This window comes from Ictalurus furcatus, chromosome 1 (assembly GCF_023375685.1).
Source record: "Ictalurus furcatus strain D&B chromosome 1, Billie_1.0, whole genome shotgun sequence".
In the NCBI taxonomy this organism is placed as follows: Eukaryota; Metazoa; Chordata; class Actinopteri; order Siluriformes; family Ictaluridae; genus Ictalurus; species Ictalurus furcatus.
The window spans coordinates 35,603,946-35,676,034 of record NC_071255.1 but is presented as its reverse complement, the minus strand read 5'-3'; the positions used below and the strand labels follow the sequence as shown (position 1 = coordinate 35,676,034).

At 39.0% G+C, this 72,089-nt stretch overlaps 4 protein-coding genes and 1 pseudogene across 7 annotated transcripts in view; 3 read left to right on the top strand and 2 right to left on the bottom strand.

The window, feature by feature from the left end:
- Nucleotides 1-754: 754 nt before the first annotated feature.
- LOC128606886 (zinc finger protein 239-like) lies at nucleotides 755-4,803 on the top strand. 3 transcript variants are annotated; one of them, XM_053623606.1, is made up of 2 exons: nucleotides 755-1,474; nucleotides 3,053-4,803. In XM_053623606.1, the coding sequence occupies exon 2, from the start codon at nucleotides 3,067-3,069 to the stop codon at nucleotides 3,853-3,855; it is 789 nt and encodes a 262-aa protein (XP_053479581.1). In that variant the 5' UTR covers nucleotides 755-1,474; nucleotides 3,053-3,066; the 3' UTR covers nucleotides 3,856-4,803. The 3 variants fall into 3 exon arrangements, with proteins under 3 accessions (XP_053479581.1, XP_053479502.1, XP_053479421.1); XM_053623527.1 differs by having other exon boundaries at nucleotides 755-1,503; XM_053623446.1 differs by lacking the exon at nucleotides 755-1,474 and adding an exon at nucleotides 1,839-1,885.
- A 9,901-nt stretch (nucleotides 4,804-14,704) lies between these two features.
- On the top strand, nucleotides 14,705-18,015 carry LOC128607215 (gastrula zinc finger protein XlCGF49.1-like). Its single transcript, XM_053623919.1, has one exon. It carries the CDS (start codon nucleotides 17,138-17,140, stop codon nucleotides 17,819-17,821), a length of 684 nt encoding a protein of 227 aa, XP_053479894.1. The 5' UTR covers nucleotides 14,705-17,137; the 3' UTR covers nucleotides 17,822-18,015.
- Nucleotides 18,016-20,191: 2,176 nt separating this feature from the next.
- LOC128606341 (zinc finger protein 665-like) lies at nucleotides 20,192-39,364 on the bottom strand (annotated as a pseudogene).
- A 10,357-nt stretch (nucleotides 39,365-49,721) lies between these two features.
- On the bottom strand, nucleotides 49,722-68,977 carry actr3b (actin related protein 3B). Of its 2 annotated transcripts, XM_053622792.1 has the most exons (13): nucleotides 68,785-68,973; nucleotides 68,370-68,422; nucleotides 67,287-67,342; nucleotides 65,843-65,967; nucleotides 65,611-65,721; nucleotides 64,271-64,366; nucleotides 63,720-63,827; nucleotides 59,657-59,800; nucleotides 57,966-58,139; nucleotides 57,417-57,509; nucleotides 54,245-54,370; nucleotides 51,364-51,447; nucleotides 49,722-51,180 (listed from the first exon to the last, which is right to left on the bottom strand). In XM_053622792.1, the coding sequence occupies exons 2-13, from the start codon at nucleotides 68,411-68,413 to the stop codon at nucleotides 51,085-51,087; spliced, it is 1,257 nt and encodes a 418-aa protein (XP_053478767.1). In that variant the 5' UTR covers nucleotides 68,414-68,422; nucleotides 68,785-68,973; the 3' UTR covers nucleotides 49,722-51,084. The 2 variants fall into 2 exon arrangements, with proteins under 2 accessions (XP_053478767.1, XP_053478852.1); XM_053622877.1 differs by lacking the exons at nucleotides 49,722-51,180; nucleotides 51,364-51,447 and having other exon boundaries at nucleotides 54,247-54,785; nucleotides 68,785-68,977.
- Nucleotides 68,978-69,787: 810 nt separating this feature from the next.
- The window catches only part of xrcc2 (X-ray repair complementing defective repair in Chinese hamster cells 2), a 3,392-nt gene continuing 1,090 nt past the window's right edge, over nucleotides 69,788-72,089 (top strand). Inside the window, exons 1-4 of the mRNA XM_053623326.1 lie at nucleotides 69,788-70,219; nucleotides 70,369-70,488; nucleotides 71,110-71,191; nucleotides 71,819-72,089. The exon at nucleotides 71,819-72,089 is cut by the window's right edge and continues 1,090 nt beyond it. Coding sequence (XP_053479301.1) covers nucleotides 70,414-70,488; nucleotides 71,110-71,191; nucleotides 71,819-72,089 — 428 coding nt within the window. The 5' untranslated portion in view covers nucleotides 69,788-70,219; nucleotides 70,369-70,413. The remainder of the gene's footprint in view (nucleotides 70,220-70,368; nucleotides 70,489-71,109; nucleotides 71,192-71,818) is intronic.

Below are 72,089 nucleotides of genomic sequence, written 5' to 3'. Positions count from 1 at the left end.
GGACGCAGCCCATGGCTTCAAGCAGTCGTCTATTAGCACGTATAGCATGACAAATAATTAACTGCACTTGAAGCTTTCATAAAATTAAAAACTAAACACCCAAAACTGTATACGGTACCATAACGAAGACAACTGTATGTTGATACGTGAAATTCTGGAGGGAACATCGACCGGCGTGGTGTGGGGATGTAATGATGTGTGATGTTAATCGATCTCTGGTCTATAACATGTAAAACGGGAACATGAAAGGAATAGTCTAAAAGCAACTCATGTAAACACCTTAGTCACAATATTGTCTTATTCAGAATAAGGTCAGTAATTAGATTACTGATGTCCATGTAAACATAGTCACTGATATTCTGGATGCTGAGGGTGGGACGGTAGTTAAAATGCATATAAAATGTTTTTTATTTGGATATTTTCTTATCTTCCATGTTTTCTCAATTAAAATGTTATATATACAATATAAATAATAAAAACGCAACCAATTTTTATATAGCACCTTTCCCCAGCCATGATGGACTACATTTGCGTTTCCCATGCACTGCTTCATCTTCACCATAATGTCAATAAACACTTTAAAGTTTATTTTCAAGGTTTTCCAGTACTTTAAATGACTAAAAGCTCCTTGTACAAGCCCTGATGAACCTCTTAAATAACAGTTTAAGACTCTTTAGTTTTTATTCACAGGAACTGTAAGAGAATTGTTTCCCATTGTCATAAAGAGTCAATGTAAGACAAGCTGAGGGATCTATCCTGTCTTATCCACGTTTAAAACGCAATAATGGAGTTTGTTTAACGTGTAAAAAGTATAAATAAAGTTTTGCTACACTGAAAGAGCGAACTAGAGGAATGATAATAATTACTACTAATAATAAGCACCTGTTGTAAATCTACGCTAATCAGAATTGTGATAATAAAAGTGTTTTATTCATACAACCAACAGAAGTACCTCAATTTACCTGAAAGGAGCTGTCTCGCGCTGTCTGATTCTCAACAGTCGTCTCGCTCTGTTTGAATGACGCGCCTGCGCGCTCCGAAACCACGCCCACCAGATGACTAAACCGTAGAAATGAATGGGATAGGGATATAAATAAATAGCTAAATAAAAAAGACTGCACTTTGCATTCCTTATTTTCTCCTGCACTGTGATTGCAAATGTTATTACATTATATTATATGTAACCAGGTGAAAAAGAAGACAACATTCCAATGGTGAAACTGGTTATTAAAGCCCTTAATGAAGTGTATTGTCCCTGCAGTGTGCACAGATGTCCTTCTCATCTAGTGATAAAATGTTACGCTGGCCCTTTAAGAAGCAGGTATGTGAGTTCCCGTTCTGTCCAGAAGTATCGCGAGAGTTCACATGCGAGCAGCGCGAGTTACAACGTGATGCAGTTCTTATGCGTGTGTTTGTAAAACGGATGGCTGCGTGTCTTCACCATTGAGGCCAATTTCTGTGGAGACACTTGAAAGTAAATCTCATCATTATTTCTGAAAGAGTGTAAGTGTTGATGTGGTATCGGTTTTATAGTAATATTGGAAGCATTTTGTGCACAATTGTATGTGAGTTTGGGTTTAAGTGTGTTTTTCTTGTTTGATAAAGAGGGAGAAAAACGTGCTCCATAGGCTCTCTGTGTGTATTTCAGAGTGGGTGTGACGCAGCAGAGTGAGTTTTATTCACTTTTGTTGATGTTCGAAGTGTTTATGCCCATGAAAAAGTGTATTTCCTCAAATGAGTGAAGTAATGTTGTTCTAGTAGCTTCATGTTTTCAAGATGTTGAGGGAAAGTTTAGTATTTAGTCTTTTACTGAACACACACACAGAGAAAGGAGTTGATCAAATGCTGTGTGTCAGTGTGTACATGTGCAGTGTGAGGATGAGCAGTAAGTTTAAATCATTTCACTCATTTCCAAAGTGGCACTGAGTGTTTATTCACTAATGTGAGTGATAGACAAAATGTTTGCAGTCTTTAAAATGTGTTAGTTATACCCAAGAATGTAATGGGTAATTCAGGCCTCTATGCTAACAACTTCCTTTAGGAGCATTACAAAAATTTATAAAAATGTAGGAGCACATTTGAAGTTTATGGGTTTTGTTTTTAAGAGATGTAACATTAATGTGCCACAATATAACATACAAGTATGCATGGGAAAATTTGAGCTGGTAAATTATGACAGAATTTAGGAACATAGCCTCTCTGTGGTGATTGGCTGAAAGTTTAGGAAGCGCTTGATTTGATCTGCAGCGGAGTTTTCTTTGAGTGGAGGACGAACTTTAAACGTCAACATCGCAGTTGTTCATGTAATCGTGTGCAGTCAAAATCACGATCGATATTCGATTAATTGTGCAGCTCTGATTAACATAGAGTACATCTAACTTAAATGCTAGTTGAGGCAACTTGGATTGCAGTTGAATAAAGAAGTGGAGATGACTTAACTTTTCCCAACTCTATTTTATAAGTTACAATTACTTTTTTATTTAAGTGAACTTTTCTGTTGAAGTTCACAAAACTAAAAAAAAAAAAATGGAAAGAGGCCACTTGATGTATTAAGATGAGTCAGCAATTTTTTTTACAGTGTGTAAACTGTCCTGTGGTATCTGTCATTAGTGTTTTTTGTATTACTCGGTGTCTCGTTTATATCCAGCACTGTATGTGTAAGTGTGCACTGTAGGGTCGCTATAAACCAGCAACAAATTCCTTGTGTACTCAAGCATACTTGGCCAGTAACGCTTATTCTGATTCTGAAAGCTCAGGTTTGGTTAGGCCGTGGGAAAAAGAAGACATTCAGGCAGCTCTGAAAACCTTCTGCCAATCTGTTTGTCTCCTCAGGAGGGGGAGACGAGACTTTACACAAGCTCAGCTAAGCGAGTGTGGGGGAGTGTTGACCGTGTTGATATTGTTGAGCAATGGAATTAGCAGTTTTAGAAACTCCTTAACCCATGGTATTGATGTGTCCCTAACGATAATAATACATAGAAAAATTAAACAGTTCTTCATGGGGCATTGGGATAATGTCGCTTATTATTGACTTCCATCTTTTCCTCCCTAGAGACACAGAAGAACATGGTGTCCACAAGAGCCTCCAGTAGGAGGAAGAGATTTACGAACCAGAGCAGTTTCCAAAGACACCAGCGTATTCACACTGGAGAAAAACCGTATCAGTGCTCACAGTGTGGAACGAGTTTCACACGGAAATATACTCTCCAGCAACACCAGCGCATTCACACAGGAGAGAAACCATTTATCTGTGTACAGTGTGGGGCAAAATTTACTGACCGGTCTAATCTCAAAACACACCAGCGCATCCATACAGGAGAGAAACCATATTACTGCTCAAAATGTGGAAAGAGTTTTAATCGAGAGAGTACTCTCCGACAACACCAGCGCGTTCACACAGGAGAAAAGCCGTATCAGTGTTCACAGTGTGGAAAGGGTTTTGCTTATTTAAGTAATTTCCAGGAACACCAGCGCATTCACACAGGAGAGAAGCCGTATCAGTGCTCAGAGTGTGGAACGAGTTTCACACGGAAAAATGCACTCCAGCAACACCAGCGCATTCACACTGGAGAGAAGCCGTATTTCTGCTCACACTGTGGAAAGAGTTTTAATCGAGAGAGTAATCTCCGACTACACCAACGTATTCACACAGGAGAGAAGCCGTATTACTGCTCACACTGTGGAAAGTGTTTTAATCAAGAGAGTAATCTCCGACAACACCAGCGCGTTCACACAGGAGAGAAGCCGTATCAGTGCTCACAGTGTGGAAAGAGTTTTGCTTACTTGACTAATTTCCAACGACACCAGCGTATTCACATGGGAGACGAAGCCGTATCAGTGCAAAACCAGACCTAAACCCAGTTGAGCAGCATTTCACCTCCTGAAGAGGAGACTGAAGGGAGAAACCCCCTGAAACAAACAGCAACTGAAAGAAGCTGTGGTAAAAACCTGGAAAAGCTTCACAAAAGAAGAACGCAACAGTTTGGTGTCAGTGAGTCACAGGTTTGATGCAGTTACTGAAAATTGCTCGCATAAAAATTGGGTGGTCTGATACAAAGGGTTCTATGTTTTATGTTGTTTAACACATCTAGATGTGAATACCAAGAAATAAAAGCTGAGATCCTAAACTCTCCTCTCAAATCCATCTTTTGATCTCAAATGCAAATGTCTTTGATGTACAGCACAAACAAATCAATAGCACAAATAGTAATATAGCAAAAATAAAGCACATCAATGACAGGACAGGGGGCGGAGTCAGGACTAGAATCAAAATAAACACACATGGAAGAGTAAACAAAGAGAGAGAGAGAAAATTTATGACACTGTGTTTCACTCGCCTTGTAACCACTTCCCATAGGATTACATCTAAAATCTGTGCTGGTGTTTAAGATAAAACGTAATTCTTCTACAAAACAGTGACTCAGTTTCTTCTATTATGGGGCAAATAATGGAGGTCAGAGTTCATTAGGATCCACTTTTTCTATTCTGATTCTGATAGCCATCTGATATTGTTTTCTTTAAAAACTACTAAGCTTTATTTTTGGTAACTGAAACACTTCACAGTTAATCTCGTTCACACAAAAACACCCACAATGTAACTCTAATAAATATAATAAAGTATAAATATAATAAAATCAATTCTAACAAAGGAAAAAACAATCAAGTGCCTTTACAGTATACAGGTGCATCTCAAAAAATGTAAATATTGTGGAAAAGTTCTTTTTTTCTTCTTTAATTCAAAAAGTGGAACTTTCACATATTCTAGACTCATTACACATAAAGTGAAATATTTCAAGCCTTTTTTTGTTTTAATCTTTATGATTACGGCTTATAGCTCATAGAAATCATAAATCCGGTATCTCAAAATATTAGAATAAAGAATTTTTATTTTAAAAAAATATACAATCCAGAGATCTGTAAACTCCATGATCACAGATTTCCTCAATTACTCAGGCGAATCATACAAACAAACTTGAAAAAGGAACAATTCGAAGTAGTTTAAACAAACATAAAACAATCCACCTGCTGAGAGTGCTCAGGGTCAGCAGTGAGAAAGCCACGCCCCTTTTCTCTTCCTCTTCCTTTCTGTATGATTACAGTTCATACTATGCACTTCATGTGTTATTGTCGATTCACTTTTTATTAAAGTCTGATCTTTCTGTCTTCAGCCTTCCTGGTTGGTAGCTGTAAATTAGGAATAAAATCCAACAACATGGACAGATAAGTCCCCGTGACAAATTCACAGCATCTTCGCATGTCTTGGATCAAAAGTGGTAAAAAAGCACCAGTATGAAATAAAACACAACCACTTCGACTGGTCTTATTTAGTATACCTATAAAAAATCATTAATGGTTAAGAAATATAAAGTAACTGTCACCATTCAGTCATTTTTAGTTTGACCTTTGAACACAAGGAATTGTATGCTGTATATTCTTTGAATTGTATATTCTTGACAGCTGAAAGGTGTTTTACCACCACCTACTGGCAGTACCTACCAAAATTTCCACATATCCTGTTAAAGGGTCATGAAACCTCCCTCTTTCGGCTTAAATCTACCTCTCAGTGATTTTGAAAGATGCAGCTGAAGTGGGTGTGGATGGCTGTGCGAAGAAGGGCGGGGGTGTGGGCGTGGCAGCGAAAGGCAGGGGAGGAAGAGGGGGCGAGCCTTCAAAACACTCACAATAAAGATGGATAGTGACAAAAAGTTTGCAGTGGCTGCAGTATGCAGGACTCTGATGAGGCAGCGGACTTCTTTCCTCCTGAATCCCCAGGGCTACAGTGAGGGAAAAAAGTATTTGATCCCCTGCTGATTTTGTACGTTTGCCCACTGACAAAGAAATGATCATTCTATAATTTTAATGGTAGCTTTATTTGAACAGTGAGAGACAGAATAACAACAAAAAAAAAATCCAGAAAAACGCATGTCAAAAATGTTATAAATTGATTTGCATTTTAATGAGGGAAATATGTATTTGACCCCTCTGCAAAACATGACTTAGTACTTGGTGGCAAAACCCTTGTTGGCAATCACAGAGGTCAGACGTTTCTTGTAGTTGGCCACCAGGTTTGCGCACATCTCAGGAGGGATTTTGTCCCAATCCTCTTTGCAGATCTTCTCCAAGTCATTAAGGTTTCGAGGCTGACGTTTGGCAACTCGAACCTTCAGCTCTCTCCACAGATTTTCTATGGGATTAAAGTCTGGCGACTGCCTAGGCCACTCCAGGACCTTAATGTGCTTTTTCTTGATCCACTCCTTTGTTGCCTTGGCCGTGTGTTTTGGGTCATTGTCATGCTGGAATACCCATCCACGACCCATTTTCAATGCCCTGGCTGAGGGAAGGAGGTTCTCACCCAAGATTTGACGGTACATGGCCCCGTCCATCGTCCCTTTGATGCGGTGAAGTTGTCCGGTCCCCTTAGCAGAAAAACACCCCCAAAGCATAATGTTTCCACCTCCATGTTTGACGGTGGGGATGGTGTTCTTGGGGTCATAGGCAGCATTCCTCCTCCTCCAAACACAGCGAGTTGAGTTGATGCCAAAGAGCTCCATTTTGGTCTCATCTGACCACAACACTTTCACCCAGTTGTCCTCTGAATCATTCAGATGTTCACTGGCAAACTTCAGACGGGCATGTATATGAGCAGGGGGACCTTGCGGGCGCTGCAGGATTTCAGTCCTTCACGGCGTAGTGTGTTACCAGTTGTTTTCTTGGTGACTATGGTCCCAGCTGCCTTGAGATCATTGACAAGATCCTCCCGTCTAGTTCTGGGCTGATTCCTCACTGTTCTCATGATCATTGCAACTCCACGAGGTGAGATCTTGCATGGAGCCCCAGGCCGAGGGAGATTGACAGTTCTTTTGTGTTTCTTCCATTTGCGAATAATCGCACCAACTGTTGTCACCTTCTCACCAAGCTGCTTGGCAATGGTTTTGTAAACCATTCCAGACTTGTGTAGGTCTACAATCTTGTCCCTGATATCCTTGGAGAGCTCTTTGGTCTTGGCCATGGTGGAGAGTTTGGAATCTGATTGATTGATTGCTTCTGTGGACAGGTGTCTTTTATACAGGTAACAAGCTGAGATTAGGAGCACTCCCTTTAAGAGTGTGCTCCTAATCTCAGCTCGCTACCTGTATAAAAGACACCTGGGAGCCAGAAATCTTTCTGATTGAGAGGGGGTCAAATACTTATTTCCCTCATTAAAATGCAAATCAATTTATAACATTTTTGACATGCGTTTTTCTGGATTTTCTTGTTGTTATTCTGTCTCTCACTGTTCAAATAAATCTACCATTAAAATTATAGACTGATCATTTCTTTGTCAGTGGGCAAACGTACAAAATCAGCAGGGGATCAAATACTTTTTTCCCTCACTGTAAGTGGAGACACAATAGAACGTCACAGTGGTGCAGGTCATCTGCCCTGTCTATTTGAACCATTAGCTACTGGCGTGACTATAGAGGAAAATAAAACACAGTTCCTGTGAATAAAAAGTAAACTCTCAAACTCTTATTTATGAGGTTCATTGGGGCTCGTACAAGGAGCTTTTAGTCATTTAAAGTACTGGAAAACCTTGAAAATAAACTTTAAAGTGTTTATTGATATTATGGTGAAGATGAAGCAGTGCATGGGAAATGTGAATGTAGTCCATCAAAGTAAAGGATTACAATGACTTAATGTTAAGAAAAAGTTGGTTAACACCATGCCAGCTTCTATGGCCATTTCCATGGTGAGATGTGTAAGGAACTCCATAAAAAGGTTTTGAAAATCTACGCCCACCCCCTCAGAATAACTCTGAAATTGCATTAGGTTTGACTTTGCTAAATTTCTTCGAGTGTTGACTTTGGGGGGGGGGGGGGGGGTTTGCACAGGGTTAAGACCAGTATAATCTAATAAAACGTTTCAAGGATAATTGATTCTGGCAGAAGGTACATGATGGCAAGTCCAATATTGAAAACTTAAGCTGGAGTGAACTATTTGACAACAGGTATAGACCATTTGGTCCCAGCGATTTGAAAAATGTTTGCCAACAGTAGAGCTGATTTCATGGAGTTTGTTCATCCCCCATAGTTTGCCATTTGTTGTAGATATACAAGTTTATGGGTTTTAGGGCAGTGGAATGTTTGTGTCTGTGTCTCCATTTCCCAGCATTCCACAGCGTCCAGGTACCCAGCAGAAGTAGATATTAATTTTGGACCTCCAGATCCAGCAACCTGCAAAGACACGGCAGATCCTGTTGTAGAAAATCTCTCCAAAAAGTCAAAAACTTCCAGAAACAAGGGGCTATGGATGTTCAGAAAAAGATCAAACTTCATTTGAAGTCAAATAAAGCCAAGACATCTGCTGAAAGTGTGAATCATACAATTATGACATGGGCTTTTTTTTATATCGCCTTGTAACAGTGAGCTCAAGTGCTTAGGCACCCTAAGCCAAGTCTGCCTCAGGGCTCAGGCACAAGGACAGACACTCCCTATTATGGCTCTCCTGTGAGCAGTACTATGACAATTTTATACACTGTTTACATAGGAGTTAACTAAGGCATTGTGTGGAGTCAAACATTTCCTTACATGAGCATGCACTTACTATGTCTTTAGCTGCTGTGGTTAAATGCGGTTAAACATTCCTCTACTGGAAGATACAGGACTCTTTTATCTAAGTACATACTTGGATAATTTTCCAACTCAATGCATACTTAGTTGTTTAGAAAATACTCAATAATCCCTGAAGCGCAGTGAGGTAATCCAGCTGAGCACAGTCATCATTAATTGACGTCACTTTGAAGTGACGCTTGAGAGAGCGAGGATATTCTGTTTGACATGCTTTGATTCCTCTCTCCTCGCATCTCATCCTTGCATCCTTCACTCGCATCCTTAGGGGGTGGAGCTAAAACGCAAGGAAAGGAAGCGAGGACGCACAAATTAGAAATGAGAAGCACCCCCGGTCCTGCACAGTGTCTCCTTGCTCTCAATGCATGTAATCCAGTTAATCAGATGACTAACAAGCCTTTCCCGAATTGAAATGGGTGTGTTAAAAATGTTGTCCAAAATTTTAACATACACCTGTGCATTGAAGTCTCCCCTGGTCCTTTACCTGTCATACAACCCCATATCATAAATAAGTGGGGAAATTTTATTGATTTCTTCAGTCACGTTTATACTTTTCATAAGAACGGCACCATACATAAGTTCCAGCATCATCTCCTTAGCCAATGCAGATTCATGATTCGTCACTGGATTTCACATTCATCCAATCGTACACACTCCACGATTGCTTCTCTTTAGCCAACTGTAACCTTGTTTTTTTCTGTTTAGGTGTTAGTGCTGGTTTTCGTTTGGCTTTTGTATATGTAAATCCCATTTCATTCAGCCAATTTTTTGCAGTTCTGTCACAAACATTGACCCCTGTTTCTGCCCATTTGTTTTGTTGTGCATTTTCTGTTTTCAAGGCATATTGCTTTGTGTTGTCTGTCCTGACAATTTGACGTCCTCCTTCCCATTTTGCTTATACTGGCACCAAATTTTAGACATAGCTGACTGGGAACATCCAACATCTTTTGCCACACTCCGTGTTGGATTTCCTTCTTGAAAGACTTTTATAAACCTTTCCATTGTTTCAACTGACAATTATTGCTGGGGCCATGTTTCCTTTCAAAAAGTCCAAGGTTAATGTCTGTAAGCCCTCTTAACTGCAGACTAATTTGCTGTTTTAGAAATGCAAATGACAAGCCGATTCCGTAACTTTTTCCTCAACATTGATTCCATCATTTTTCCTCTATTTGATCTGGGGAAAAATATGCCATTAATTAAAATAACTTCATTTAACTTGTTTGAGGTTTGGTTCATGAAGGCAGAAAGTTCAGATATTAAACAAAAAATGTTTTGTGCCATATCTGTGATTTTGTTCATTTGTTACAAAGTAAAAAAAATCCAGGTGAACATTCAAGAGTCGTGATTCCATAATTAGGGATTCAAGCCCGAAGGGTTCGGCTCTCCGCTGGGTTTTGGAGCCCGTGTCGCGACGACTCCTTCCGCTATGGAAAGCCAAAAGGGAAAAAAAAAGTGCTTGAAGTGATTACTAAGGCTGGATGAGCCTTTTTCTCCCCAGGTTAGTCCAGTTTAGAACTCGACCCCCCCCCCCCCCCCCCCCGGTTCAGAGAAAAAAAAGGAAAAAAAGGAGTATGCGGCCAATTTTAGATCTACGTCATCTGAACTGTACTCTTTGGACATACAGGTTCAAGATGCTGACACCCAAACTTATCGTTGCACACATTCAGTTTGAGGACTGGTTTGTGACGATAGATCTAAAAGATGCATATTCCCACATAGAAATGATGCTAGCTTTATCCCCTCGGACCTTCACAAAATGCATGGATGTCACTCTGGCTCTATTGTGACTCCAGGGCATCCGTGTACTAAACTATATGGATGACTGGTTAATTCTAGCACAATCCAGGGAAGTGGTGGTTCAACATCGAGATGTTGTTCTCTCCCACATGAAGAGCTTGGGGCTCAGGTTGAACCTTAGAAAAGTATGCTTTCCCCAGTGCAGTGGACAACTTTTCTAGGGGTTATGAGGATTCTACGACGATGAGGGCGTTTCTATCCCCAACATGCATAGGGTCAATCCTATCATCACTGAGCAAGATAAAGCCCGATCTTGGGAGACTATTGAAGCTTATGGGCCTATTGCACAGGAGACCGTTCAGTGGTGGCTGAGAAGTTGGGGGTTTCGTCCAAGGACAAAACCTCTGAGAGTAATCAGTGTAACGCGGCGATGCCTATGTGCTCTGAGAATGTGAGTGTCCCTGATTTCTAGCCTTGGGTCACACTCTAGGGGTGTCTCCTTAGCGCAAGACGGTAATGACAGACACCTCCCTCACGGGCTGGAGTGTGGTCTTGGACAGCTGTCCAGCTCACGGTATCTGGAGTGGCCTTCATCTGGAGTGGTATATAAATTGCCTAGAAATGTGGGCCATGTTTCTAGCACTGAAATTCCTTCTTCCTCAATTGAGAGGTCACCATGTGTTTGCAGACAACACACTGGTGGTCTCATATATTGACCACCAGGGAGGATTATGTCCGCGCCCCCTGCTCAAACAGGTGCAACTAATTCTTCTCTGGGCAGAAGGAAAGTTTGTCAGTATACATTCTGGGAATATGGGGGCAGACATCCTGTTGAGGCAAGGGCTGAGGCCCAGGAATTGGTGGCTCCATCCACAAGTGGTGGAGTCTATATGGCGAGGTTTGGCCAAGCGGGACTGCATGTGTTCGCCTCCGAGGAGACAACGCGCGGCCCGCTGTGGTCCGTCCTCACTCCTCCCGCACAATTAGAGCTGGACGCCATGGTGTGGCTGAGGTCACATCTGTACGTTTTTCCCCCGATCGCTCTGCTCCCACAAGTTCTAGCGAGAGTTCGCCAAGACAGTCTACGTCTGCTGCTAGTAGCACCTATTGGCCAGCTCGAATATGGTTCTCAGAGATAATATCCCTGCTAGATGGCACTCCTTGGGAGATTCACATCCACAGGGATCCACTGTAGACCCAGTGAACTGCGCAATAGCTACAGTCATGGAGTTCTTATAAGAACGTTTCTCAGTAGGCTGGGCTCCTTCTACAATCAGGGTTTACATGGCCGCCATTTTGGCCATCCATGCCCCTGTTGATGGAGCCTCTGTGGGGCAACATCCTCTAACATCAAGGTTTATGCGTGGTGTCAGGTGGATGAGGCCCATCTGAAGGCTGTGCATACTTTCCTGGGACCTTTCTATGGTCCTGGAAGGTCTGTCAGAGGCCCCATTTGAGCCCTTAGAGTTGATCTACTGTCAAGCCGGAGGGCTGATTTATCACCCTCGGCAAGAACTATGGAAACTGTGGGTCTGGCCCCTGAGGGACACCAGCTCATAGATTCTGGTCTCACAACTGAGGTTGTAGAGACCATGTTAAACACTAGAGCACCATCCACAAGGAAATTATATTTCACTCAAGCTGCACTCAAGTGGCAGCTTTTTGTCTTATGGTGTGAGGAACGTCAGCTAGACCCAGTGAACTGCGCAATAGCTATAGTCCTGGAGTTCTTACAAGAACATTTCTCAGCGGGGTGGGCTCCTTCTACAATCAGGGTTTACATGGCCACCACTTCAGCCAGCCATGCCTCTGGTGATGGAGCCTCTGTGGGGCAACATCCTCTAACTTCAAGGTTCATGTGTGGTGTCAGGCGGCTGAGGCCCATCTGCAGGCCGCGCATACCTTCCTGGTACCTTTCTGTGGTCCTGGAAGGTCTGTCAGGGGCCCCATTTGAGCCCTTAGTGTCAGCCTCCGAGAAGCTTCTGACTCTAAAGGTAGCTCTTCTGCTGGCCCTGACATCTCTCAAGCGAATAGGAGATCTACAGGCTCTCTCTGTTGCCCCTTCCTAGCTTGACTTTGCCCCTGGATTAGCCAAGGCCTTCCTGTATCCTATGCCGGATTATATTCCTAAGGTGCCTACATCGGCTGCCCACCCTGTGGTGTTGCAGGCTTTCTACCCTCCTCCATTCCCCACATCGGAACAAGAGAGAATCCACCTGCTGTGTCCAGTAAGCGCACTCTGTACTTACATCCACCGCTCCGGCCAGTTGCATAAGTCGGAGCAGCTGCTGGTCTGCTTTGGCCGCGACAGTAGAGGTGATGCTGTGTCAAATTAGCGCATCTCTAATTGCATAGTGAAAGCAATCTCTATTGCTTATGAGGCGCGCGGTCTCGCTATGCCTCTGGGCATATGGGCTCATTCCACTAGTGTGGTCACCTCCGCGAAGGCTTTGTCCAAAGGGGTATCTTTACAGAATGTGTGTGTTGCTGCAGGGTGGTCTATGCCACACACATTCATTCGTTATTAGAGCCTGGATATTCATTCCATGCCGGGCTCGAGTGTCTTGCAGTGACCCTCGGGCTTGGGTCTTTTTGAACAGGCCGTACCCTCAGTATGACAGAGTGGGTATTCTGATTCCCATAGTGTTATGCTAAATGCAATGTCAAAGTTCCCTTTGAAAGGGAACGTCTGGGTTATGCATGTAACCCTGTTCCCTGAGAAGGGAACGAAACATTGCGTACGTAGCTTTGACATACCAGGGCAGGCCTGTGAATTGCGTCTTTGCTTCAGATAATAAATGCTGATAGCACGGTTCACAGGTGCCATATTTATATCACGTGATGCGCTTAATTGCCACGTCACTTGATCATGGCAGGCCTATAAATAGGCATGATTTTACACAAGCTTCAGATGCCAGTCGCGTGAGAGGCACTCCCATGGTGTTATGCTAAACGTAACATCTCGTTCCCTTCTCAGGGAACAGGGTTACATGCGTAAATGCGTGATTGTTTGATTTACAAAGATATGTCTCAGGGGAGAATCACTTGATTTAATGTTGAAACATGTATATGCTAAGAAATATGAGAAGTAGTTATATACATGGTGTCAAGTACAAAAATATTCATATTGATTATAACAATAGAAATAACTGAAGTGTATTAGTAAAAAGTAGTTAAAATGGAATTGTTTATTTACTAATATGAAAAAAATGTGATTACATGCCAATTCAAATGGTTGTCGTTCATAATTATTTGCACATATGCAAGATCAGTATTTGAATGCATTTAATAAAAAAAGTAATTGTTGGGACTTGTTGGGAATGATGTCTATGGTAAATCTCCATGAGATTCCACATAAAGTTTGCTGTAACGCTCATTATGACATCATTAGCTGGTTGTTGGTCATTAAAATTTCCAGGCCTTCGCTCAGTGTATTTCATTGTATTTTATTCTGAAAAGTCTAAAAGTTTCAAGTTTATCAGAACTATAAAATACATAACACACCACTCACTGAAGTTAAGTTCAAAATGCAGATTGTACATTAAGTGAATCAGGCTGCATTAGAAACATTTCGGAAAAGTAAAGTATTACACACCTGCAGGTGGTTCAATAAGCAGGAAAGCTTATATTTTCCACTGTGAATGCAAGACGATCATGGTATTGTAATTCTTCATACTTTTTTATTTTTATCAGCACTCTTCTGAAAACTGGAACCAGTGTCAGTTCATTTCTCAAAACAGTGAGGCACCGGACTTTCACTATTTATTTAGCTAACATGATGTTAGTCTTACTTTTGATAATTCTAATGAAAGGTTATAACGGTTAAGGTTATGATTTAGAGATATGTTTAGAGACAGGGTTAGCATTAACAGCTTTTCTTCTTTTCTCCCTTCAAATTGTTCACAAAATGAGGTTCATTCCACTCAATAAATTGAAAGTCTGATATATAAATATAATTATGCAATACAAATAGAGATGGTACTAGGATTTACTCTCAGGGCACATGAGCACGATCATATCATTTCAAGAGATCTCTAAAGAGAGAGTTGCATTGTAAAAGTCTAATATTTTGTCCAGCGATAGATTGGTTTGCTTTACTGGTTCCTGAATTAGTCAGTGTGTATGTTCTGTGTGACTCATGTGTTTGATGTTGTCATTCTGAGCTCCTCCATGGCCCACCTCATTCAGATGTATATTTGTTTGGCCCTGCTCTCCTTCTGTCACTAAGCCACGGGAAAAAAACTTACTTTTTGTTTTTGTTTCCCCTCAAAGGAGCTGTGACTTGTTCGAACAAAGAACAACACACAGCACCTCACTAATATCCAGTAATCATAGTCTTACTGAGCTACACACATGAGGTTTGTTTTGCTTTTTTTCCCAGCAGAAATTAACAAATATTTTTTTCCTGATTTTATTATGGCTGTAATGTTTAACTGGATTCCTTTCACCAGTGGAGATGTTTATTGTATACTGTGTGTGTGTGGAGGAGGGGGCGGGGCAACAGCACAATGCAAAAAATCATGCAGATACAGGTCAAGAGCTTCAGTTAATGTTCACATCAAAAATCAGACTGAGGAAAAATGTGATCTCTTTGACTTCAACCATGGTTGTTGGTGCCAGATGGGCTGGATTGAGTATTTCAGGTGATTTGTTTTCCCTAGTGTTCAATGTGCTCAACACAATGTATTAACTATTAACCAATTACATTGCTGCCTACGTCACTTCCGCAAGCCGCTAGGTTTCTTTCACGAGCAAGATTGTGCTCTTTTTCATCTGTGGACATTTTGGATGCGTCCAAGTCAGGTAATTCATTTTTATTTTATATGAATGTCAGAATTAATATGTATTTGATATTACTCTCAAAATGTCTCTTGTTAAGTTTTGTTTTTTTGAGAAATTGCTGACGGATGAGGTGCATTGCGAGTATAGATGCATTTGTAGGCGGTAAACTGCTTCACAGATGGTATTTCTCCACAAAACTTTTTGAGGTAATTTATGTCACGTTTTTGAGCTAACTTTTTTTTTTTAGGGAGTATTGTGTTCTGTTTTTGTGTGTGTGATTTGTGAATAAAATAATCCAGTTACATGCTGCCTATGTCACTTCTCAAGCCGTTAAATTTCTCTCGAGCAAATCCGTGCCTCATTTTGGTCTCTGAGCATCTGATGCTAATCAGACCGATTGGTTCAGCTGCAGCAGATTCTTGTGAACGTGTTTGACATGCGGTGCATAATGTAGGTGTGTGTTTAAAATATGTGTATTGGAAGTGTACATTCGTTTGAATGCATCAAAAATATTAATAAGTTTTAAAATAAGCCGGAAATTCTTGTCGGCGTTGGCTTACTGAGCGATTTGGTTAAATGAAGAGTCGGTTCAACTGATTCAGTTCATTCATTCATTCAAACCATCGAATAAGGGTAAGCGGCTTTTGTAATGATTCCTTAAATGAACCGATTCAGAATCCTCTTCTTGAATCGTTTGAGTCGTTCTCACTCGTTCAGTCGGTCAGGGTTGCACGTGTTGGTTGATGGTTCTGCATGTGTAACCAGCACGTGTTCACAGACCGGAAATCCCGACCCAGTTGTAGACACTGGCGAGAAATTTGATACTAAAGTAAGTATTTTATCTTTTCTGGGTCTAAAGAGAGCTGAAGTATTGCTGTTCCAATAGATCTAACATTTGGGTTCAGAACACATTCATTGACACGGTGGAATTGCATGGAATACTTTGATTTGGCCTTTATCTGCTGTTTGGACTGAAAGTTCTGGCACCCATTCATTTGCGTTTTCTGGACCTATGTTTGTGTTCCTATGAAGACAAAGGCATACAAATCATGGATGTGTTTACCTGGGGTAAATTATCAGTAAATTTAAATTTTTGGGTGAACGAACACACTGATCTTCTGATCATAATTACACATTGGTTTGTGTGCTTCAGCAATGTTTTATTGGTCAACTTGTGTACAAGGCTTATACTGTGTGTTTGTAGACAATACATGTACTGAGCCTTTGAAGTGTGATAATGGTGTGTTTTATGTTAATTTGATACTTTTCTCATTTTGGATACAGTTTTATTTATTTAATGTAGTAATATTGAGTACATCTAACTTAAATGCTAGTTGAGCCAACTTGGATTGCAGTTAAATAAAGAAGTGGAGACGACTTAACTTTTCCTAACTACATTTTATAAGTTACAATTACTTTTTTATTTAAGTGAACTTTTCTGTTGAAGTTCACAAAACTAAAAAAAACCAATGGAAAAAGGCCACTTGATGTATTAAGATGAGTCAGCAAATTTTTTTTTTACAGTGTGTAAACTGTCCTGTGGTATCTGTCATTAGTGTTTTTTGTATTACTCGGTGTCTCGTTTATATCCAGCACTGTATGTGTAAGTGTGCACTGTAGGGTCGCTATAAACCAGCAACAAATTCCTTGTGTACTCAAGCATACTTGGCCAGTAACGCTTATTCTGATTCTGAAAGCTCAGGTTTGGTTAGGCCGTGGAAAAAAGAAGACATTCGGGCAGCTCTGAAAACCTTCTGTCAATCTGTTTGTCCCCTCAGGAGGGGGAGACGAGACATTACACAAGCTCAGCTAAGTGAGTGTGGGGGAGTGTTGACCGTGTTGATATTGTTGAGCAATGGAATTAGCAGTTTTAGAAACTCCTTAACCCATGGTATTGATGCATCTCTAACGATAATAATACATAGAAAAATTAAACAGTTCTTCATGGGGCATTGGGATAATGTTGCTTATTATTGACTTCCATCTTTTCCTCCCTAGAGACACAGAAGAACATGGTGTCCACAAGAGCCTCCAGTAGGAGGAAGAGATGTTCTCACCAGAGCAGTTTACAAAGACACCAGCGCATTCATACTGGAGAAAAACCGTATCAGTGTTCACAGTGTGGAACGAGTTTCACACGGAAATATACTCTCCAGCAACACCAGCGCATTCACACGGGAGAAAAGCCTTATCAGTGCTCACATTGTGGAACGAGTTTCAAGCAGAAAACTCATCTCCAAACTCACCAGCGCATTCACACAGGAAAAAAGCCTTATCAGTGCTCACATTGTGGAACGAGTTTCAAGCAGAAAGCTCATCTCCAACAACACCTGCGCATTCACACAGCAGAAAAACTGTATCAGTGTCCACAGTGTGGAACGAGTTTCAGGTTGAAACATCATCTCCAGGAACACCAGCGCATTCACACTGGAGAGAAACCATTTATCTGTGTGCAGTGTGGGGTGAAATTTTCTCACAGGTCTACTCTTAAAACACATCAACGTATTCACACAGGAGAGACGCCGTATTTTTGCTCACACTGTGGAAAGATTTTTAATCGAGAGAATAATCTCCGACGACACCAGCGCGTTCACACAGGAGAGACACCATTTATCTGTGTACAGTGTGGGGCAAAATATACTAACAAGCGTTCTCTCAAAAGACACGAACACATCCATGCAGGAGAGAAGCCGTAACACTGCTCCATGAAGACATGCTGTGTTAAGGTTGGACTGCAACGTCCAACCTAGTGATATGCTAAAAATTTTAGTGATAATTCAAATGTTGAATGCAGTTATTTTATTTGATTTATTATAAAATGTGCTCTTTGTAAATAGTTGTATAAATAAACTGTTGTTGTTTTAGTGTTGAATCTACTTATTCTATTATTCTGAGGTTGGATTTGGACCAAACAAGCATTTCATTTTAAGGCAGATATGGAGAACAAGTTGTCTGTCTTTTAGTCTGCTAAAAGACTTCCTTTATACTCTTACCACATAGCGAAGGACGAGTAATAGAGAGGCTGACAGTGCGACACAGGTGTTTACAGTACAAATTAAAGGCAATACGGATTAATATAGGCTGTATATTAAATCACCACTAGCATGTACCTTTTCTCTCTCACACTTCTCACCATATCTACGTCGTCAATCACTCGGTGTTTGAGTGGCCCTTCTGGTACTGGTATGTACCCTATTGGTGCTGATGTTCCCTTCCTGACATTGTTTTGGGCACAGATTTCACATTCAGATAAATTATCCACCACTGCCTGTACGTACGGAGACCAGTACCCTTGCTGTTTTATCTCTCGTAATTTCCCCCCTCGCCGAATGAAACATTCGAATCTTCTTCAGCTCCATGTACTTTAACGACTGAGACCTGATCTTGTCTTATTTGAAGAAATCTTACATAATGCACCTTTGAAATTTCACACACAAATAAAGTAACTCAATCAGAGTTAATCGTTGTTAGGCACACAATGTTCAGTTACAGAGTGCTTATAAATTTATAATTTATTCAGAGAAGTCAACTGAACAGCACGGCTTGTGGTGAAAGAACTGATAAAGACCAATATGAGATACTTTAGCGAAATTGAAGTTTTCCAGACAAACATTTGTACCAATAAAAGCAAATTTGTGTACAGTACAATTAGGATGACTGAAGATTGAGACACTTTCCTCTGAAGGAGTACGTATCAGATTACTTGGTGGTAACTGAAAGGTTTGGCGTTATTGAGATGAAATGTTACATCTTTATACACACACACACACACACACACACACATATATATATATATATGTATATATATATATATATATATATGCGCTGTTATAGGAAATGAACTATACACCAATCAGAATTATAACACCGGTTATAGGAAAATCACTGTAAATTAATTTTTTTATGGTTTATTTTTGTCAGTTGTTCTCATACCTTTCTGTGATGAAGGATGTTCAGAGTTGTGGAATTTTTTATAGCTTACAGAAAGAAAAAAAAACCCTGCTTATTTCTGTTTAAATGAAAGCACTGTAACTGATGTCATGTTGTTCCTGTTTGCCATAGCTTCAAGTCAGGACATCTGAAAAACGCTGAGCGCAGCTTGTTAAATAAAAGCTCTAAGAGACGAATTATTATTAATGAGGACATGGGTGGTCCGTCCTAATTTTTCATCATTACAACCCTGAGGTTATGAATTGTAATAAGCCACTTCTATTCAAGTTCACAGTAATTCTTTCCAAAGTGTATTGCTTACAGCTTTTTCTGACACACAGTAAAGCCAAGTAGCAGTGATGGCACCAGTGGTACTTATTCAGCCTCAGCCTACTGTAGATGACATTTCCCGCATACAACATCAGGAAAATGCATATGAACATTCAGTACGGCTACAGAGAGGCACTACTAGAGATGCACACGGCCTATCGCGCTCACATGAAGAAGACATGATTGCACACACCGCACTTCTCATTGTCCTCATTTCAGATGCGCATGGTTCTGATCATTCGGCGAGGGGGGAAATTACGAGAGATAAAACAGCAAGGGTACTGGTCTCCGTACGTACAGGCAGTGGTGGATAATTTATCTGAATGTGAAATCTGTGCTCAAAACAATGTCAGGAAGGGAACATCAGCACCAATAGGGTACATACCAGTACCAGAAGGGCCACTCAAACACCGAGTGATTGACGACGTAGATATGGTGAGAAGTGTGAGAGGGAAAAGGTACATGCTAGTGGTGATTTAATAAACAGCCTATATTAATCCGTATTGCCTTTAATTTGTACTGTAAACACCTGTGTCGCACTGTCAGCCTCTCTATTACTCGTCCTTCGCTATGTGGTAAGAGTATAAAGGAAGTCTTTTAGCAGACTAACAGACAGACAACTTGTTCTCCATATCTGCCTTAAAATGAAATGCGTGTTTGGTCCAAATCCAACCTCAGAATAATAGAATAAATAGATTCAACACTAAAACAACAACAGTTTATTTATACAACTATTTACAACGAGCACATTTTATAATGAATCAAATGAATCATCCCAAAGGTGTTCAGTGGGCTTGAGGTTAAGGCTTTGTGTAGGACTCTCGAGACCTTCCAGTCCAACCTTAACACAGCATGTCTTCATGGAGCAGTGTTACGGCTTCTCTCCTGCATGGATGTGTTCATGTCTTTTGAGAGAACGCTTGTTAGTATATTTTGCCCCACACTGTACACAGATAAATGGTGTCTCTCCTGTGTGAACGCGCTGGTGTCGTCGGAGATTATTCTCTCGATTAAAAATCTTTCCACAGTGTGAGCAGAAATACGGCTTTTCTCCTGTGTGAATGCGTTGGTGTTGTCGGAGATTATTCTCTCGATTAAAACTCTTTCCACAGTGTGAGCAGAAATATGGCTTCTCTCCTGTGTGAATGCGCTGGTGTTTTCAGAGATTACTCGAGTCGGCAAAACCCTTTCCACACAGTGAACACTGATACGGCTTTTCTCCTGTATGAACGCGCTGGTGTTGTCGGAGATTACTCTCTCGATTAAAAATCTTTCCACAGTGTGAGCAGTAATACGGCTTCTCTCCTGTATGGATGTGTTGGTGTGTTTTGAGAGCAGACGCGTCAGAAAATTTTGCCCCACACTGCAGACAGATAAATGGTTTCTCTCCTGTGTGAATGCGCTGGTGTTTTTGGAGAGTACTCGAATCAGCAAAACCTTTTCCACAGTGTGAGCACTGATACGGCTTCTCTCCTGTATGGATGCATTGGTGTGTTTTGAGAGTGGACCTGTGAGTAAATTTCACCCCACACTGTACACAGATAAATGGTTTTTCTCCTGTGTGAATGCACTGGTGACTTTGGAGATGAGCTTTCTGCTTGAAACTCTTTCCACACTGTGAGCACTGATACGGTTTTTCTCCAGTGTGAATACGCTGGTGTCTTTGGAAACTGCTCTGGTTCGTAAATCTCTTCCTCCCACTGGAGGCTCTTGTGGACACCATGCAACATTATCCCAATGCCCCATGAAGAACTGTTAAATTTTTCTATGTATTATTATCGTTAGGGACGCATCAATACCATGGGTTAAGGAGTTTCTAAAACTGCTAATTCCATTGCTCAACAATATCAACACGGTCAACACTCCCCCACACTCGCTTAGCTGAGCTTGTGTAATGTCTCGTCTCCCCCTCCTGAGGAGACAAACAGATTGACAGATGGTTTTCAGAGCTGCCCGAATGTCTTCTTTTTTCCACGGCCTAACCAAACCTGAGCTTTCAGAATCAGAATAAGCGTTACTGGCCAAGTATGCTTGAGTACACAAGGAATTTGTTGCTGGTTTATAGCGACCCTACAGTGCACACTTACACATACAGTGCTGGATATAAACGAGACACCGAGTAATACAAAAAACACTAATGACAGATACCACAGGACAGTTTACAGTGCAAACAAAATCTTAAAAACCACTCACCAAGAACGGTTAAGAGTAAAGTGATATTACAGTGCAGTGATTGCCCAGTTTGTTAGAAAACACTATATGTATTGCACAGTAAATAAATATATTGCTTTCGCTTCTGCAGCTGCTTTTAGCACAGCCTTTTTAGCGTTCCTTTACCTTTCAAATGCATAAGGAGGACCCTATTTGAGAATTATTTTGAAATCCTTTTTCTTACCACTCGCACCACTGATTGAGGATTGGAACCGACCAGGTCACATGTGCGGTCCAGTGTCTAGTGTAACATGGCCAGTGACTAGTGTGTAACCCTGGGCTACACGATACACAAGTCACTTCATCAACAACATCACAATCCATGAAAGGTGCATTTATTAGAGAAAGTTGAAACTACAGTTTGCACAGGAACTGAAAAAAACAACAAAGAAGTTGTGAAAGTGGGTGGTTATCCTGGTCAATGTAACACCACTTTAAATGACTGATATGATCATATTTTGGGAAATAGAACCAAGTTCAGCACGAAATACTAGGGGAATGGGTGGGTCTGATCAAACTTTCGGCAGGTGCAGGTATACAATATACTACAGTCCAAACTTTTATTATATCGTTAAAGGGTCGTGAAATTGCTCTATTTCAGCACCTATTTAGCTCTAATCACAGTTTTGAAAAATGCTAGAAAAGTAGGCGTGGCAATCTGCAGAGTGGAGGGGAAGAGAGGAGACAACACAACAACGGCTTCTGATCCAGTCGGTTTTATTCCACTTTCATTGAATTAAAATCAACAATCCCACAAAATGAACAGATATATTACACATGGTTAAACAAGCTCACAGTACATTACACAAATAAATGCACAGCCATTTGCATTACTTTGCATCGAAAATATATATGAACAGGCTATTGCATTTTAAATAACTTCTCAGACCGTTATTTTGCTGCGTTTACTAACAAATAGAAGCTGAAAGGAAATTCTCTTATATCATGTACTCTCATATATTATGAACCGCTATCAAATACCTATGATGAATGTATACATTTAATTACCTCTTTGAATAAGCTGATCACCTGCCATCTTTATTATAGTAGACTTATTTTGTAGTATGACCCTGGATGCTGTGTGTATTGTCTAAATCTGTCTGGCCCCTGCACCAGTAGAAACTGTCCACGCAGTCCTGTTATCAATGTGTATAAATACTCTTGGTTTGCTTGAATAAACTCGGATGTCTATTTGAGCATGCATGTGTCCGTGTGTGTTCACTTAGGCTCCCCAGATCGATCTGAAACGCTCTGAGGAAAACCACACTTTCTAGCTCATAGCAGCACAGAACTAAAAGTTAATAGATGTAATGGTAGAACAGGCTGAAAGGGCTGACGGAGGTCTGGAAGACATAATCTGAGATTTGGAGATTCCTGAGATACATGGAAATCTAACAGAAGCCGTTCGATCGGTTATACTCAAGGAGCTCTACCGGTTACACTCATGGTATGGAAGGATTGCTTTTTTTTCCCCAAAGACTTGTGTCTATGGAAAAGAATTTATCAATCACTACTACACACACAAGTTAAACACAACAGCTGTGTTGTGATCTTTCAGACTGAATGCAGGGATCATACAGATGCTTCACAATGAAATTCCAGGACTTTTCAAGCACTCATTCATATTTTATATATATATATGAGAGAGAGAGAGAGAGAGAGAGAGAGAGAGAGAGAGAGAGAGAGAGAGAGAGATGTTTTCAAGCACTATACAAGAGCTGTCATTCAAGCATATTCTTTATTCCTTGTATTTAAACTTAAATTAATAATAATAATAATAAAGGAAGAACATAGAAGGCCCATCCATTGATCAATGGCTGAAAGATCTGTCACTGTATTGCATTGGAAAGAATAACCTACAGTATAAAATGTTGGATCTTTTTATACATTTTCTGGAAAATAACCAACTATTAGATACCTCTCACTCCAATTATTGAAATGTGTATATATATTTAGGGAATTTCCCCAGTGTAGGATTAGTAAAATGTATCTTATTGTGCTCTTGTGTTTGAAAATATCTGGATATATCCATCTTAGCCTTTGTACTAGGGCTGCACAATTAATCAAATTGTCACATTTGCGACTGAAAGGAAATTCTCTTATATCATGTACTCCCATATTGTGAACTGTATTAAGACACCTTGGATATGGGGAAACTGCGTTATAATTTCTGTTTATGTGTCTCTGTGCTATCAAATACCTATGATGAATGTATTCATTTAATTACCTCTTTGAATAAGCGGATCAACTGCCATCCTTTAATATAGCTGACAAATGTAGACTATTTTGTAGTATGACTCTGTGCACTGTGTATTTTGTCTATCTGTCTGGCCCCTGCACCAGTAGAAACCGTCCACACACTGCTATCATCAATGTGTATAAATACTTCTGTTTTGCATGAATAAACAGGAAGTCTCTGTGAATAGCATGTGTCAGTGTGTGTTCATTTAGACTCTCCAGGCACGCCTGAACTCTCTGTGGTAAATCACACTTTCTAGCTCATAGTAGCACAGAACTAAAGTTAATAGAAGTAATAGTACAACAGGCTGAAAGGGCTGATGGAGATCTGAAGACATAATCTGAGATTCCTGAGATATTTGGAAATCAAACAGCGACTGAGAAGTATTTTGGGCGAATGTGAATAAATATTTATTCACACCGGTGCGAGTGACCTGTTCAGAGTTGTATAATACTATCGGAATAAAAACTACAGGAAGTCCAAAATGCATCTACACCGCACAACAGTTACTTTCACACTGTTTTTCCATCACCTCAGTCAACCGAACAAGTGTGTAAATACTGCAGAGAAGCCATTATGATGAAGAGTAACACTGAACATCATCTGCTTCAACTTCGCGATCTCACAAACCGCCATCTTTTATTGATCCTGCAAAATGACCTGAACCAGCAAGTGTGACCTGCTCGAGTAGACACAGCGGTGTCGGGCGGAGTAAATTAATAATACTAACACTACAAGGTGGGTTTAATTCAAACTTCTTTATTAAATAATTCCTCACTAATCATAATCATAGAGACTGTATACTGTCTCTCTACACCAGGGGTGCCAGACGTACGGCCCACGGGCCAAAACCGGCCCCCTAGGTGGTTCAATCCGGCCCGCGGGATGAATTTTGAAAGTGAAAAAAAAATGCATAAAATGCACAAACTAGAAATTTTTAATAAAATGCTATTCCTAAATTATCCGCTAGGGGCGCACTGTTTTAGTCAGAGTACAAGACAGGGCACAACTCTGCGACTCAGACAGAACAGCAGATGGTAGCAATGCGCCTTCTGCGGTTTGTTATTATGGTGTAGTCTAACCTCTTTTCTACTCACCCCCACACCCTCATTAGCCAAAATGTCTCTGTCAAAAAGGAGAAAAGTGGATACTACTTTTCTCCTTTTTTGATAAAGGACCAAAAGATGCCAAGTTTCAGGAGCAAAAACAAAGTGGTCTAGACAGGACTAAGTCCTTTAAAATGCTGCTTCAGACACTGAGTGCACGTAAGAATACAGTTCTGTGAAAATGAATCCTTGCTGTAGTAATAGTTAAAAAATGTGCAATTTAATGTTAGTCAACAGCTTCACTACAAAACAGTTTGGTTTGGTGGAATCCTATTGTTCATGCAATGCCATAAATTTTAAAGTAAAATACTATATTTTTCAGTTCCAAATACCCGTGCCTTAAACTTTTTTGCATTTGTACAAACACTGTGACCAGTTGTACTGCGCACATGTAAATGATCATCAGAAGCAAACTGCACATGTTTGTCTATAAGAAATCTGAGGCTGTTCAAGATATGCTTTGTAAAAGGATACTACATTAAATATGAAGATTTTCCTAATGTACTTGTACTTCTTTGCACGAAAACAAAAGGAAAAACGTGGACTTATTATTTATAGGTAATTATGATTAAGATTTTATTGGGCCGGCCCACTTGACAACTAATTAGGCTGTATGTGGCCCCTGAACTAAAATGAGTTCGACATCCCTGCTCTACATCAACTCTAATAGACAGCACATTCACTTCATTTAAACTCAGGGTTGCCAGATATCACTAGAAAAGTCAACTCGTTTCCATTTTTTTTTTATTTAAACACGCCAAAAAATGCAATATCAGCAGACATGGCAACACTGAACTGGGGGAACCAGTCTAAAACCGAAACAAACAAAAATAAAACTACTAAAATGTAAAGACAGAAAATGTGCTTAGTTAAATAAATCATTTAATGTAAAAATTTTATAATAACTTCATAAAATATAAATAAAATGAGAAATGAAATAATGTTTAATTACTATGGGATGCATTTAATATCAATTTGACATTAACCCGTAAGAACCCATGGTGACACAAATACTGGGATGAGCTGGAAAGGTCCTTTTAAAGCTTTATCCCTGACTTTTAACTCAGGAAATCCCCTACTGAACATCCAGGTCAGGTCATGTGACAATATGGGAGTTTTGTGTTACCATGACATCATTTCCAAAATGGTGGTCTGCCTGGTTGGCACATGTTGCAGTGTCAGCAATTATTAAAAAGGCTTGTTTTTGTTACTAAAGGTATGTTTCAACCCATTTAACAATTGCAATGCTTTAATAACATGTCCTATATTACATTTAACCTGTTTTGTTCACATTTCTTGAACAAATTTATACAAAACAAGTGTAAATATGTATGCAAATATCGTAGTAACAGGTCACATCGGGCTGTTAACCTTAAAAAAGTAGGTGAAACTCATGTGACGTCTGTCACATTAAGAAAAATGGTAATGAGCTGCTCAAATAATTTAGCTGATTCAATTATTTTCTGAATTGATATATTTTCTGCAGTTCATTTCAAAACATATTTAAACAAATGTAAACAAAAATAATGTCAAATTAATTAAATTGTTAAAGAAATGTTTTATGAAACTGTTTTGCATATCTGTAACTAAAACAAAAAAGAGAGTTTAATATCGCACGTTGGTCCTATTTTGAGGTCATTTCATCTTGAGTGTCACGCCTTCAGACAATTTTCACACACCCCTGGAGTATTTCAGAACATTTATAACTGTAGGAATGCTTGAGTTCCTGAAGGAACAATCTAATTTGTACAATATGCAAAAACCTGAAGCTCAAAGAAATGTTAACACCACTGTTAAAGAATTGGAAATATTGATTGGCCTCTATCTGTGCATGGGTCTGCAACAAATGCAGGGAAATCGTGCATACTGGGAAAATGACACAGTGATTTTGTGGTCTATCAAGGTGGCACTGGGGGAAAAAACAGCACTTGCCATAGGAGGTGACATTGTGGCTGAGCTGTGTGAAACTCTCCCATCAAACCAAAACTACAACGTATTTGGGGACAATATTTTTTCCCTCTCCAGCACTGGTTCTCCAGCTTCTTCAGTGACAGATCTACTCTGTAGGAACACTGCATTGCAATTACTTATCTGGTTGTCAGCTTGAAGACGAGAAAAGTCTTGCCAAGCAAGGGACATGTTTTTACAATGTTGTTGAACTATTTACATATTTAGCTTGTTGAGAAGACCTCCAGTGTGAGGTAGTTATTTATTTTATTCAGTTTGCACATTTTCATGTTTTAATTTGTGGTTAAACCTTTCCCGAAAAGGTATCATTTTGATGTGGTATGGAAATGCAAGTAAAAAGGCTGTTTTTGTTTTGTTTTTTTTTGTCAAATTAAGATGTTGTATAACTACATAACTATAACCATCAAAGTTATGGGTTTGAGATATGTTGTGGAAAAGCTAGCAAAAAGGGAAAACAGTGTCAACTCTGAAAAATTGTTGCTGTTAAACCTAATGGTCACAGTTATGTAGTTTTAAAACATGTTGTGGAAGAGTAAATAAAATGCTAAAACTGTACTATTTCTGAAAAAGATTTTTGTTATACCTACCCAGCAAAGTAAGCATACTGATATGTTGTGGAAAAGCAAATAAACTGGAAAATCTAAGTTATTAAGCAAAAAAAAAAAAAAAAAAAAAACGCCCAATGTAACATAAAAAATTGACTATAAACGCCCAATGTGACATACATGTAACATTACAGATCTCTCACAAGGAGAGGTTGTATTTCAAAAATAACTTCAGAAATGTGTTCTATGTGGTCCATTTGGTCAGTTTCATATCCCCCATATTTTTCCTATAAAGAGAAATGGGTCCGGGTTCTTAACGGTTAAGCTCAGTTCACAATTTCCTTAGAAGGCTATTCGCCTTCTTGCTAATATCGATTTTAACACATTTTTGTGTTAGTCTACTTTTAATTAGGACTGTTTATTGTTTAAGAGATTTTAAAACAAATTGCTGTTTGTCAATTAACCAACAGTATTTCTAATTGCTATTATTTTAATTCAATTAACAGTGACCATGAGCAGAGAACTTACATTTAACTGTTTATGACCTCCTGATTAAAGTTTAAACAAAAAAAGATTGGTATCTCAAGGCCCCAGATGGCGACTAAAATGGTCGCCAATGCGACTAACTTTTTAATTTTGCGACCCTGTTTTTTCTGCCAGTCGCCAGTGGCCACCGTTACCCACAAACAAAATTTAAAAACAAATTAAATAGAAATGACCATACATCTTGTTGTGTTAGGCTACTGAACTCTCATCTCCTCTTGCGCCTGTGTCTACCTGCCCTATCTTGTGCACTCCCGTATGGCTTCCAATAAATAAACTCTACACTTTTGTGGTCAGTGGTTGAATCGTCGGCTGTATAGATGAACAAACAGGTTTAACGTCACGTTTATCGGGTTAAAAAGTTGGAAGTGTTAACTTTATTAAAAGGTGTTTAATTTAGTTTGATGTAGTTTAGTTCGTTGGAATTTGAATGTATACGTTATATGTAGGCTAGCTAACTGCATAGTTAACTAACGTTAGCCAGCTGACTAGAAAACGAAATGCACAAACAAAAAATCTCAGACTTTTTCTCATTCCCTGCCGTCCAAACCCTGCCTCCTCTACATCAGATGCTGACGATGTTGACACCAACTCGACCGGTGAAAGTTCCCAAGTGACATTTGAGTCGTCCCAGCCCGTTTCAATCGGTGTGCAATCTTTTACAGATGATGACAGCCAAGCGCAGCAAGTCGAGTCTTCTTCTCCCGTCCCGACAAGACAGTTTAAATCAGCTACAAGAGTTAAAAGCAGGTTGTCATGCTAAAGCAGGACAAGATATTGCTGGTAAAACAGAGTTCATTACCAGTTCAAGTCATTTTAAAAAAAGAAACCGTGAAGAAGCATGGAGACAGTAAAAAACATCAGAACGCCAGGGATTGTGTCATTGCTAGGTCTGCCCCTCCTGCCACCCCAACCGTGAACGTGCTAGTGATAAAGTCGCAGAAAAAGAGATGAGGGAATTGAAAATAAAATTCAATGCAGCCTACATGACTGAGCCTGAATAAGCAGGAAACAACAAACTGTACATAGTTGAATAAAAAAAAAAGTGAAAAAAGAAAAATGACTGGACATTTAAGTATTTACGGTAATATGATTCAATATGATATACTGAACATTGCACAGTGTATGTAAAGAATACATTACATTTACATTACATTTATTCACTTAGCAGACACTTTTATCCAAAGCGACTAACAAATGAGAAAAATACAAGCAGAATACATTGTGTAAACTATGGGAGGCAGAGTAAACAAAGTCACACAGTACAGAGGGGAAAGAAAAGGCAGTGTGAGGTAGCCGTTTAACAATGATATCATCATATGTCATTTGACATCACTATATTTTGGCTCCTGAAATTTTGATTTGGCACCTAAATTTTTTGGGTTTAGGAGCCAATGGCTCCTAGATTTTTTTTTTTTTTTTTTTGCCTGGAGCCCTGTATCTGGATCGGTTGTAAAAATCCTGATCGGTGCATCCCTAATGAACACCATTAAACTAAAGCGCTTTGCATCTGACAGGTAAATTAACTCACCCAATCACATCCTATATGAGATTATTCAGATAAATACACAATATACACAGAGCGGTTCGAGAACTGACTCCAGCCCAGAACCATGACAGTGGAAATAATAGTGTAGCTTTAAATATAGTTAAGAGGAGCAGACTTCAAAGACTGAACATTGAGGTTTATTGTATTTGTTACTAAGGTGGAACAGGTTAACGGATGTTTTTTGCATACAGTCTGTAAAATTAACTGAAAATATTATTTAGTTTATCAGAAGGTAAATTAAAGTGTCATGGCTCACACTATGTTCCTAAATTCTGTCATAATTGACCAGCTCAAGTTCTCATACCTACCTGTGTGTTATACTGTGGCACATTAATGTTACCATCTCTAGTTTAAAAAAAAAAACAAACCCATAAACTTCAAACGTGCTCCTAAATTCCTAAATTTTTATCAATTTTTGTAATGCTCCTAAAGGAAACTGTTAGCATAGAGCCCTGAATTACCCATTACATTCTTGGGTATAACTAACACATTTTAAAGACTGCAAACATTTTGTCTATCACTCACATTAGTGAATAAACACTCAGTGCCACTTTGGAAATGAGTGAAATGATTTAAACTTACTGCTCATCCTCACACTGCACATGTACACACTGACACACAGCATTTGATCAACTCCTTTCTCTCTGTGTGTGTTCAGTAAAAGACTAAATACTAAACTTTCCCTCAACATCTTGAAAACATGAAGCTACTAGAACAACAAAAGTGAATAAAACTCACTCTGCTGCGTCACACCCACTCTGAAATACACACAGAGAGCCTATGGAGCACGTTTTTCTCCCTCTTTATCAAACAAGAAAAACACACTTAAACACAAATTCACATACAATTGTGCACAAAATGATTCCAATATTACTTTAAAACGGATACTACATCAACACTTACACTCTTTGAGAAATAATGATGAGATTTACTTTCAAATGTCTCCACAGAAATTGGCCTCAATGGTGAAGACACGCATAAGAACTGCATCACGTTGTACCTCGCGCTGCTCGCATGTGAACTCTAACCCTAACTTCTGGACAGAACGGGAACTCACGTACCTGTTTCTTAAAGGGCCAGCGTAACATTTTATCACTAGATGAGAAGGACATATACTAGATGAGAAGGATATACTTTTTACACGTTAAACAAACGCCATTATTGCGTTTTAAACGTGGATAAGACAGGATAGATCCCTCAGCTTGTCTTACATTGACTCTTTATGACAATGGGAAACAATTCTCTTACAGTTCCTGTGAATAAAAACTAAAGAGTCTCAAACTGTTATTTAAGAGGTTCATCAGGGCTTGTACAAGGAGCTTTTAGTCATTTAAAGTACTGGAAAACCTTGAAAATATACTTTAAAGTGTTTATTGATATTATGGTGAAGATGAAACAACGTATGGGAAACGCAAATGTAGTCCATCACGGCTGGGGAAAGGTGCTATATAAAATTTGTTTTTTTTTGTTTTTGTTTTATTTATTCATTTATTTATTTATTTATATTGAATGTATAACATATTTTAATTGAGAAAACATGGAAGATAACAAGAAAATATCCAAATAAAATACATTTTATATGCATTTTAACTACCGTCCCACCCTCAGCATCCAGAATACCAGTGACTATGTTTACATGGACATCAGTAATCTAATTACTGACCTTATTCTGAATAAGACAATATTGTAATTAAGGTGTTTACATGAGTTGCTTTTAGACTATTCCTTTCATGTTCCCGTTTTACATGTTATAGAACAGAGATTGATTAACATCACACGTCATTACATCCCCACACCACGCCGGTCGATGTTCCCTCCAGAATTTCACTTATAAACATACAGTTCGTCTTCGTTATGGTACCGTATACAGTTTTGGGTGTTTCGTTTTTAATTTTATGAAAGCTTCAAGTGCAGTTAATTATTTGTCATGCTATACGTGCTAATACACAACATATTTTTATTACACTTTCACATTTAAATAAACAGACCGCTGCTTTCACCTCCATGTTGTGCTACATTCTTGATAATGTACAAATCTTTACATCAAATTAGACTTATCCTTAAAGTGCATCATCTTGTAGAAGCAAAATATAAATAAAAATTTACCCAAAATATAGGATAAGTAAAAATAAAAATGCCATCAACCAAATGAAAATATGTATCAAATATAACAATATGCAACCAAATGAAAACAATTCAAGCCTATGCAGAAAAGGCAATAACAGTGTTTACAGAAGGAGAGATGCAGACAAGTCACCCAATAGAGTGGTGACGCAGGGATGATGTCATTTTGTACCGGAACCCAGAAGTTAGCATCACACTAGTTCCCTCGACAAAAACCCAATAGGATTTTCCCAAAGGCTTTTGGATTATTGCAAAAAATAATCCCTGTGATCAACAAAAGTTTACAATACTAACACGTTTTGTCCATCAAGTTAATTTTCACAAATGAACACAACTTTTATGAAGTTTGAAGCCTAAATACAATTGACAGAAATAAACAGCTAACCGTTTGCTATAAACGAACCACACCACGGTCGCTCGACTTCAACGTCACCATCACCAAGCTTCCCACAACTTTTACAAACTTGATTTAAAACTTTTTTCATAATACGGATTTACTCTGTGGATGAATCATCATCCACCTTTTTTGGGGGGAATTGTGAGAACAAGTTTCAAGGCTCTACGGTAACAATTTCTTTTTTGGAGCACTTGTGCTCCTAATTACAAAAATTTAGAAGCACGTTTGAGGTTTTTCTTTTGTTTGTTTTTTAAGAGATCGTAACGTTAATGTGCCACAATATAACACATAAGTATGCATGAGAAAACTTGAGCTGGTCAATATTGAAATTAATGAGAATTAATATCCCAAATTTTAATCCTCTACTTGCTACTCTGTCATACAACTGATAGAGCATGTAGAATCACTTCCTCTTTCCTTCTCAGAAGGCGGAGTCTTCGTGCCGCTGGGCTAGAGAACCAATGAAATCCTTTCCCTTACGCTGAAGGAGTGTGTAACAAAGGAATTTTACTCTTGGAGTAAGATATACGAATCGTCCTTTATATGGACTTCGGTTTATTAAAGAACAAAAGGATTATAATTATCTTAACTCAGAATATAAAGAAAAGAAAACAAAGAAAAACCAGCGACTACGCAGAGTCTGAAAATGGTTTTCTTTTAAGAAGAGACATTAAAAAATCCCTTTAGACCACACAGGGTCTGACAGTGTTTTCTTCCTTCATAAGAAACTAAAACGAGTAAGCATTCACCCAAGGAGTGGCAATGAACACTTCCCTTTCCTCAGTTTATATACACCTTTTGCTTGTGGTTTCGGGCGCTAGGGTCTAAGTTTTTGCTCTAGACCGCAACGCTTTCTCAAAACGTCTCCGGATGCAGTTACAAGCGCGAACTCTGAAACTGCATGTAGAAAACAGAAAGCATGCCCTTATTTGGATTTTTAACAGTGAGACAGAGGTTGGGGGATTGTGGTTTTTGAGCACTCATCTTAAAGCTGTGTGTTTTTGAGCGCTGGCTGTAAAAACAAGATGTATGTTTTTATTGGGTTTTCCTCAGATTTAAGCGTTCTATCAATTTTTCCAATTCATCTATTTGTCCAGTAAGAGCAGAGAGTCTCGGTTCTTTAGTACAAACTTGTGCTATTTTCCCATATTTCTGATTTAATTTCCTAATGCATTCAGTTCTCCTGTATTTAGCACACTCTTTTAACATTTCACCTTCAGCTTTCATTTGATTCAATACACTCAGTATACTATCACATTCTTTCACTAAACGATCATTTTTCAATATCAGCTTTTCAGTTCTTTTTACATCCAACGTGTCGAGCTGTAAATCTCTCAGATCTCGCTGGAGGTGCATAATGTCAGGAACAGCTTCCTTAACGGCCCCCAAACCAGAAGACTTTCTAGTCCATCTTCCTCCATGTTGCTGGCTTGCCCCCCTCCTTCTTCTTGGACCTCTTTTTTTCCTCACGTGATTCTGTTTTCCTGAACTGTCAAGGTTGAGGTTCTTTACATAGTTTAATCATAATACGGTTTTAATCATTTCCACATAACCTCACATAATACATCAGCTTGTATTTTACTTTAAGCTGGAAATAACGGCAGGACTGAGGCTACATATATCTGAGATCCAAATCTCCTACAATATCAATTATGACAGAATTTAGGAACATAGTGTGAGCCATGACACATTAATTTATCTTCTGATAAACTAAATGTAATATTTTCAGTTAATTTTACAGACTGTATGCAAAACACATCCGTTAACCTGTTCCACCTTGTAAACAAATACAATAAACCTCAATGTTCAGTCTTTGAAGTCTGCTCCTCTTAAATATATTTAAAGCTACACTATTATTTCCACTGTCATGGTTCTGGGCTGGAGTCAGTTCTCGAACCGCTCTGTGTATATTGTGTATTTATCTGAATAATCTCATATAGGATGTGATTGGATTAGAGCTGCAACAACTAATCCATAAAATCGATAATAATCGATGATGAAAATCGTTGTTAACGAATCTCATTATGGATTAGTTGGTCTGCACGCGGCACGGGGGAGATTTACTCATTATGTTACTTCTGTTCCGAAAACACGCTTCGGAGAGTAAATACTCAAGTTGTCTCCCAAATGAAGTACTATACACTTACACTATGCACTAGTGTCTAGTGTGTGGATTTTAGAAAGGTAATATCATCTCAAATTATATCACTAGCGGGTTTTTTTTACTAACCGGAAGTATAAGCCACTTCCTAGTTGACGGCGCCTGACGCCATACGCACGCTAGCATTAGTAGACACCCGAGTCACAGACAATGGCTTTCTTTAGTTTACTTTCTGTCAGCATTACCTTTTATTCAAGAAGCTTGACAGCAACAGTGAACTCTGAAGGTGTTGAAGAAAATCTCGTTACTCTGGTTGTATTTGGAGAGGTTAACTACGTTCTAACTAGATGCACCAAGAGGTAAGTTTAAGTGAAACTGGTTCTCTGAGCTGCTCGGTCTCAGCTGTAACACTGACTGGAATCCTAATGAATCCTAAATGGATCTCTGCTTCATATCTAATAGCGTCTAGTGCAGATAGATGACTTGTACCTTTTAAATAAATAAGTATTTATATAAATCTGATCGCTGGGAATTCTAGTTTTAGCATTTTCTTGCCAGTGCTGATGAGTACCTCAGCAAACATTTTCCTCATCAGTTAAGCTTTATTATCGACCCTGGGTCTTCACGGTGTCGGGGTTTGGCAGACATTTGAATGAAAATCACCTTTAATTCTAATTATGGACATACACAACTCTGAGTGACCATTTAACACAGCCAGCTCGAGCTTTTGGGGGTTATATGTGCATTAAGGTGACACAATTCAAACTGATAGCAGGGTAGTTCTAATAAAATTGCAAAAATCTCATTTGTGTCATTCATTGCTATTTTTATGTAAAGTTTTACTGTTTGATTACACATTACACACCGTATTAACTCACTTTTATACAAAAAGGGATTATAAACATGAGGGGCTACAAGCTAGTAGACATCTTGACCAGACAAATTAAGCCATGGGCATTCAAGGAAAACTTCCAGATGCATACAATTCCTTGTGTTCAAAGGTCAAACTAAAAATGACTGAATGGTGACAGTTACATCATATTTCTTAACCATTAATGATTTTTTATAGGTATACTAAATAAGACCAGTCGAAGTGGTTGTGTTTTGTTTCATACTGGTGCTTTTTACCACTTTTGATCCAAGATATGTGAAGATGCTGTGAATTTGTCACGGGGACTTATCTGTCCATGTTGTTGGATTTTATTCCTAATTTACTCTTGGCCAATTCCCCTCACACCTCAGGTCTCCCCTATCATATTACAGCTACCAACCGGGAAGGCTGAAGACAGAAAGATCAGACTTTAATAAAAAGTGAATAGACAATAACACATGAAGTGCATAGTATGAACTGTAATCATACAGAAAGGAAGAGGAAGAGAAAAGGGGCGTGGCTTTCCCGCTGCTGACCCTGAGCACTCTCAGCAGGTGGATTGTTTTGTTTGTTTTAAAACTATTTTGAATTGTTCCTTTTTCAAGTTTGTTTGTATGATTCGCCTGAGTAATTGAAGAAATCTGTGATCATGGAGTTTACATATCTCTGGATTGTATTTTTTTTTTAAATAAAATTCTTTATTCTAATATTTTGAGATACCGGATTTATGATTTCTATGAGCTATAAGCCGTAATCATAAAGATTAAAACAAAAAAAGGCTTGAAATATTTCACTTTATGTGTAATGAGTCTAGAATATGTGAAAGTTCCACTTTTTGAATTAAAGAAGAAAAAAAGAACTTTTCCACAATATTTACATTTTTTGAGATGCACCTGTATACTGTAAAGGCACTTGATTGTTTTTTCCTTTGTTAGAATTGATTTTATTATATTTATACTTTATTATATTTATTAGAGTTACATTGTGGGTGTTTTTGTGTGAACGAGATTAACTGTGAAGTGTTTCAGTTACCAAAAATAAAGCTTAGTAGTTTTTAAAGAAAACAATATCAGATGGCTATCAGAATCAGAATAGAAAAAGTGGATCCTAATGAACGCTGACCTCCATTATTTGCCCCATAATAGAAGAAACTGTGTCACTGTTTTGTAGAAGAATTACGTTTTATCTTAAACACAAGCACAGATTTTAGATGTAATCCTATGGGAAGTGGTTACAAGGCAAGTGAAACACAGTGTCATAAATTTTCTCTCTCTCTCGCTTTGTTTACTCTTCCATGTGTGTTTATTTTGATTCTAGTCCTGACTCCGCCCCCTGTCCTGTCATTGATGTGCTTTATTTGTGCTATATTACTATTTGTGCTATTGATTTGTTTGTGCTGTACACCAAAGACATTTGGGTTTGAGATCAAAAGATGGATATGAGACGGAAGTTTAGGATCTCAGCTTTTATTTCTTGGTATTTACATCTAGATGTGTTAAACAACATAAAACATAGAACCCTTTGTATCAGACCACCCAATTTTTATGCGAGCAATTTTCAGTAACTGCATCAAACCTGTGACTCACTGACACCAAACTGTTGCTTTCTTCTTTTGTGAAGCTTTTCCAGGTTTTTACCACAGCTTCTTTCAGTTGTAGTTTGTTTCGGGGGGTTTCTCCCTTCAGTCTCCTCTACAGGAGGTGAAATGTTGCTCAACTGGGTTTAGGTCTGGTTTTGCACCGATACGGCTTCTCTCCTGTATGAACGTGCTGGTGTCGTCGGAGAGTACTCGAGTCAGCAAAACGCTTTCCACAGTGTGAGCACTGATACGGCTTCTCTCCTGTATGAACGCGCTGGTGTCGTTGGAGATTACTCTCTAGATTAAAAATCTTTCCACAGTGTGAGCAGAAATACGGCTTCTCTCCTGTGTGAACGCGCCGGTGTCGTCGGAGAGTACTCGAGTCAGTAAAACTCTTTCCGCATTGTGAGCAATGATGCGGCTTCTCTCCTGTGTGAACACGCTGGTGTGTTTTGAAATTAGGCCTGTGAGTAAATTTCGCCCCACACTGCACACAGATAAATGGTTTTTCTCCTGTATGAATGTGCTGGTGTTGCTGGAGAGTACATTTCTGCCTGAAACTCATTCCACACTGTGAACACTGATACGGCTTTTCTCCTGTGTGAATGCGCTGGTGTTGCTGGAGAGTATATTTCTGCCTGAAACTCGTTCCACACTGTGAGCACTGATACGGTTTTTCTCCTGTGTGAATACGCTGGTGTCGTCGGAAATTACTCTCTTGATTAAAACTCTTTCCACACTGTGAACACTGATACGGTTTTTCTCCAGTATGAATGTGCTGGTGTTTTTGGAAACTGCTCTGGTTCAGAAATCTCTTCCTCCTATTGGAAGCTCTTGTGGACACCATGTTCTTCTGTGTCTCTAGGGAGGAAAAGATGGAAGTCAATAATAAGTGACATTATCCCAATGCCCCATGAAGAACTGTTAAATTTTTCTATGTATTATTATCGTTAGGGACGCATCAATACCATGGGTTAAGGAGTTTCTAAAACTGCTAATTCCATTGCTCAACAATATCAACACGGTCAACACTCCCCCACACTCGCTTAGCTGAGCTTGTGTAATGTCTCGCCTCCCCCTCCTGAGGAGACAAACAGATTGTCTTCAGAGCTGCCTGAATGTCTTCTTTTTTCCACGGCCTAACCAAACCTGAGCTTTCAGAATCAGAATAAGCGTTACTGGCCAAGTATGCTTGAGTACACAAGGAATTTGTTGCTGGTTTATAGCGACCCTACAGTGCACACTTACACATACAGTGCTGGATATAAACAAGACACCGAGTAATACAAAAAACACTAATGACAGATACCACAGGACAGTTTACACACTGTAAAAAAAAAAATTGCTGACTCATCTTAATACATCAAGTGGCCTCTTTCCATTGTTTTTTTTTTAGTTTTGTGAACTTCAACAGAAAAGTTCATTTAAATAAAAAAGTAATTGTAACTTATAAAATAGAGTTGGGAAAAGTTAAGTCATCTCCACTTCTTTATTCAACTGCAATCCAAGTTGCCTCAACTAGCATTTAAGTTAGATGTACTCTATATTAATTAGAGCTGCACAATTAATCGAATATCAATCGTGATTTTGACTGCACACGATTACATGAACATGATCAACTGCGACGATGACGTTTAAAGTTTGTCCTCCACTCAAAGAAAACTCCACTGCAGATCAAATCAAGCGCTTCCTAAACTTTCAGCCAATCACCACAGAGCGGCTATGTTCCTAAATTCTGTCATAATTTACCTCATGCGTACTTGTGTGTTATATTGTGGTACATTAATGTTACATCTCTTAAAAACAAAACCCATAAACTTCAAATGTGCTCCTACATTTTTATAAATTTTTGTAATGCTCCTAAAGGAAGTTGTTAGCATAGAGGCCTGAATTACCCATTACATTCTTGGGTATAACAACACATTTTAAAGACTGCAAACATTTTGTCTATCACTCACATTAGTGAATAAACACTCAGTGCCACTTTGGAAATGAGTGAAATGATTTAAACTTACTGCTCATCCTCACACTGCACATGTACACACTGACACACAGCATTTGATCAACTCCTTTCTCTCTCTGTGTGATCAGTAAAAGACTAAATACTAAACTTTCCCTCAACATCTTGAAAACATGAAGCTACTAGAACAACAAAAGTGAATAAAACTCACTCTGCTGCGTCACACCCACTCTGAAATACACACAGAGAGCCTATGGAGCACGTTTTTCTCCCTCTTTATCAAACAAGAAAAACACACTTAAACCCAAACTCACATACAATTGTGCACAAAATGATTCCAATATTACTTTAAAACCGACACTACATCAACACTTACACTCTTTGAGAAATAATGATGACATTTACTTTCAAATGTCTCCACAGAAATTGGCCTCAATGGTGAAGACACGCAGCCATCCGTTTTACAAACACACGCATAAGAACTGCATCACGTTGTAACTCGCGCTGCTCGCATGTGAACTCTCGCGATACTTCTGGACAGAACGGGAACTCACATACCTGCTTCTTAAAGGGCCAGCGTAACATTTTATCACTAGATGAGAAGGACATCTGTGCACACTGCAGGGACAATACACTTCATTAAGGGCTTTAATAACCAGTTTCACCATTGGAATGTTGTCTTCTTTTTCACCTGGTTACATATAATATAATGTAATAACATTTGCAATCACAGTGCAGGAGAAAATAAGGAATGCAAAGTGCAGTCTTTTTTATTTAGCTATTTATTTAAATCCCTACTCCATTTCTACGGTTTAGTCATCTGGTGGGCGTGGTTTCGGAGCGCGCAAGCACGTCATTCAAACAGAGCGAGACGACCGTTGAGAATCAGACAGCGCGAGACAGCTCCTTTCAGGTATATTGAGGTACTTCTGTTGGTTGTATGAATAAAACACTTTTATTATCACAATTCTGATTAGCGTAGATTTACAACAGGTGCTTATTATTAGTAGTAATTATTATTATTCCTCTAGTTCGCTCTTTCAGTGTAGCAAAACTTTATTTATACTTTTTACACGTTAAACAAACTCCATTATTGCGTTTTAAACGTGGATAAGACAGGATAGATCCCTCAGCTTGTCTTACATTGACTCTTTATGACAATGGGAAACAATTCTCTTACAGTTCCTGTGAATAAAAACTAAAGAGTCTCAAACTGTTATTTAAGAGGTTCATCAGGGCTTGTACAAGGAGCTTTTAGTCATTTAAAGTACTGGAAAACCTTGAAAATAAACTTTAAAGTGTTTATTGAGATTATGGTGAAGATGAAGCAGCGCATGGGAAATGCAAATGTAGTCCATCATGGCTGGGGAAAGGTGCTATATAAAAATTGGTTGCGTTTTTATTATTTATATTGTATATATAACATTTTAATTGAGAAAACATGGAAGATAAGAAAATATCCAAATAAAAAACATTTTATATGCATTTTAACTACCTTCCCACCCTCAGCATCCAGAATATCAGTGACTATGTTTACATGGACATCAGTAATCTAATTACTGACCTTATTCTGAATAAGACAATATTGTGATTAAGGTGTTTACATGAGTTGCTTTTAGACTATTCCTTTCATGTTCCCGTTTTACATGTTGTAGAACAGAGATCGATTAACATCACACGTCATTACATCCCCACGTCACGCCGGTCGATGTTCCCTCCAGAATTTCACGTATCAACATACAGTTGTCTTCGTTATGGTACCGTATACAGTTTTGGGTGTTTAGTTTTTAATTTTATGAAAGCTTCAAGTGCAGTTAATTATTTGTCATGCTATACGTGCTAATAGACGACTGCTTGAAGTCATGGGCTGCGTCCGAAACCACGTACTTACCTACTACATAGTAGCTGAGACACATGTATCTCGCCTACTATGTACTCTAGTAGGTAAGTACGTGGTTTCGGACGCAGCCGTGCTCTCTTGTTTGCCTTCAAGGGGTTGAGCACTGCCGTGTGTACGTGTCCTGTCGCACAATGCGGTGAAAACTCCCACACGATGTTAATATTGTGATTAAGGTGTGTACATGTCTATAACACACTTCGATAATGCGACTAAAGTAGGAAAACTCCACACGTCTTAATTCGATTGTGTTTACTTCGAGTATGACTTTAATCGGATTAAGGTAATCAATAATCGCTGTTTACATGCTAGTTTCTTAATCAGAGTATCATCTTAATCGAGTTAATATCGGATTATTGTTGTCCATGTAAACGTACTGAATGATACAGGTCAAGAAGTTATCGTACAAAGTAGGGCTGCACGATTATGGCCAAAATGATAATCCCGATTATTTTGATCAATATTCAGATCATGATTATTTATCACGATTATTGATTGGTTTTAGATACAACATATTTTTATTACACTTTCACATTTAAATAAACAGACCGCTGCTTTCACCTCCATGTTGTGCTACATTCCTGCTAATGTACAAATCTTTACATCAAATTAGACTGGTCCTTAAAGTGCATCATCTGGTAGAAGCAAAATATAAATAAAAATTTACCCAAAATATAGGATAAGTAAAAATAAAAATGCCATCAACCAAATGAAAATATGCATCCAATATAACAATATGCAACCAAATGAAAATAATTCAGGCCTATGCAGAAAATTCAATAATAGTGTTTTCAGGAGGAGAGACGCAGCCAAATAACTCAATAGAGCGGTGACGCAGGGATGACGTCATTTTGTACCGGAACCCAGAAGTTAGCATCACACCGGTTCCCTCGACAAAAACACAATAGGATTTTCCCAAAGGCTTTTGGATTATTGCAAAAAATAATCTCCGTGATCAACAAAAGTTTACAATACTAACACATTTTGTCCATCAAGTTAATTTTCACAAATGAACACAACTTTTATGAAGTTTGAAGCCTAAATACAATTGGCAGAAATAAACAGCTAACCGTTTCCTATAAACGAACCACACCACGGTCGCTCGACTTCAACGTCACCATCACCAAGCTTCCCACAACTTTTACAAACTTGATTTAAAACTTTTTTTCATAATACGGATTTACTCTGTGGATGAATCATCATCCACCTTTTTTGGGGGGAATTGTGAGAACAAGTTTCAAGGCTCTACGGTAACAATTTCTTTTTTGGAGCACTTGAGGTATTTCTTTTGTTTCTTGTTTAAGAGATGGTAACGTTAATGTGCCACAATATAACACACAAGTATGCATGAGAAAACTTGAGCTGGTCAATATTGAAATTAATGAGAATTAATATCCCAAATTTTAATCCTCTACTTGCTACTCTGTCATACAACTGATAGAGCATGTAGAATCACTTCCTCTTTCCTTCTCAGAAGGCGGAGTCTTCGTGCCGCTGGGCTAGAGAACCAATGAAATCCTTTCCCTTACGCTGAAGGAGTGTGTAACAAAGGAATTTTACTCTTGGAGTAAGATATACGAATCGTCCTTTATATGGACTTCGGTTTATTAAAGAACAAAAGGATTACAATTATCTTAACTCAGAATATAAAGAAAAGAAAATAAAGAAAAACCAGCGACTACGCAGAGTCTGAAAATGGTTTTCTTTTAAGAAGAGACATTTAAAAAAATCCCTTTAGACCACGCAGGATCTGATAGTTTTTCTTTCTTCACAAGAAACTAAAATGAGTAAGCATTCACCCGAGGAATGGCAATGAACACTCGCCTTTCCTCAGTTTATATTCACCTTTTGCTTGTGGTTTCGCAACGCTTTCTCAAAACGTCTCCGGATGCAGTTACAAGCGCGAACTCTGAAACTGCATGTAGAAAACAGAAAGCATGCCCTTATTTGGATTTTTAACAGTGAGACAGAGGTTGGGGGATTGTGGTTTTTGAGCACTCGTCTTAAAGCTGTGTGTGTTTTAAGCGCTGGCTGTAAAAACAGGATGTATGACTTAAGCGTTCTATCAATTTTTCCAATTCATCTATTTGTCCAGTAAGAGCAGAGAGTCTCGGTTCTTTAGTACAAACTTGTGCTATTTTCCCATATTTCTGATTTAATTTCCTAATGCACTCAGTTCTCCTGTATTTAGCACACTCTTTTAACATTTCACCTTCAGCTTTCATTTGATTCAATACACTCAGTATACTATCACATTCTTTCACTAAACGATCATTTTTCAATATCAGCTTTTCAGTTCTTTTTACATCCAACGTGTCGAGCTGTAAATCTCTCAGATCTCGCTGGAGGTGCATAATGTCAGGAACAGCTTCCTTAGCGGCCCCCAAACCAGAAGACTTTCTAGTCCATCTTCCTCCATGTTGCTGGCTTGCCCCCCTCCTTCTTCTTGGACCTCTTTTTTTCCTCACGTGATTCTGTTTCCCTGAACTGTCAAGGTTGAGGTTCTTTACATAGTTTAATCATAATACAGTTTTAATCATTTCCACATAACATAACATAATACATCAGCTTGTATTTTACTTTAAGCTGGAAATAACGGCAGGACTGAGGCTACATATATCTGAGATCCAAATCTCCTACAATATCAATTATGACAGAATTTAGGAACATAGTGTGAGCCATGACACATTAATTTATCTTCTGATAAACTAAATGTAATATTTTCAGTTAATTTTACAGACTGTATGCAAAACACATCCGTTAACCTGTTCCACCTTGTAAACAAATACAATAAACCTCAATGTTCAGTCTTTGAAGTCTGCTCCTCTTAAATATATTTAAAGCTACACTATTATTTCCACTGTCATGGTTCTGGGCTGGAGTCAGTTCTCGAACCGCTCTGTGTATATTGTGTATTTATCTGAATAATCTCATATAGGATGTGATTGGATTAGAGCTGCAACAACTAATCCATAAAATCGATAATAATCGATGATGAAAATCGTTGTTAACGAATCTCATTATGGATTAGTTGGTCTGCACGTGGCACGGGGGAGATTTACTCATTATGTTACTTCTGTTCCGAAAACACGCTTCGGAGAGTAAATACTCAAGTTGTCTCCCAGATGAAGTACTATACACTTACACTATGCACTAGTGTCTAGTGTGTGGATTTTAGAAAGGTAATATCATCTCAAATTATATCACTAGCGGGTTTTTTTTACTAACCGGAAGTATAAGCCACTTCCTAGTTGACGGCGCCTGACGTCATACGCACGCTAGCATTAGTAGACACCCGAGTCACAGACAATGGCTTTCTTTAGTTTACTTTCTGTCAGCATTACCTTTTATTCAAGAAGCTTGACAGCAACAGTGAACTCTGAAGGTTTTGAAGAAAATCTCGTTACTCTGGTTGTATTTGGAGAGGTTAACTGCGTTCTAACTAGATGCACCAAGAGGTAAGTTTAAGTGAAACTGGTTCTCTGAGCTGCTCGGTCTCAGCTGTAACACTGACTGGAATCCTAATGAATCCTAAATGGATCTCTGCTTCATATCTAATAGCGTCTAGTGCAGATAGATGACTTGTACCTTTTAAATAAATAAGTATTTATATAAATCTGATCGCTGGGAATTCTAGTTTTAGCATTTTCTTGCCAGTGCTGATGAGTACCTCAGCAAACATTTTCCTCATCAGTTAAGCTTTATTATCGACCCTGGGTCTTCACAGTGTCGGGGTTTGGCAGACATTTGAATGTAAATCACCTTTAATTCTAATTATGGACATACACAACTCTGAGTGACCATTTAACACAGCCAGCTCGAGCTTTTGGGGGTTATATGTGCATTAAGGTGACACAATTCAAACTGATAGCAGGGTAGTTCTAATAAAATTGCAAAAATCTCATTTGTGTCATTCATTGCTATTTTTATGTAAAGTTTTACTGTTTGATTACACATTACACACCGTATTAACTCACTTTTATACAAAAAGGGATTATAAACATGAGGGGCTACAAGCTAGTAGACATCTTGACCAGACAAATTAAGCCATGGGCATTCAAGGAAAACTTCCAGATGCATACAATTCCTTGTGTTCAAAGGTCAACCTAAAAATGACTGAATGGTGACAGTTACTTTATATTTCTTAACTATTAATGATTTTTTTTTTTATAGGTATACTAAATAAGACCAGTCGAAGTGGTTGTGTTTTGTTTCAAACTGGTGCTTTTTACCACTTTTGATCCAAGACATGTGAAGATGCTGTGAATTTGTCACGGGGATTTATCTGTCCATGTTGTTGGATTTTATTCCTAATTTACTCTTGGCCAATTCCCCTCACACCTCAGGTCTCCCCTATCATATTACAGCTACCAACCGGGAAGGCTGAAGACAGAAAGATCAGACTTTAATAAAAAGTGAATAGACAATAACACATGAAGTGCATAGTATGAACCGTAATCATACAGAAAGGAAGAGGAAGAGAAAAGGGGTGTGGCTTTCCCGCTGCTGACCCTGAGTACTCTCAGCAGGTGGATTGTTTTGTTTGTTTTAAAACTATTTTGAATTGTTCCTTTTTAAAGTTTGTTTGTTCCACTTTTTTGAATAAATTAAAGGAAAAAAAAGAACTTTTCCACGATATTTAAATTTTTTGAGATGCACCTGTATACTGTAAAGGCACTTGATTGTTTTTTCCTTTGTTAGAATTGATTTTATTATATTTATACTTTATTATATTTATTAGAGTTACATTGTGGGTGTTTTTGTGTGAACGAGATTAACTGTGAAGTGTTTCAGTTACCAAAAATAAAGCTTAGTAGTTTTTAAAGAAAACAATATCAGATGGCTATCAGAATCAGAATAGAAAAAGTGGATCCTAATGAACGCTGACCTCCATTATTTGCCCCATAATAGAAGAAACTGAGTCACTGTTTTGTAGAAGAATTACGTTTTATCTTAAACACAAGCACAGATTTTAGATGTAACCCTATGGGAAGTGGTTACAAGGCGAGTGAAACACAGTGTCATAAATTTTCTCTCTCTCTCTTTGTTTACTCTTCCATGTGTGTTTATTTTGATTCTAGTCCTTACTCCGCCCCCTGTCCTGTCATTGATATGCATTATTTTTGCTATATTACTATTTGTGCTATTGATTTGTTTGTGCTGTACACCAAAGACATTTGGGTTTGAGATCAAAAGATGGATTTGAGAGGAGAGTTTAGGATCTCAGCTTTTATTTCTTGGTATTTACATCTAGATGTGTTAAACAACATAAAACATAGAACCCTTTGTATCAGACCACCCAATTTTTAGGCGAGCAATTTTCAGTAACTGCATCCGACCTGTGACTCCCTGAATATATAGCCTTATCCTCTTGGTTGATTCTCTGACTAATCCCCTTTTTACCCACTCACTAACTTTTGGTGGATAGACAGAGTCACGGTTGTGCCATATTCTTTCCATTTGTTAATAATGGATTTAATGTCAGTATTATGGGATATTTTGTGTAGATTCATGACACATAATGCCATTTAAGACTATCCCAGTTCCAGGTTTTAACACTTCAAAATGTGTAAGTATTCATGGGGGGGGTGAATATTTAAGCAAGACACTGTAATTGAGCTGATATTATCAGCTCTATAAGACCTTCAAAGTGAATTTTCCCTGGTGAGAATAACACGTTATCAGAACTGCCATTATTCTGAAGTTGGGTATTTTTCAATAAAATGGCCTCCAATGTCTGAAAAGCTTAGAGATGGAAAAACATGATTGCAGCAATTTGTCATCATTACTAAACAATTTATGTTTCTGTGGCATGCTTCAATCAGCCTTCAACTTTTGGGTTAAGGGAATTCATTTTTTTGTGGACATAAACCTAAGCACTTTGTGCTGAAGGAGAAGGAGGAGACACAGAAAACAAGGCTGCCGTTAATTCACCGTATTAATGAATAGCAGATGCAGACTCGTGAATAAAAATGTGGAGTCATTTTTCACCTTGAGCCACACATACGGGGATTTGCATATCCATCCCTGCAGCTCCCAGCAACTCTGAGAGGAATTCACCTGACGCGCCTCAAAACCCATTACGCAGAGATCCAGGTGAGCTTGTGTAAATCTCTCAGCCCTGTTTGTGCTCTTTAGGGGAACATTGTGTTCAAAAATGTTATCGTGTGCCAATCAGATCCCAGCTACAAGCCGAGGATAACATCTAACAACACTCTGCATTTAGTAACGAGTCGCTCTGGAGGATTAACGTAAATCACAGAGGAGACGTTAGAGGAGGATGTGATCAGCTGAATAACACAGCCGAGTGCAGCAGTGTGTAAAAGTAGAGACAGATTGCAGGACTTGGTGGTAAAAATCTAGTCGCTGTAAAGACTAGATCGTGTTTCAGTCTGTTCATCAGTTCACAGATCAGATCGGCTTTACAGATACACACCGCACTGTATCTACGTATTGATTGATTTCTCCTGTGAAAGATTTATTATGCTGTGAAGTGTAGGTCTGGCTGTAATAAATATTAAATGATGAGTGACAGTGACTTCATTTCATTGTCTGTGAAGATTAAAATCGATAGCTCACTCATGAACATGCACCTGGGGTAAGAAGATGGATCGAGGTGTTTCTCATTTTCACACTGTTTCTCTGTAATGTATAGAATTAAGTCCACGCTACTCCTGTCTGTATGTTGACCTCCAGTGATAGAGGACTTCAATTTTACAAAGCAGGAAGAGTTTAAAGAATCCTCAGCTGACCTGTTCGAGGTACTGAATCACAAGTTGTGGGCGGCCGTGGTTCAGGTGGTAGAGAGGGTTGTCCACTAATCGTAGGGTTGGCGGTTCGATTCCCGGCCCACGTGACTCCACATACCGAAGTGTCCTTGGGCAAGACACTGAACCCCAACTTGCTCCCGATGAGCTAGCGCCTTGCATGGCAGCTCTGCTACCATTGGTGTCTGTGTGTGAACGGGTGAATGAGACCCAGTGTAAAGTGCTTTAGAACCGCTAAGGTTAAAAAAGCGCTACATAAGTGCAGACCAAGTTCTGAGATGGGGAGCTGTCAGAATGCTGTCTCCTGGAGCTCTTGGTCCAGTCACTGAGATGTGGAGAAGAGGAAGAAACAGGGGACAGGAGGAAATGGATTCAGAGCTTTAGCCCTGAGTTTGGCAGTAAGAACTTCACAGAGCTGGGAGAAATCTTAAAGTGGGCTTTCTGTCAGACATGCAGGTCACACAGAGCAGTATGTGCATATAACAGAAAGATAAATACAGTATGTAATAAAATTCATACACACATGCCTAATGGAGACAATATGATACTTTAAGGAGACTGATTATTGCCATTACGGAAATTAATCATGGAATCTAATACGTGACATATACAGTATGGGAAATATTTTTAATGTATTTAAAAAAAAACCCAAAAAAACCATCATCATGCCTGTCAGGGATTCAGATATTTTGCAGTTCACATAAACTCCAGGACCTTATGATCCAGTAAGGTCTTTCAAAACCTCACTGGCTCCGAGGCTGCCTTTTTAGCAACGTGTTCAAGGTTACTGACATCGTAATTTCTGCCCATTAAACTCAAGAAGACTTCAGGTTTAGAGTTACCCACCGGCGTCTTCACGGAAACCTTGAATCGTAAAAAAAAACCCACGTTTTTAGAAGCTCCGTTGCATTATTTATTACTGTAGCCTAGAAGCAGTGTGTAAGAATGAGTACGAACTCAAACATAGCTCATCCAGCCTTTCTCGATTCTGGAACTGCAGGGTTTTCAGTAGATCATCCATCACCCAGCGCACTTGCATGTGTCATGATCAACAACCTGGGAAGGTCACACACATCACTCCACCCCTGCTGAGCTCACTGAAGCAGAAAGAACCATGATTTACGTCTATTATCTAATCTGAAAAACAAATCTCCTAGCTCCTTAAGTGCAAGAAAAATGTTTTTTAATACCAGTAATATAGGACAGTGTGTTAGAATGATGTGTTAACAAAAGCAGGGCAGTAGTGCTATAAACGTTCTGCCTCATGCATGAAATGACACTTTATCCCGCAAGGCTATGGCTTATATATTCATGAAGCCACTGATAAAAGCTATATAAAGCTAACCATGTTTTCTGTTTCTGCCGGATTTTATTACTTTGTAGATCCCCATTTTTATTAACGTGACATCACACAGTTACTCATATTAGTACTGGAATTCAAACACTCTGTTCACTTCAGTTCCCGATTGTAGTCACTCAGGTGTGATCGAGCTAAATAATACCCTCAAATACAAGTTGCAGCCCGTGAAGATCACCCCTGATGAATCTGTAACAAGAGTATTAAAACGTAATGAATTGTTCTCAGCTTTAAAAGGAGGGAGTAAATATATCAGTACAAGGCTTGACTAGAGCGTGCCGATAATAAACCTGTTGCCGTGATGTCTTTCCCAATCGAGAAAACGAGTCCTATAATATGCCGTCGATAATACGTTTGCTTTTCATCGTTTTAAAATCTGCTCATTCACCCATGGTGTGTGGATGAAGAATCTTACATATGAAATGTTTTATTATACACAGCTGCCAACGTGGAAACTTTGGCACACAAGTCAATGTTTTTGCTCAAACAGATTCCATTAGGAATAACGACACTTTAATTTAAAACATGGTCGGATTATATGCGGTACGGTGTCCGCTTTCTGAAATGCTACAATTCTTACTTAACAAATCCATTACAGCGGATCTCATAAAATATATCACATGATTATTATGCCTGAGTATGTTTTTGGCCATGAGAAAAATTATAGGCTTTTTTTTGTGGATTTGAATGTATGCAACACTTGTGAATGGGTGAGCTTTTATTTTTAAGGCATCTGTAATTAAACAGTGAATAAACACACCAATTGTGAGTTTAAAGCAGATTTCACACGGACATTTCCATCCCACAAGGTGATATGATCCCATTATTGGATAATGAGTTTATTTATTTATAAAAAAAAAAAACCCTCATAATATTCATATTATAATAGTCATATGAAAAATTATAATTATCCAGTTTATCCAGTCTCTGGGATTCTTTTCATTTGAATGACTTTTCTCCATTTTCCCTTCCAACGAGCCCTCTGTGTAAACAGTATTTATTTTAGAAACATCAACATTTTTTGAGAAACCAAAGCTGTTCATTTCTGCATGGTTGCCAAAAAAAAAATGCTTTTTAAACATACTGGATCAGCATTTAGAACTGACTCAATGCTGTATGTAATAGCAGGCTGCTCTCTATTGTACAAGGGTTACGCCTTATCTTCTGTTACCATAAAGACAACCATACATGAAAATACCATTCTAATACATAACGTGTATATGTGTACTGCTCTGGAGCTTTACACGGTGTCTCATTCAGACATACTCACACACCAATATTAGCAGAGCTGCCATACAAGGCGCTAACTTGCCATCGGGAGCAACTCGGGGTTCAGTGTCTTGCCCAAGGACACTTCGGTATGTCACGTGGGCCAGGTATCGAACCTCCAACCCTACGATTAGTGGCTTTACCACCTGATCCACAACCACCCAAACCTTAACCACATAACCACTCATAGTCAGGGTTCTCTATTGAAAATCATTTCAGGAGCAGGGTTAGTCACAGTTCTGAAAATGGATGTGTCTGAGAGAGAGAAAAAGTGAGAGGGAGAGAGTGAGAGAGAGAGAGAGAGTGAGAGGGAGAGAGAGAGTGAGAGGGAGAGAGAGAGAGTGAGAGGGAGAGAGAGAGAGAGAGTGAGAGTGAGAGTGAGAGAGTAAGGCAATAAATTAGAAACAGATCAATTTTGTAGATTAAAGATTTTCGCTCTGGTTTGAACAGCGGAGTTCTCCTTTAATCTTTGCTTAAAATGAGATCCATATTGCTTCTACACAGACCACTGTTCAACTAAATAATTAAACAGCGTACATTTGAGGGTAAAAACAGGATTCATTGCTGTGTTATAAGTGCTTTCTAATTGTAAAGTGACCTTGAGTGCGTAGAAAGGCGCTATAAAAAAACACAAAACTTATTATTATTTTTAATTTTATTGTTTATACATTTCTAAATGTACTGAAATAGTTCAACATTGTATAAATATCACTTCCCCTTCCTGTCCTTCCATTTCTTCTGTAAATATATAATTTCACACCTATGCATTGTTTAATGTGACTATTTATCCTGTCCATGTCTCATAAACAATGACCTCTGTTACAAATATAAACCGATTTTCAAATACTCACATAATACAGAAGTGTCTATTGTATGTACACGGTCTTCACAACAAGCTTCAAGCCATGTGCAAAGTGACTAAATCAAATCATCCTTAAAATTTCATTTAAAATATCACACAAAAGTGAGCTTGACGCAGAGGAAACAGTCATCGTGTATGGCTTCTCTTACATGGATCCTGTGCGGTGCAGCAAGTGCAGGAATCTGAAGAAGACAGAACTTCTTGTCTATATTTTTAGTGATGAATGTGAAATCCCTGTTGGTTCTACAGTATATTCCCTTTTTGATCTCACACTAAATCATTTCTGCTTTTATATAAGTAGAGTGATGATCACAGCACTGAATCCAGGACTGCATCTACAGTCGCAGTCCAGCGTTAGGACATGATACCGAACACTGGATTATGTCGACAGATACTGGGGCCGTGCTCTTCGTAGTCTTTCTTTGTGTGACACACATGGAAGAACTCGGGCTGTAATAATAATAATAATAATAATAATAATAATAATACAGAAATACTGTGTAAGATAGCATCAAACGTATATTTAAGACAACAATTCAGCAATCATTTAGAGTGTGCTTTAAGTCAAACTTAAAAAGCCGCAAATTGAAACAAGAAGCTTGCTTGTGTGTGTGTGTGTGTGCAGAGCGTTACCGTGGAAGCCAACATGGACCCTCCGAACCAGACAGCATATCTCTGCATATGATGCGTGATCACCTGTACCTCAATTGGTTTAGGCTGCGAGAAAGAAGGACATTAAGGTAACAAGAAAAACTCAGCGATACATGATAGAAACCAAGCTCAAGGCTAGACACTGACACACACACACACACACACACATTACACACCCAGGTTCTCCACTAACATGGTCCTGTAACAGAATATGGGTGGGTTGTACCAATAAGAATTAAATTAAGCACAGTTTAGAGCTAATCTAGGATTTGTTGATCTGGGCTTTATTTTAAATCGAGTTGTGTTGCACCACTTCATTTTAAACACAGATTAACAAATCGGGGATAAGAATTCTAACCTGCGATGATTAAAACCTCCATTTACCATTCATTTTCTCCGTCATGATGGATTCGCCACTGACAACACTGCGGAAGTGCGTGCGGATTTCATAAACGTGGAAATATATGAATTCTCCAGAGTAACTAAACAGCAACAGTGTGACTATCACTTCCTCTGGAGTGACTACAAAGGGATCGTGAACTTTAAACTTTGAATGGAAAAAAAAAATCCAACTGCCATTATTAACCACTCATTCGATTAACCGATACAGGCTGAGAAAATGAAAAAATTTCAAATACAAAAATTTAAATCTGAGTTTAAAGTGATGGAGCAACAAGATTATAGTAAATCCAGGTTTATTGTGAAATTAATATACATTAAATTAAATTTTAAACAAGCTTTAAAGTTTGGTGCAACAGAATTATTAGATAAACCTTGATATAATCTAGATTTAAGCTTAATCCTTATTGGTGCAACCCACCCTATGAGTAATAACCTAAAACCAGTTCCTCTTTGCTCACATTATATGGATATTTATATTGCAATGAAAGAATCTCTGTCTACTCAGGGACCTTGAAATCATCACTCAACCCTCTTACACCCACTCCTACATCACACCTGGATCTAGTATTTTGTGTCTAAACGTGCTGTATTGTTCCAGCTCTGCGCAGTAGGGTTATATTTAAACGTTGTGCATTCCCAGAAAGACTTTGTCTAGTAGTACATCAAGGTTACTGGACTTACAATCACACTCTTGCAAACATTTACCTCAGAAAAGCAGTATCATAAAGCTCCAAAATGTCAATGTTCTGCTAATTGGTGAGTAATTCCTCCCCCATCATTTAAACACCGTCTGTGATTTATACTAAAGCAGCTTGGGCGTGATTTAACATGGGTGTGTACCATGAGTGGGGACTGAGGCTGAGACATCCGGATATGAATATAGCTGGACTAAGTGCAAATAGGACCTTCAGGTACAAACTTTTGTTGAGTGCTGAAAACCAGCAGGCCTGCAATTATGCTGAAAGTAAAGAAAGCCTTTCTGGACCGACGTTCTGTGTTCAGAGGCATGCTGAACAAAATTAAATACTGGACAAACAGCTCAGTATGTGCATGACCTGTGAACAAAACTCACACTGGGTCAATTATCACAGGAGACTTTGCTCCAGGACCAGGAAAGGCAACAATGGCTCTATAATCAGCGCTCCCAACCGAGGAAATTTTCACTTCAAGATGATGTCCTTGTATTACATCTGACATCCAGCTAAAAATTCACTTGCCATGTGGCAGAGACCATTCAAGGTTAAATGACAGGTTGGTCGACTTTAATGAGTTGTTAGAGGACAGGAGAAACAGCAGATTTACAACCTCAGTTTTTCTTAAACAGTGAAAAGAGGTGGTCCTTGTTGCTCTGGTGATGGAGGTAGCACAGAGGTAAGACCAGCATGCCCAAAAACAGGTATTATAATCTTGCTCCAATACCACATCCATTTCTATCTGCCCCAGAGAGTAGTGGTTTCCCAATTGTATTCCGATCTTTCACACCTGTTCTCCTCTGCCTGGTTGGTCGTACAGACCTAATAGAACACCACTCAGATTCCTTCTGGCATCATTTTGCAGAGCCAGATATACCCAATACCTGGACACAAGAGAAAAGATGTTCAGAAAGAACTGGGAGAAATTCTGGGGATGGGGTAATAGAAGAATCTCACAGTGACTGGAGCAGGGTCATTGTAATTGTGCTGAAGCAGGATTGTGCATGGATTGTCACAAGCTGAACACAGTTTCTAAATTGCTCATTCAATACCTCATATGGACAAGTTCCTGGATTTGCTGGGTGCTGTTCATGTTTGTTTGTTTTTTTTTTTCCAACCCTGGATTTAACCAAGGGCTATTTGCAGATTGTCTTGTCACCAAGTCCGAGGAGAAATCAACTTTCACCATCCTGTTCAGTTTACACCAATTTATTACACGTATTTGGGCAGGCTCACAACAAACTCAGTGGAGTGTTCAATTGGATGGTATGGTATCTGGGTTTTCACTTGGATCTTGAGCAGATGTGCCCCACAAATTATTAAGATGGCAGCAATCACAACCCGCCTATGGTCTAGGTGAGACAGTTCCTGGTGCTTGCAGGAGATCATCTTGGGTTGTGCCAACTACTCATACCTCATCAGACTTACCCTGGGTCTGCTCTGTCCTCTGGGTAGGATGCTGTTGAATTTATTACATTGGTACATTGGAACTAAACACACTAGTCAGTGGGTGGTAGCCCATGGTAAAAGTATGATAAAGTTTGCCCAAGGGTGTTAACAGATAGCAAGACCTTACATTATTAGCATGCTAAAATGGAATGAAATTAAATGAAAGCTACCACAGCTTCACCAAGCAGCAAACTGGATTTCATGCATAGCTTCCTTCCTTTATTTGTCAGTACTGCAGAATTTCATGCAGTGCTAACTTCCATTTAGCTGAAGCAAACTGCCCTTTAATGTTTTGATGTATTTCATGCTGAATTGCTAACCTTTATCCGGCCTCCACTTAGCTCCTCACTGAGTCGGAGTCTGGCATCGACTACACGCTTCAGATCCCTTTGTAGCCGTCGACCAAAGTCCCTGAACATAGTGGATCCTCCAGAGAGCACTATATTCTAACACACACACGTACACACACACACACATAGTAGTGTTCTTCATCAGTTCAAATCCTCTGGTTTTAACATTATTAAACTTACCCAGAAATGATTACACATCATGCCTGATATCCACGTCTCTCACCAAAGAAGTACATCAAAACCAGAAATACACTTTTCCTGATGAATGTATCTGCAGAACAGTGGCTCAGGGCCTAGCTCTTTTCAGCGTCCATGCTGACCGTGCATCATCTTTAATTACAGCAACAGAGACTGCATCTCAAAATGAAACGGATGTTAAGATAAAATTCTGCAATTCGTAAGAAAACTCGTTTTGCCCCAGTTGCTGAGAGTCTCTGACGAGCAGCGAGGGAGGCATGTGCAACTTAAATGGAGGTGCATATTTTTTTTTCCCAGGAGCAGAAGGCATTATCTATAAAGAAAAAAAAAATCATGGCAGATTTGTACAAGAAATGATTGATCATAGCGATTGAGTTGTCGAAAGAAAGAAACAACAACAACATCAGTAATTAACTGTTGGCTACTGAGCTGTAGGTTTGTATCCAACATTTAATTCAAGTCAAGCAGTATTAAATGTTATAGAAATACTATATTGGGAGAAATATTGTCCTCAATCCTAGTCGTGTATAAACCTAATAGTAGCATATCTCTGAGCATTTCACTTTTTTTTTTTTTTTATTAAAATGGATATGCGCACATGGCACCCTGTCCAGGGTGTACCCCGCCTTGTGCCCGATGCTCCCTGGGATAGGCTCCAGGTTTCCTCGTGACCCTGAAAAGGATTAAGCTGTATAGAAGATGGATGGATGGATGGATGGATATGTGCACATTTTTGCACCCTATCAGCAGGATAATGGGTGACGACTTGGATGAAAACTAACACGCAGAGTCGGTCACCAGAAAAGCTTCCATGCACCTTAGCACAGATTCTACACATGTCTGGAACTACAGTCCCCTCTGAAAGTATTGGAACAGCAAGGCCAATTCTATTGTTTTTGCTATACGTTGAAGACATTTGGGTTTGAGATCAAAATATGAATATGAGATGACAGATCAGAATTTCAGTTCAGTTTGGTTCTCCCTTCAGTCTCCTCTTCAGGAGGTGAAATGCTGCTCAGCTGGGTTAAGGTCTGTTGATTGACTTGGAAAGTTTAAAACCCTCCACTTTCCCCCCGAGGAAGTCCTTTGTTGAGTTGGCACTGTGTTTTGGATCGTTGTCTTGCTGCATGATGAAGTTCCTCCTGATTAATTTGGATGCATTTCTCTGTGAATTGGCAGAAAAAATGTTCCTGTAAACTTCTGAATACATTCTGCTGCTACCATCGTGAATTCCATCATCAATAAAGATTAGTGAGAATGTTCCAGAAGCAGCCATGCAAGCCCAAGCCATGACACTACCTCCACCATGCTTGACTGATGAGCTTCTATGTTTTGTATCATGAACAGATATATTCTTTCTCCACACTTTGTCCTTTCCATCACTTTGGTAGAGGTTCACCTTGGTTCCAGAACTTTTGTGGATCATCTCTGTATTTCTTTGCGAATTCCATTCGGGCTTTCTGATTCTTACTGCTGATGAGTGGTTTGCATCTTGTGCCTCTATATTTCTGCACTTGAACGGTTGTTTTGGGGTTTTTCTTCACGGCTCTCACAATGTTTCTGTCACCAACTGCTGTTGTTTTCCTTCGCCGACCTGTTCCATGTCTGGTTGTTAGTACACCAGTGGTTTCTTTCTTTTTCAGGGAATTCCAAATTGTTGTATCGGCTATTCACAATGCTTATGCAATGGCTCCGATAGATTTTCCCTCTTTTCTCAGCTTCAAAATGGATAGCTTTTCTCCCATAGACAGCTCTCTGGTCTTCATATTGATTTATCCTTTTTAACAACAAATGCAATCTTCACAGGTGAAAATGAAAACTCAAACCAGGAGTAGACATTCAGAGCAGTTAATTATTTAAACAATCAATTTAACAGGACACACCTGGGCAGTAAGAAACACCTATCAGTTTACAGTTCCATGTATTCAAAAATATTTTTATCACTTGAAAAACGGGTGGGTTCAAACAACAGGTGCCATGTGCTAAGTTGTTCAACACATCTAGATGTAAATATAAGGAAATCAAAGCTGAAATTCTGATCTGTCGTCTCATATTCATATTTTGATCTCAAACACAAAAGTCTTCAGTGTATAGCCAAAAAAAAGCACACACACAAAAACCCAGAACTGGCCTTGCTGCTCCAATACTTTCAGTTACGGCCACATGAATACAGCTTGGTTGGAGGTGTTGGAAATGAACCTTTCTGTTTGCTGATGAGTGTCTACTGTTGAAGTGAGTTTGGTGGATGAACAGTGACCTCTAGCTGAGAAACTGAAACATAGACATGAGGGTTGTCTTCAGTAATAATGATTTCCTCTCATGAGGGAAGAAATGATGATGATTTAAAACAACTTAGTAGCACAAATGTGTCTAGATGATAGTGGTGATTCTGCTGAAAAATCCACGAACCTTGTTAGTTAGAAAGACTGGATATGCGTCTCAGATGCTACAAGTATCCTGGATGTTAGTTAGAAGAGGCCGTTAATATAATATACTTATACCATAGCGTAGTGAACTCTCAAATCTGATTGGTCAGAAGGTGTTGATTAATTGTCTAACAGCAGCTCGGAATGCACTCGTTTAATAGTCTGTATAGTAACAACTCACTCGCAGTGACTTGTACAGACGATCCCAGACATAAACAGATTAAAAACAACAGTTGATATACGTTTCCTGTAATATGATGTCCATTTAACTGTTAATATGATGTTTCATGTAACTATTGATAGAAAAAAATGACAACATTGCCAATTGTTGTGGTATAAGAGGAATTAAAACACTTCAGGATGTGCTGTTAGAGGATAATAATACTTTGAGGTGGTAACAGTGACACCGCTTCATCAACCCCAACCCATCATTGATTATTTCTCTATAGCAGCATGACACCGAGTGAGTGTTTCATTCATGCTATAATATGCACGTGATGTATGTTGGCGTAACGTACCTTGTAAAGAGGCCTTCTCACATCTATCGGACAGCTTTGAATGACCTCATCTATGATATCTGAAATGGGCTCCATGAAGTCCGGGTTGGCAAACTGGACAGACAAAAATCCCAAATCACTGTTAACTTCACAGATGAAAAACTAAGAAGCGGTAAGGTCGTGAGCTACAGTTTTTTTTTTTCTATGATGAAAAAAGTAAATAACAATGATTAATAGCTAAATAATAATCACCCTTGTACTGGCAATCTACGATGAAAATTAATACATTTTCATTGTACAAATTTAAAACTTGAACTTTTGCACATTTGTAGTGTCTTCTGGAACTAAAAATGGACCGAATTGGGATTATACTGCAATGCCATATGAATACTTACTGATCAATAAGTATTCAGTTGTTGGAAAAAAATCCAATATTGATTTTTCTCACCACTTCCCATATTATTCTGTGTAGATTTATGACATATAATCCCAATTAAGTCCATTTCACTACAAAATGTTCAAGCGTGTGGGGGGTGAATACTTTTGCAAGACCAAAGCACTGTCTGTTACCTCTGGATGGAAGAAAATCTCTGGTCCAAGAAAGCGTTCATATCCCACATCTATCTGAAACTCATTTTTGTTGACGGCATTGATGCCTTTATATTTCTTTATCCATTTCGCTGGGTCTGTGTCGTACTTCATGAACTCTTTTACAATGTCTGGGCAGATGTAGCAGAACCTCTCCTGAAGGCAAATTTAAAAAAAAAAAAAAAAACAGACACATAATACAGCACACGGCTTCTCTATGTGAAGCACAGTAATCCGTTCAGCCATTTTAGGTCACTCTCACTTCCGCTGCGCTCTTCAATACGTCCATCTGATTAATAAAGGCTTGTGATTGGCTGCGATACTGGGCGTGAACACGTTTAAAGACATATTTAAAAATCATTACACCACATCGCCCTCGAATGCTTGATTGTGATTGGTCAGAAGGTGTTGATGTTAATTTTCTATAACAGCAGCTCTGATGGAAGCGCAACTGCAAATCACAGGTGTATATTAATGCGCTCGTTCTGATACGTTATCGTTTCTATAGTAACAGCTTATACAATAACAACTTGTAGGTTTTTCGTGTGTAAGGTGATGTTTATTTTAGTATTTCGGGCAGTGGTGGCTTGACGGTTAAGGCTCTGGGTTACTGATCAGAAGGGCGGGGGTTCAAGCCCCAGCACTGCCAAGCTGCCACTCTTGGGCCCTTGAGCAAGGCCCTTAACCCTCTCTGCTCCAGGGGCGCTGTATCACGGCTGACCCTGTGCTCTGTCCCCAATTTCCTGACATGCTGGGGTATGTGAAAAAAAGAATTTCACTGTGCTCTAATGTATACGTGTTAGAGGAGTTTACGCTTCTTTGCAGTTTCTTGGTATCAAGACACGCTGCGTTTTATGTTCTTTTACGTCTTATTAACTTCAAGATCGAGACAAAAGACAGGTTGGTGAGGAAAAGACTGTTTATAGCTGCTATTAAACATAACTGAGATCTTGTTTCATGAACATTGCACAACATAAAATGTAACGAAAAATGGATAAAAAACTATGATGTGCTGCATTTAAATCAATAAAAGTATATATCTATAAGCACTGGGGAAATGTATGTGGTATAAGAGAAATAAAACACCTTGGTACTTTGGGAAAATAATCCCAAATAGCTCCACTTCATCACACCAGCCCATTGTTGATTATTTTCCTACAACAGCATGACACGATTGTTTTATTTCTTGCTGTGAATTACTGGTGTGAAGGCACAGTTTTGTTCATCCTTGTTTGTCCCCTGTACGTGGTAGGCTTAGACGATTGTATTTTTATTTCTGTGACAAAGATCTAGCTTAGCCTTGAAGCCATTCCTCATTAACAAGGCACAGAAATCAATAATTAAATCTCATTACCATCAATCACGAGTTCTCATTTGGTCTGCCATTTGACTATTTTTATGTCCTTTTCGTATTTTTCCATTATTTATATAATTTCCAAAGCAGATGATATTTATAGAGCTGATGTTGTTAAGACTGTACGATGCTATCTGATTGCTGTCTTCTCATCCTGGAGCAAACATCTGGATCTAACAAAGCTGAACCCTGTAATGTAATTTCACTGATACAATCACAGTGACAGCATGCCCAGATTTTATACGAATGTCTCGAGAATTGTTATGCATTAGGTAGCGGGTAGGAGAGAAAAACGATAAAAGCAAGATTGCAGATTCACCTTGATTGCCTTTGCGGTCTCCAGAGACTGTTCTGGAGGAATCCCGACCTCTCTGTCTCTGAGGAGCTGCTGGATGAAGTAGGTGATGTCTCGGCCTGCTATAGGGATGTGCTTTATACAGCTCCCAATCACGTAGCCCTCTGCCTAGAGGCCAGGGGAAAAAACATGCATGACCGAACACCGGGTAAAATCAGCTGTACAAATCAACACAGGATCTATTGATTACTGAAAAGAAAACAGATGCACATACAGTACAAACTCAAAGCTACAGCTGAGGTCAGACGTTTACATTACAGGATGATCCGTGTAAAGTGTTATTTTGTCTTCTGGGAAACATGTATGCATCTCGTGTAGCTTCTGAAGGGCAGTAAATGAAAAAAATAAGATCTTAAAACAAAATTATAACCATTTACTTCAATCATCCTGTTCAAAAGTTTACACCCCCCTTGCTCTTAACATATCGTGTTGCCTTCTTGAGCATCAGTGAATGTTCGTACCTTTTGTAATAGTCGTGTACGAGTACGAGAAATGATGGATCTCAACATCTTATATTCGCTGTTGGAAAGGGGTCAAATATGCAGGATGCTGGAAAAAGCAAAGAATGTGCAAGACCTGCAGGATTTTTCTGAAGAAAAGTGGGCAGTTTAACTGCTAAATAAACTAAATAAACAACCAAAATGCAATTTTTATTATCCCTTTTATTTATTTATTAACATTTTGCAGATTCTGCAAGGCGTATGTAAACTTATGACCTCAACTGTACATAGTGAAAGAGACTACATAAAGTTTTGCCGGTCTGGTATAGCTGAATAAATCTATTGAAGCAGGTTGCTACAAGGTTCGATTACATTCTGGATGCGAACGAATACGAATATACTGTATTATTTGGACTGAACAGACAACGTGTTCTGAGAAGATGCCAGAAAGGTTCATTTCCAACACCTTCAACCAAGCTGTATTCATGTGGCCGTACCTCTTCAATCGTTCAATCAAAATTATTCAAACTGCCTCTGAAAATCTAATGTTCAACAACATTAATAAATATATTTTAGAATTCAAATATTTCTGCTGATGAATATCTGCCAATGATACTTACAGTTGCAATCAAAATGATTCAACCCCATTGCAAATCAGGTTTATTGTCAAAATTTACAAACGTTCCGCTGTTTGCAATGAACAAATCAATAAAAATCAACAAAAGCCATTGAAATAGTTCAACAAAACGACTGCTTCAAGTGATTTCCACAAATTCAACTGAAAATGCAACTTATAATGACTTATAATGTCTCAAAATTTTTCAACCCCCTGAATAGAATCCCTCACAACAGGACAAATATGCAAAACAGGTGTTGTCTCAAGCACACCTGATGAACTCATCAAGGGCTTCATTAATTGCACCAGGTGTGCTTGAGCTGGATCACATGAAGTACCTGAACTGGCTAAGGGCATGAAATACCTGGACGGGGCAGAAAAAGGAAGCTATCAACGGTTGCAAGCAGATTTCTGAGAAGGCAGGTTGTGAAAAACCCTCGAGTGACTGCAAAAGACCTGCAACAGGCACTGAGGTTTCAGTGAGCACAGTAAGGCGTGTACTAAACGCAGAAGGTTTCCATGCCAGAACTCCAAGTCGTTCACCACTACTGACCCAAAAGCACAAGAAAAGTCGACTCAAAATCATATAAATAATCCACAGAAGTTTTGGGATTCTGTTCTGTGGAGCGATGAAACAAAATGGATGGATCAGCGGTATGTCTGGAGGAAGAAGAATGAAGAAAGAACACTCTGTCCACAGTCGAGCATGGTGGTGGCTCAGTGATGCTCTGGGGCTGCTTTGCATCCTCTGGCACTGGAAACCTGCAGCGTGTGGAAGGCGAGATGGAGTCACTGAAGTATCAGGAAATCCTAGGAGAAAACGTCATGCAGTCTGTGAGGAAGCTGAAACATGGGCGTCATTGGACCTTCCAACAGGACAATGATCCCAAGCACACCTCAAACGCTTTAAGCGTTCGTGTTGAACTATTTCAATTGCTTTTGTTTGATTTGTTCATTTCAAGCAGCTGAAAGTCTGTACATATTGACAATAAACCTGATTTGCACTGGGGGTTGAATTATTTTGATTCCAACTGTACATACGAGTCTTTTTTGTCCTCTTTGGCTGTGAATCTTCTTCATCATGTTTTTTTTTTTTTTTTGCTTTTTTAAATGATTTTATGCAGTCCAAAACTCTCTAATCTGTTGTACTCTGTACATCTCCGTTCGATTCTCTCCTTTTGCTCTTCCTGACGTAAATCATTACATTACCGAAATACATTTTGAATTATTTTGATACGATGCACCGGGTTTTATAGGGATAACATGAACGCGTGATGCTTGTGTGATGCATTTACAGCCTTCATCCTTAGTAACTGCATTCTCAGAGTCGCTGTGTGTAGGCTACTAGATTGTTTATATTTCGAAAAATAGACCTAAATCTATTAGAAAATACGGCTGACAGGCAGAAACGACAATAATAACTTCGTGAGCGCAATTTTAGAAAGTTTCTAGTTGAAAACAGTTATGAACCAGGGTGATGTAGCTGAGGTTGAGGAACTGTCACAGCCAGAATTCACACACCATGCTGACCGTCACATCTAGTGTAGAAATCAACTTCCGGTTTAGGCCACACCCACTTCAGGATAAAATCTGGGTGTAGATATGGATAATTCAAAGCTCTAAATAGTGCAGATATACTATAGATAGTGGCATCGTATTACACCCAAGGGTTACAACTTAATCACTATTTGTGCTGCAGACAAAACAAAGATGCACCGAAGGCCAATTAAATATGGATAAGTATTAAACAAGTATATTAAACAATCTCTCAGAACCTAGTGGGACCCGAAATGAGTTCCTTTGTTAAACATTCATAGACAGTGCTTCTGTTAATTACAAGACAAATATCTGCCGCACGCTGAAAAGAGCCTAATTAAAGTTAACGGCAAAGTTTTCCTTTTAGAGCTCGATGTTTTCCAGTAAAATAAAACCCCGTAACATAGCTCGATTCTCAACTTACTTATTATCTCTTCATTCAAACTATTTTCTGGAATGATTAATTAAATAGTTTCACAGATAATGGTTGTCGTACATATCTCCTCAGGAGAAGATTTTTGAATAGAAATAAAAACCGTGGTATTAACGGCAGTCATGCTAACTAGCCCCTGTTAGCCTTCATTCACTGGTGGTGCAGGTGACATGTTCCTTTAGTAGTTCCTTTAAGGAGTTTTATTTCATCACACTGACTGCGTTTACACGGACAGCAGTAATCTGATTATTGACCTTATTCTGAATAAGACAGTATCCTGATTAAGGTGTTTACATGAGTTACTTTTAGAATACTCCTTTCATGTTCCCGTTTTACGTGTTATAGAACATAGATGGATTAACGGCACACGTCATTACATCCCCACGCCACGCCGTCCGACATTCCTCCAGAATTTCACGTATCGACATACAGTTGGTCTTCGTTATGGTGCCGTATTCAGTTTTGGGTGTTTCATTTTTAATTATTTTACGAAAACTTCAAGTGTAGTTAATTATTCGTCATGCTATACGTGCAAACAGACGACTGCTTGAAGCAGTGGGCTGCGTCCCAAACCGCGTACTTACCGTCTATATAGTAGCTGAAATACATGTATCTCGCCTACTATACAGTAGGTAAGTACGCGGTTTGGGACGCAGCCGTGCTCTCTTGTTTGCCGTCAAACGGTCGAGCGCTGCCGTGTGTGATCGTGTCCTGTCGCACAATGCGGTGAAAACTCCCACACGACGTTAATAGTGTGATTAAGGTGTGTACATGTCTGTAACGCACGTCGATAATGCGACTAAAACAGGAATACTCCACACGTCTTAATTCCATTCGTGTTTACTTCGAGTATGACTTTAATCGGATTAAGGTCATCGATAATCTCTGTTTACATGCTAGTTTCTTAATCAGAGTATCGTCTTAATCGGGGTGATATCGGATTATTGTTGTCCGTGTAAACGTAGTGAGTGATATATTAATACTAAAAAAAGGTCATTGTACCACAGGTATCGCATGCGTGACTCCATCTCCACTGTCAATGACGATTCCTGTTAGCGTTCGCTCTCCAACCTGCCTGGACGTCCACGAGGCTGCTAGAGCCAGAACAGCCTGCAGGTCACCACACACACACTCCCGGTTACACAAGAAATATTACACACCGACACTGTAACAAGCTCTGTCAAGTCTGATCTTAGCATTCAAAGAATTACACGCGCATGTTTATTTGTAATATATACTGTACATACAGAACTTTCTCGAGATTTTCATAACTGGTCACTCTTAGCCTATGACTTATTAAATTAATAAAAACGTATTTTTATTCTTGGTGTTATAAAGTTATTTAATGTGATGAATGGTAATGTTTTTTGTACAGCACTTTGGATCAACTGCTGGTGTCTTTAAATGCGCTTTATAAATAAATCTGACGACTTGACTAAGACAGTTCATCAGTTTATCAGCGACGTGTGAATTTTAACTCACGTGTACGTTTTTATTTTAATTTTCCGTTTACGTTTTACAAAAATATCTGAAGTACATAGAAGCACTTTTACCTGGACGGCGATGTAAAGGCCTGGAACGTTGAACGTTTCAAACATGATCTCGGCTAAATATTCTCTGTTCTCCGGTGTGTTCAGAGGAGGCTCTGTCTGATTGTAATAAAAGAAAGAGCAGGGGAAAAAAAATTCTTAATACAGATACGTGAATACACAGATGTGACAATCCAAAATAGAACAAAATGTTTGGATAACCGTCACCTACGCTCACTTTATTAAGAACACCTGTACACCTGCATATGTAATCATGCCATTATCCAGACAGCCAATCATGTGGCAGCAGCACAATGCATAAAATCATGCAGATACAGGTTTCAGCTAATGTTCACATCAAACTGAGGAAACATCTCAGTGATCTCAGTGGTATGGATGTTGGTGCCAGTTTGAGCATTTCAGAAACTGCTGCTCTCCTGGGATTTTCACACACAACAGTCTCTAGAGTTTATACTTACAGAATGGTGCCCAAAACAAAAAACATCCAGTGATTGGTAGTTCTGCAGGTGGAAACATCTTGTTGATGAGAGAGGTCGGAGGAGAACGGACTGTTTTGAGCTGCCAAGGTCACGGTAATTCAAATAATCAACCACTCTTTACAACCATCTCAATGCACAACACGTCAGACCTACAGCAGCAGCAGACCACATTGGGTTCCAGTCCTGTCAGCCAAGAACAGGAATCTGAGGCTACAGTTGGAACAGGGTCACCTAAACTGGACTGCTGAAGACTGGAAGATGTTTCTCCAATTCTATTACTAATTATTACTACAATACATTATTTAAAAAATAGAAAGAATATAGCACAGCTGTGACTCTACCAAGAGAACACCGTCCACCAAAGTCAGTGCCTGAGAAGAGAGGGGATTAGTCTGAAAAGCAACCAAGGGGCCAAGCGTAACTCTCAATATGATGCTTCCACCACCATGCTTCACATTCTTCATGGTGCTCTGGGTAATGATGATTGCTGGCTTTCTACCAAGGCCAAAATCTTCCATTTTGTTCTAAATCAGACTAGAGAACCTTTTCCCACATATCTAATGAGTTTCCAACATGCCTTATAAAGCCCTGCTGTGTGGAGTGTTCAGGTTACGGTGGACCTGTGATCAGCTTCTCCCATAGAGAATAATAAGAGAATTTCTCTATTAACACCATGGCCGTGACCTTCACGGTGGATTGGGCAGTGATGTTGAGAAATGCATCCTACTGACTCTAGGTCATATTCTGATCACATGTACAGCATCAATTTCACTGCATTAGCCTTCGTTTCCTGTACTATACACCGTATGCTTTAACATATACCGCTGAAAAGTACCGCGTGTGAGAAAGAGTCCGAGCTCTCACCACGAGGAAGTTGTGATCTTCTGGCTCGGCTCTGAGGTATTTAAAAATGACCTGCTCCATAAACTTCTCCATCAGATCCCAGTCCTCGACGATGCCATGCCTGATGGGCCACTAGAACACAGACACACATACACAGATCCATGCAATAGGGTTTGACAACAATTCTTGGACAAGCGTGAATACAAACACTTATCCTACTGGCACTGGCTCATGTGTGATACACTAACATCACCTTGGTTGCATAGTTGGGCTTGTCGAGTGCTTCATCACCGATGAAGAAATCCAGATCATCCACTCCCTTCACGAGGCGTCTCTGAGCCTGGTCTCCAACTCCAGCTGTCTCTCTGATCGCAATGCCTGTGTGTGTGTGTGTGTGTGTGTGTGTGTGTGTGTGAACATCAGATAACAACATACAGTATATTCTTACAGAACACACATCTTTGTGTTTTTTTTTTTTAATGAAACACACAAGTGAATACACTAATGTCTGAAGTATATCACATAAATACAGGGACTGTCATTGTGTGAGCCATTTTCCTGTTTCCTGTTCCATAATTTCTTCTTTTTTACACTCTCCTGCTTCCCTCGTTTTTTTTTGTTGTTTTTTTTTTTTTAAATCTATGGCCTTCCTGTGTATTGACCCCCACTGTATATGATGATTAGCGCTGTTGGATTTGCCCTAAATGTTTGAACACCAGAGGTCCCAATCTGCACAGCCGGGAGAGTTCAAATATACAGAGAGCACGCTGATCACGTGACCACATCCTTTCCTGGAGACCCTGTGAGATCATCTGCACCGGTGAAGTGACTGACCAACATGCGTTATGGGGTTACACGACTGCGTATTAAATAAGTATTAAAAAGAGCTCTTCATTAGCTTAACACCAAAGGCCAGTTTAACCGACTTTGGAGCTCTATTTCTGCTACGGAGCTCGTCGTCTTTCAACTGATTATTAAGTCCTAAGGTCAGACGTGTTGTATGTTCAAGCTAAATTTTTGGGAGAAATGTATTTATCTATTTTGAAGATATGGCGAGCTTACAGAACATTTTCTTTACAATATTAAACCTCTGTTCGTAGCAATCATTCATTTATTTTGTTTTACACAGACGAAAATGCACACAGTCTTGCATTGTTTATTATACAGAAATTTAAAAAAAAAAAAAAAAAAAAGGTATCACGGATCGTGAATGCAGTATGATGAACTGAATCGAGTCGTGAACAGAGTGTGTTGTTACAAAGTTTAAAAAGTGTCACTGGTTTAACTCCACAAATGCTGTAGAAGCTAGCGGATATCGATTTACATTCCATACTCTCGTATCTACACACCTTTCCTCTTAGTTTCACTGCAGTTACTGAACATTAAGACGATAACTCAGTGACACTTTCTGTATCTTTATTTAGATTTTTACCCAAAGCGATATCTTTTTAAGCCATAGAAGAGCGCACAGTGCAAATCTGAGGGTTAGAAACAGAACAAAAGCAGTGTTCGACTGTAGACCGGCTTTAATTAGCACTTCCCTATGGTGTTGTTTAATTAAAAACCTGACCCAAATATCTGAAATGAGGAAAAAGTATATCACTCTGCTAGCACTAAAAAAGCATGAAGTCACGGCATCACCAAAGATGAACCTGGGTGAACGGGTGAGCTAGGAATCTTAACCATACAGTACTTACAGGACGGCATGATAAACTGCGGCTCAGTGTTTCCAGCATAACCGATCTTCGTGTAGCTGAAACAGAGGGCAATAATAATAATAATAATAATAATAATAATAATAATAATAATAATTTATCGTAGTAGTGAGTAAAGGAGGCTGGACTTGTGTGTTAAACTTGTGTAGACTTGTGTTGCTCCTTAGTGAACACTACATCACATCAAGAACGCCACTATCTTTATAAACAATGTCCAGAAATCAAAACTCGACAAGTTTAGGACTAACACAGTGATATATAAATGACACGACGGCAAACGTCACAGTAAATCTAATCGGAGTCTAGTATTTCACCAAAATATTGCTACATGATTAGTCCTATAATTATAATTATCACATAAACCACTGCAATATTTTGGTTTGATTGAACAAAATGGCTCCTGCACTCAATATCCAGCAGCTTATAGCTCACAGTTCACCTGTTATTTTGCTTATTTTTTGTGCTCTTTAAGTTCATCGTGCGCCACGAGACGCTAAATAGAGATCATGAGATCGTGACATGTCCGAGACGTACCCGATTTTATTTTTTTACTTTTTTGGACTTTCTTTTTTTTTGTTGTTACTTCGGTGCACTGTAAAGAAAACATGCACAGAGTTTGAAGGATAAGCTGACCGAGCACTCGTCTGCTTACGGCTCACTTTACGTGCTGTTTATGATGTCATCCATAAACAGTCCTCAAGATGAACAATGATTAAGATGCGTCTCCTCTGATGTCCTCCGTGTGACAAAGAAGGGACGATGCTGTTCATTTATTAATAGTGTCATGGTTATGTATGTAATATTAACCTCAAATGGCATTCCATAGCTTTTAACTGAGACACGCCCCTGTTTTACTTAAACTCCGCCCCCATATGCGTAAACCTCTCACAACTTATGAATATTCTGTTATTGAGTCTGTATTTACATCTGAGGTCTGAATATCATCTCAGATCAGCTGAGTGTAATCCTCACTAAGCGTGCTGTATTAACCCCAACTCTTAATACAGACCAAAATAAAGTGAGTGTGTGTGTGTGTGTGTGTGTGTGTTTTGTACCCTAACTCACCCAGTCCCAAAGTCGATGACACATGGAGGTAAAGGCACTGCCATGTCCTGACTCTGGTGATGAAACAACACCACACACACACACACACACACATACACACTCTGTCACTTTGACGAACTTTTAAATTAACACACAATTTGTCACACTGAACACGAACACACACACAGTGTCACATTGACGCACATTTAAACTAACATACACATACACACACCATCACCTTTTCACACTGACGCACTTTTAAACTTAAACACACACACACACACACACACACACACTGTCACACTGACGCACTTTTAAACACGCACACACACACTGCATCACCTTTTCACACTTACGCACTTTTAAACTAACACACACACACGCACACTGAGTTAGTAATAATAATAATAATAATAATAATAATAATAATAAATACCTTTTACAGAGATGGCTGTATCTCCGGTTTATGGCACACACACTGTTTCTTTTCTCTTTTTTCCATCTCAGACTGACTGCTTCCCGAGTCAAAGGCAAAGCGCAAAAATAGAAACACACCGCATCTGCCAAAAATAATCCCCCATGCCCTTCTGTGCAGGGATATTTGTCAGGTTTCCTCCACCGCAGACCATGCAAATGCCACCCACACACACACACACACACACACACACACACACACACACACACACAGGTCTGTCCTGTATCAGAAAATGCTGCATTATTCCCTACTCCCTACAAACTACAGTCTTCTGTACTACATTTGAACACTCAGCAATTCAAGGTCTAAAAAAGGACACTATCTTCAAGTAAAATTTCAATGATAGCCTTTACAAATTTATTAAAAATAATTATATAAAATAATATATAAAAAAAATAATAGAATTAAATTACATGAAACTATAAATATCAACGAATGATATGCATGGCATGTGTGTGTGTTGGGGAATAAACACAGTCTGGTTTTTTTTTTAACAGTTATGTAGACTAATACAGTTTTAATGCATCTAATGAAACGCCATGTAAACCCGAAACCAGCAGGGGGCGATATGTGACCGCTTACTTATATCACCATATACTGTACATGCCTTATTACATTCATGTGACCTTTGTGAAGCATCTGCAACTATAAATATAAATATAATCTATGTAATATTTGAAATATATCAAATAAATATAAATATAAATATTACTACCCAGGAAAAGGGCAAATGCCAATTAATTACAAATGCATATATCATTTTATAAGACAGATAAATAGACAGACAGACAGACAGATAGATAGATAGATAGACAGATAGATAGATAGATAAACAAACAGACTGATAGATAGATAGATAGACAGACAGACAGACCGATAGATAGATAGACAGACAGACAGACAGATAGACAGAGAGATAAGATGTAGCTTGTTGTCTAGTTGCTCTTCTTCATGCTTTTCTATGATGTGGTGTATTTAAATAAAAAGATTTTCAGTTTCCTCTTCCTCTCTCCTTATATAAATATGCAGACATATATGCGTATATATACCGCACTACATATAGTGTATAATCTCTTCACTTATACCCTATATAGTGGACTTGTATACTATGGTTTTCATTCATTTAGAACGGAGCCCATGTGTTAGTGTTTTATTTATTTATTTATTTATTTATTTAGATTTATTTTTCATTCAGGCCAACGCACTAGCTACCTTTAATTTAAAGGGGTCCTTGAGATGCGCCATGTGTCTGTGTGCTGCGGAGTTAAACTGAATATATCATTACTCATTTGTAAATATTGTCAGATAATATCATTACAAATCTAGTTTATGTTGTGGTGCAAATCTTAAATGTTTGAGTTCTAGCAGAGACGTGTTTAAATATAGCGCATGCGCGGTATGTTTATTTCGTACTTCCACACGTCATTATTTTTGCGTGTAATTATTTTTTTTAAAACAGTAAACATTTGTGCGCGTGACGAGGCACCGGTCGTGATTTTACTTTATTATTTTATTTATTGAATCTGAAGTACTTTGTTTTGCTAGGAATGATTTACCCGGAAGTAGATAGGAGACAGATCCGTACTGCGCATGCGCAGAGCCTACACGGTGGTGAGAGGTGAGGAGATGTCAGGTCGGGTCAGGATGGCTGAAAATTGTGCACAGGTAGAGAAAGACTGATGATTATATACTTTGTTTTTGCAATATAAAAACCAAGTCTTGGTAGGATTTACGTATTCATTAGAAAGTATTCGACGTGTAGAGATAAAATTGCATGCGAACATCATCCAATCAAGTTACATGCTGATTTGTTAGAAGTAAGGCAGAACCAAAATAAACAATATTACATAATCTCATTACTATATAAGATATAAAATATTAGATTTGACACTTTCATTGTGTGCTGTGTGTCATTTCGGGTTAATACCCACTAGGGCAGAGAGTTTATAGACTAATATTCATCCTTATTAGTCAGTTAGTTATTTGTAAGCACATCTGTGTGGGAAGTTACTCTAGCATAGGGGTGGGCTATATGACCAAAACATATATATCAAACTGTCAGCAAAAGAGTAGTACATTATTTTAAAAATATCATTTTCAGTAGTCGCTTCATCCTGATCAGGGTCACGGTAAATCCGGAGCTTATTCATCACAGGGCTCCATGCACACACATCCACATACTGTCATGTTTTTGGGAGATGGGAGGAAACTGGAGAACCTGAAAGTGTGTCACCCCTGATTAATGTTACTGCAGTTTATTACCTAGGCACTTCATGTCATTCACAGCTCTTAGCCAGGATTGAGGGGAGACGATCACTCAAAGACATGGATCAGCACATTTTCCCCGTAAATGGTGGTCCAGCTCAAGGTAACTGAATTCAAAATTCCACCTGCATTGCACTGCAACATGGAAACTGAAATCCATTTATCCATCCATCCATTCATACACTCATCCATTCATACACATATCCATCCATCCAATAATTCAACCAACCAACCATCCATCCATTAATTCAACCAACTATCCATCCATTCATCAATTAAGTCAACCAACCATCCATTCATCCATCCATCCCGACATCCATCCATTGATTTATCCAACCAAACAATAGAGACTGAAACATTTGCCATTAACTATATTTTGTTACCAATGAACTTCCATCCATCCATCCATCCAACCATCCAACCAACGAAGCAATCCAACCAACCGTGCAATGGAAACTGAAACACTTGTTATTAATTACTTCTTTACATTACCATCCATCTAGCTGTCCATCCTTCCATCAAACCATACAGTAGAAACTGAAATGCTTGTCATGACCCATCAATCCAACCAATCAACCAACCAGCGAGTCATCCATCTGTCCAACCATACAATAGAAACTTAAATGCTTGTCGTACGCAATTTATTGTTCACATTACAATCCATCCATCCATCTGTCCAATTGAAACTGAAGAACTTGTCATTAAAATATTTTTTGTTTTTCACCTCCAGGTGATGTCATTGAGTTTCACGGAGTAGAAGGGAGTGGTAAGACTGAGATGTTGTACCACCTCCTGAGCCGCTGCATCCTCCCCACACACTGCGGAGGCTTGGAGGTGGAGGCCTTCTTCGTAGACACCGACTACCACTTTGACATGCTGCGTCTGGTGAGCATCCTGGAGGCCCGTCTGACCTCGTCGCCGCTGGAGAGCGAGATGGAGGAGGTGGTCCGTTCCAGTTTGCATCGCCTCTCTGTGCTCCACTGCTCCAGCTCCGTCCAGCT

What these genes read in the sequence shown, in the direction of transcription:
- actr3b (XM_053622792.1), bottom strand. Translation starts at nt 68,413, where the DNA reads ATGGCAGTGCCTTTACCTCCATGTGTCATCGACTTTGGGACTGG. An exon ending in AGACCGCAAAGGCAATCAAG is followed by an intron (nt 58,140 to 59,656) that starts GTGAATCTGCAA and finishes ATTTGCCTTCAG; the next exon opens with GAGAGGTTCTGCTACATCTG. An exon ending in TGAGAAGGCCTCTTTACAAG is followed by an intron (nt 54,371 to 57,416) that starts GTACGTTACGCC and finishes TGTGTGTGTTAG; the next exon opens with AATATAGTGCTCTCTGGAGG.
- LOC128607215 (XM_053623919.1), top strand. Translation starts at nt 17,138, where the DNA reads ATGGTGTCCACAAGAGCCTCCAGTAGGAGGAAGAGATGTTCTCACCAG.
- LOC128606886 (XM_053623446.1), top strand. Translation starts at nt 1,843, where the DNA reads ATGCTGTGTGTCAGTGTGTACATGTGCAGTGTGAGGATGAGCA. An exon ending in GTGCAGTGTGAGGATGAGCA is followed by an intron (nt 1,886 to 3,052) that starts GTAAGTTTAAAT and finishes TTTCCTCCCTAG; the next exon opens with AGACACAGAAGAACATGGTG.